Genomic DNA, 57,511 nt, shown 5'->3' with positions numbered 1-57,511 from the left:
GTTGACGGAACACGTCGACCTGGACAACATTTAACAGTACGAAGGATTGATTAAATGGAAAATATTTCCTCCCACGAACTTGTACCATCCAGTTTACCTCACCATTGGCAAGGAAAACTGATGTTTCCTTTGTGCCGTACTTGTTCCGACACGTGCAAACAAGACCAACCTTGTCAGCACACCCAAGAAGAACGCACCTTGACATGAACGTGAGTCAGCGTGAAATTGTTCAAAGCTCTGGACCTGGGATACCAAGACAGAAAAATACCACAAGGGCGAAGAAACTCAGAAAGGCATTTTCGCAGACTACCGTGGATGTCTTTTTGAAGCTGAAACAAAAAGCAAGCGGATATCCTTCCTGGTGCCACACTCCCGAAGACCAAGAGAAATTCAAATAAAAGGACTTTGAGCAGGGGGGCATCACTTTAGACCAAATCGAGATCACATCGAGAAATACGAAGGAATGTGTTCGTTTGCCAAAGTGATGCTGAATTGTCTGTGGGAAAATATGACACAACGTCCGTGTTTACCCAAGACGTAGTATTTGACAGAACCTTACCGCTACTTCCAGATGATTCACGGCAAAACCAAATACATGAAGCACGTGGACGTCCTTCGTGAAGACTTGATCCTGGTCAATTACGAAAAAGAACTGGACTTTGTACAGGCCGACGAATTTGGAAATGTCATTATTGCGGCTTACGTGACAGCCCATGCTCGCTTAAAATTTTACGAAGCTTTGCAACTGTTAGGAGATCGTGTGCTGTATTTTGACACGGACAGTTGCATCTACATCGATCGCCGTGCTCACCGTCACCCTTACATTGAAGGAGGTCGTTTAGGAGCCTGGACGAACGAGCACCCCAATGACAAGTTTCTAAGTTTTGCTAGTGGCGGTCCCAAATTTTACGGCTACGTATAATGTAACCCACAAACAGAAGTGCACACCGAGTGTAAAGTGAAAGGATTGACTCTCAATTATCGCACCAGCCAAGTGGTGACCTTTCAGGTACTGAAAGAAGCCGTGCAATCTTGAGAGGATCGACATTTTAAAATGACAACCTACTAACCGCACAAGATTGTATGCTTACCAACACATCAAATCGTCAGTCGACCTTTGACAAAACTGTATCAAATCGTGTATCAGAAGCGTGTGCGACTACCCAATCACTTCACTTTACCGTATGGACACTCTTGTATTAAAAAAATGGTTCTAAGACGATAGCCACCAACAAGAAGGATGACTTCGACACAGCAAGAATCGATCTAGAGACCTACTGAGAACTCCAAGTTCAAACAATACAATTTTCACGTCTTCTTGCCTGACTATTGTGTTTGTGCCAGACGATTGGAAACATTTAAAAAAATGGCCCACGAATAGGGAAGGATTGCCTACTTCGAATGTTTTAGCTATAACAGGATTTGTCTACTTGGGGCCTGAGACTGGATTGGGATACGAAGTACAGTGTTTCAGTTGTGGTCTAAGGTTGCGTATGGATCTATGTATCTATAACGATTCAGCTATTCTCACGATGGTCTCCTCACTGTTGTTACCGTTAAATGGCCCTTCCACCCATCACACTACGGTACATTTATTACAGTACCTTAGAGAAGGTAGTACCGTTATCCAGGAAGAAAAAAAAGGAAGACTTCCAAAACTAGGCATAAAAAAGGAAAGATTTACAAGCTCGAAACTTCATTACAACTAGTATAAAAAGGAAAACTTCCAAAACAGATAGATCATTGTGATTACCAACACCAAGCGAGAAAGACGAATCTTAATAAACAGACACAATTCAAGTTCGGTGATTCTCAAGTGGAGTACATTGCTGTGTCTTGCGATGACAGCGATGCCGTACGCTGTGACCTTAGTGATTCAGTACCACATCATGGGAACTTCGTTATGACTACTTCTGCAGGTCATCATAGGAACTTTGCTATAACTACTGCTACTACTACTACAATATCTACCATAGAAAGTGATACTGTGCGTGTCAAACCTGACGAATGAAAAAGCGATACCACGCGTTATCGTACACCTTATCACTCTACTGGTTTTCATTGTCAATGTCATCCTCAACGTTAAACCATGCGGCTACCACCCTTCGGATGTCAACCATGCCTGAGCAAACTACTGAGGGGTTCACCGTACCCTCACCCAAATGAGCCTGTGAAGGTCGTTTCCAAACATTCCAAGGAAAGTGGTCTATATATATGGGAGGACCTACCCCCGAAGAATTAGCTAGAGCCGGATTTATCTACTTGGGCGTATTTGATAAAGTCCACTGCTTCATTTCCGGTGTATCACTTTACCGGTGCGATCATAAAGTTTCGGCTTGCCTGGAATATGTTTGATGGTCTCCGAACTGTCACTACCTACCTTTAATGGGACGACTTCAGTAATCTCTTGATGGATATTTTACAAGAGAACATTCGTAGTTTATCTGTGGAGTTTAGAGAACTCATTTACCGAGAGTTTCTCAAAATACAAGTCAAACGCAAAGAACAATTGCATCCGTTACGTCACCAATGAGGGAACCACTGGTACCTGAATGATATAAGAGGACTGATTCATTTGAAAGCGTTCCAATGGTCAGACATTGATCAACTGACCAAGGACCAGAAGTCTTTGGTTGCTACTTATCCTACTTCTTATAAGCTAGCCATGCCAAGACTTTTATCATTAGTGATACAACAATTGCCGTTGAAGGAAATCAGTGACAGTATTCACACTGTGGTGGATTACCAACGCATTTTACAAGAACTGTAACCAATGAATTTAGATCGACTTGTGGTGTGTGTCTTTGGGATTTCCTTTCTGAGATTTCGTTTATCAGCCGATTTCTTCTGGTCTTTTTACGATCTGTATTGTGATGTACTGCCAAAAAAAGGCGTGAAAGTGGTACCTTTAAATGTACACCAGCGACGCATTCTGTTAAAAGTCTTGCGCTTTCATCTTGATATCTACTATTAAAAAAAAGATTCGTCAGCTTTTAGTCACTGAAGATGTTTGTGTGTAGCTTGTCACATACACCCTCGCTGGCTAGATGTACGTAACTGGAGAAGTATTCGTTTCCAGGCTTGGACATAAGAAGTGGCAAATTATGCCAATGATGTGATCATCAATTTAAACAATCAGTGATAAAAGTAACTTTTAAACCTGTGTTAGTCGCAGTGCAAAAGAAGAACACTACACCTAGGAAAACCACTCAAATCCGGACAGGACTGTCATTGACATGGACATCACCGAAAAGCCATTCTGGCAGGACACCTGTTTGACTGTGTCAAGTGTTGAAGAGACTCTAAAAAGATTACCCAGTGTCACGATGCCTTTGTCTCAACTTCTTAAAGAATGCGTTCTTCGCCAAATGGTCAAAAAGAATATACCCATCTGTCAGAATAAAAGGATGTTGGTACAGCGCGGAGGAATTTTGTCCATATTGTTAGGACACTTGCTGAAATGAGTATTGGGAACAATGCTGAGAGGGCTCATGGGAGCAAGATAAAAAATAACAAAGAAGATAAAAGGGACCTCTGAGGTAACAAAATCTCAGACGTGACATTTGGAATCCGATGGAAGTACGAAAACTAACTTTAGTGCCTTACAAACGATGGATGGAATTCCATCATTGAGAAGAACATCTTCCCCGCATTTACCTCCCAATCCTCATTTGACAGAGATGTCCCAGTTACAACACGAATTGCAATCGTTAATGGATCGCAGCAATTTGTTAGAAACGGAAAAATCACAACGGTACGGTCAAGTGTTGCAGCGACTTCAACTCTTTCACCAGAAAGCTTTAGGTGAAACAACTCGACCGACTCTAACAGATTTTAGGACCCTGATGATGCGTCCATCACCACAACCGCCAGTTACCAAGACAGATACAGCCCCACGGATGCCTGAGGAAGAAGAGGCACGGGAAGTCAAGCACTGTCAGAAGCTCCCATCCCTAGTTAGATTGCAGCTTCCCTGTTGACCCCTTCCCCCACACCCCAACTAGAAGAAATCAAACCTTGGGCTAAGAAAATGATGTCCAAACCTCCTTTGACAAAAGTTAATAAGAAAGAAGAGAAACCAGAAGTGAAAAAGAAATCAAGACAAAAGCCATCCCATTACAACCACCACCACCACTACCCTCGACTTCTACTCACATGGCACGTGGGACACCTAAAACCACATCATCAGTGAAGAGTGTGTGACTTATTAAAAATCCTGATGGAGACATTGTTAGCCAGCATTTCCTAAGATTCGTCCCATCCTGCATGATACATGTCTGCGGCTTGATGCCCCAGTGATATACATCACTATAAACTGTCACACTGAAGATATCGTAGCCATATGACTGAAAAAATTTTAAAGTTGCGTTAAAAATCCAAATCACACATACACACATACACCATCCCATTCAGCGGGATATGGAGGAGTTCAGAATTTGTATCGTGCTGCCAAAACCCGACTGAAAAGTGTCCGTTGACCTCAAGTGCAACGATGGTTACAAGAACAAGCCACGTACACCTTACACAAACCCATTCGACAGAAATCGCACCCGAGTGGAGAGCATCGATCATCAATGGCAAGCCGATTTAGCCTATGTCTCTCATTTGGACACCTATAATCGTGGCTACAAATATTTGTTTTATGTCATCGACCTCTTTTCCATATCTGCATGCGTCGTGATATTGACTTCCAAATCGAGCACTGAGTTAGTGTGGGCCCTAAAACTGATGTTGAAACAAAGTGGTCTCACCCTCTTCCATGGAAAACCGGCAAAGGCACCGAAATTCTGAACCAATCTTTCCATAAAGAATTAAAGACACGAGACATTCGCTTTTTCATCACCAAGAATCCAGAAACCAAAGCCAGCATACTGGAAAGTTTTGAATGTACCTTTTAAGAACGCATGTGGGAATATTTTAGTCCTCAATACACTCTCAAGTACATCGACGTCTTACCGCAACTTGTCAAAGCGTACAACCAATCTTACCGTCAAGGCATCGGATGTGCCCCCCCCCCCAAGAAGTGACTCCTGACAACAAAGTGACTGTCTTTGAGTGCCTGTTTGGTGCGTCCCCGACTGTGGCTGTCCCCACAGAAGGTAATGTGTTGATGACGGTAGATTGGATGCGCATTGGCAAAACCAAACGCACTTTCGACAAAGATTACTTACTCCTCTTTACCACCGAATTGATCCGTGTCACTGGAAGAGTACGTGGCCGTCATCCTACTGTCTATAAATTGGACGACATGAACGGGAAATTGTTAAAAGAAACGTTCTACTTGCTCGAGTTACAACGTATGACCCAAAAAGAAGATGAAGTGTACGACATCAAAAGTATTCTCGATCGAAGAACCCGTAAAGTGGGAAAAACACGTGTCAAAGAAGTCAAAGTACGTTGGAAAGGATATCCTACCAGTTTTGATTGTTGGATCGACGCTTCGCAAGTCATCGACTATAAAAAGAAGTGACCATAATGCCCTTCAACACAGCCTCAACCACGACAGTGACCACTCCTTCACCGCGTTCTTCTCTGCAAGATCTACACAAGCAACCCTTGTGAAATTATGTGGAGAACGTGTGACTAAAAGGCAAATCGTCTTTTCCTGCCAAACCTTTGTTGTGTATTGTGTCATCGGTGCTGACATTGCCAATGTTAGTTTACAACAAGGAGACAAACAATTGTGGACCATTTTAATTAGCAGTTGCATCGGTTAATTTCACCCCATGCCTTCCCTGAAATACCCTAACGGTTACAACGAGAGCCTTGCGTCCAACGTCAACAACCCTCTCAACAATCACCACTGAAACAACAATAGCCCTCTTTTGGACACTCTCTGACCTCCAGTGACCCCTCGGACAGCAGACCTCTGGAATTATGAACAACCAATTTTGCTTAACGTTACCCGACGACAGTTCCATTGATGTGTTTCCTAACAATACTTAATGCTGTTTCACAGACAAATTATCGCAGGCCATTCAATTGGATCACAAAGCCCATTGGGAAGTGGCTTTGGTCGAAATCATTTATCCAACACAAGTACAAAACATCACTGAAAATCAAAACACATTCGACGTCGAAACCCTGAACGAACAAGTGCAACAATTCATGAATGACAACGTGTTTTCAGGTATCCAAATTTCAGCAATCAGTTCACCATTCACCATATATACTGTGAAAATTTCGGCAGCCTATTATTTTAATGGACAAAATTTGGCGGACACGATTACTTCCAGGTTCGATGAAGTGTTTGCCAAAGCCCTGGACAAAGACAAACGAAGTGTCACATTCGAGTACCATAAAGTGGCTCGTCGTCTGCTGATGAAATTTAAGGATACCCAAAAGTTGTCCATCAGGTTTAATGATAGTCTGTTTGAAATTTTGTGTAGAGACACAAAAATGATTCAGAATTTAAGCCCGAAGATCAACAGCAATACGGAATTTTACAAGTATTTTCGATCCCCTGTAGAACTGAACAAAGGATATTATCCTGACACCAGGCCGACCAGTCATAACACTAACCTCGTAATGCTGAGCGCCAAGCGAGGCAGCTCTAAGTACCATTTTTGTAAGTTTTTGGTATGACTCGGCCGGGGATCGAACCGACGACCTCCCGCATCCGAGGCGAACGTTCTAACCACTAGGCCACCGGAGCGGTGAACAAAGGATTGAATTTGATATTTGTGTACTCCGATGTGGTGGAGTATAATTTGGTGGGACACACAGCGGCACTATTACTGAGAGTCATTCCATTCAAAGTGGATTATGCCACAACGAATGACGAGGAAGGTGGAAACGCGTATCACGTTCACCACGAATTCGTACATCCTCACTATTTACCCATCCGTATGTCGTATGTCGACACTGTCAACAATGGTATAAAAGGAGATCTGGAACAAAATATTCCATTCTCCGAAGGGAAAGTCACGGTGAAAATCCATTTTCGAAAATGATTCTCTAACGACTTGTAAGTCATGAATCCTGTGTACCGAAGAGTCGCTCGACAGCAACAACATGGTTTAGGAGATAGGCTGAAATCTGGAAAAGTGTCTTGCTTTAAACTGGAAAAGCCATTTTCGGCCGACGAGAAACTCCTCTAAATGCCCTGAATGCTGACCAGTCGGGCATTCCTTCTTCCCTCACGCATCAGCAAGGACAAGGTCGAAAGAGACAACAAAGCACCCCTCAAAAGGACTTCACATACATAGAGCTAGAAAGTCCAAGAAAAGAAGAACCGTCCGAGAATTAGATGTTTTTGATTATTAAAAAGAAAAGTGATGGATCGAGAGTCTTGTGAATGTTCCAAATCGGAACTCGATATGTTTGCCATGCCACCGACCATGATGACGATGCAAGAATTCCATTAATTAAAATTGTATCCCGTCTCCTCTTTCAAGGACTCAGGATCATCCGCCATCGGTTTGAAATCAAAGGACAGCCCGAAGATTATATCGATCTGAATAGCAGTTACTTGAAAGTCAAAGAACCCGATATGGACGGTACCGATCTAGACGCCGAAGAGGCAGAAGCCCCCATCAACAATTTCATGCATTCTTTGTTCAGCTCGGTGGATTTGTACTTGAATAACAAACTGATCAGCAGTAGCATGGATATTTACCCTTATCGAGCGTACCCAGAAAATCTCTTGACATATGGAAAAGAACCCAAAGAGACTCATCTGGACGACTGTGTGGTATGGAAACCTGACTCACCGGGTAAGTTCAACAACCTAGATGCCAACAATGTGGGATTTAAAGACCGTCAAAGCAAAATTGATCTAACCGTAGTTTAGAACGGAGTGATTGCTTGCATTTAGACATGTGGTTGCACGAAAAGTATTTGTTAAAAGGAGTGGATGTCCAAGATTGAATCGAAGCAGTGCCGCTTCCCATTTGATGGCTGCATGTAAGTCCGCTTACAAACAGTCATCCAAGAAGCCCGACTCTACGTAAGTCGCATGGAAGCGTTACTTAAAGTGGGAAACGACATCAGTCCCACTTTGATCAAAACAACCACCAAGTATCCGATACGACGCGTGGATACCTCCATTACCGCGAGACAGCTATCCATGATTAAAGATCATCTGTTCCAAGAATAGTTACCAAAGTGTTTAATCATTGGTACCGTTGAGAATTCAGCTTTCAACTGAGCCTACCATGAAAATCATGTCGAGTTATAGAAACTTTGACGTGTCTAAGATGGAAGTCAGTCGCGATGGCAAAACCTTGTGTACCAGACCCGTCCAACCTAAATGAAGTGCCGAGAAGAATTACTTGAGACCATACTTGTCCCTGTACAAAGCTACCGGACAGCTAAGGACCAACAGCAGCCACGATATTTCGTACGACGATTATGCAGGAGGATACACATTGTGGGTCTTTGATTTCACTCCAGACAGTGGCAGCGACTAGGGACATTTCCACCCTATAAAATATGGCCAACCGCGTGTGGTACTTAAGTTTAAAGGGCCACTGAAGGAGACAGTGAACGTCCTCTTGTATGCCGAATTCGACAATACGATAGAAATCAACAGTTTGAGAGAAGTCATTCTAGACTATTAGAAGTTATGGAAGACACGTATCCCTCATTGAGTGGTGGAGCCTCTTTGGAAATGGAATGGGAGGATATCTTAGAAGCAGAATCATCCACCAAAAAAGACAAAGACGAAGAGGAAATGGTGATGTCCAAATGACCAGAACAGAACAAAATTTAGTCTCCTGTGTTGCTAAACACCTGGCAGAAACCATTACAGGGTTGACCAAGAAAGATTGGTATGGATATCAAAACGATCATCTCAGTCAAATTCAACACGATAAATGCCTAACAATAAGCCAAGAAGAAAAATTGGACGAGTATCTGGATGACGCTTGGGGTCTCATCTCAGAAGACGCAGTGTTGCATCAGTGGTATAAAGACTTGCGTGATCATTCTTCCCCTCCATTGACGTATCTGGAGATCCGTCTCATCGAATCTCAGTTGGCACAGAGTACAAGGACAGAGCGAAGAGAAGTGTACTTGACAGAGATTTTACAGCAAAAAGTCAGGATTGAACTGATGACTTATCATTACCTGTGAAACAGGAAATAAACAAAACAAAATGGATACCTGAACTTTATTACCTTTTGAAAAACAGTTCATACACCGCTTCTTGGAATCCTGTTATGTGCAATAAAGATGAACTTACTCATCGCAAACCTAAAGACCATCAAGGTTATGTCATCAACATGGACGACAGTCATCTCCCAGGAACCTACTGGATTGCTGTATACGTTCCCCACGATGCCTGTGTGGAGTAATTTGATTCGTATGGATTACTGCCTTTGGAAGACGACATCATCGACTTTATGAGAAGAAATGCCCAGACGACACGATTCAATAATGTGAAATTACAAGGCACATATTACATGGTGTGTGGACAATATTGTGTGAATTTTCTTCATCAACGCAGTCGTGGATATCCCTTAGAACATTTGGTGACTTATTTTGATTGTGACTATTCTAGAAACGATTAAAACGTAGATCGATGGTTGTGTGACCATTATGGATATCTTGTCTTTAGCTAGGAAACGTAGTGTACACCAATGGCCAAATGACGCCCATTAGTTGAAGTCTAATTTGACTTCACAATGTTGTCATCCTTGTCAAAAATATGTTATTTGATATTCATTGGATTGTTATATTATCTGTTGGTTAATTGTTCGTTAAATAAATATGTTACGTTTTGAAAAAAGTGTTTGTGGTTTGTTTTAAAATGAACATTGTGAAAATATGCTCTTTGACTTCTCTCTCTCTCTCTCTCTCTCTCTCTCTCTCTCTCTCTCTCTCTCTCTCTCTCTCCTTCACCATCAGATGAGTATAGCGTTCCTACACAAATACTGTAGGGATGTTTTTTATCGCGTCCGCGCTTGAGACATATAAAGCAGTGCTGTCTCCAGCCTGACCATCAATTGTTCACTCGTCAACCCATGAAGATGACGTCTAATTAAGCTAAACTGAATGAAGCCCACGTGAATTTACATCGTGTCACGCAAAACCTGATACCCAAGCCTGAGGAGACAGATGAATGTCAGGATGTTAAAAGTGGCCCAAGACCTGAAAGAAGAAGTCTTCAGAGATGATATCAAGAAGGAGCAAGAAGAATGGACAAAAATATAGACTTATAAAGCAGAAAGAGCAGCAGTAGCAGCAACAGCAGGAGCCAGAGAGAGGCTTTGCGGACTGTCCAGTGGACACAAAAGAGTTCTCCTTCTCTTTCCACAGAAGCATCCCTATCCTGTCGGAATGCCTGCAGCCAGACAGGGACGCAATCTCAGAGGTTAATAGATTGCCATAAACCCAAACAAAACAGCCCTTTTCATGGATACTCCCAAAAATGTAAACAAAAAGAGATATTAGTCACATTGCCAAAATATATCTGTATTTGTGTGGATGGGTTAATAAACTGAAGTGTGCCTAAAAACACTTCGTTTCTCTGGTTTTATAAGATAGTGTGTGTGGGTGTGGGGAGTGTCAGTGTGTATGTATGTGTGTGCATGCATGCGTATGCGTGCGCGTGCGTGCGCGCGCGTGAGTGTGTGTGTGTGTGTGTGTGTGTGTGTGTGTGTGTGTTTGTAGGAAAAAGTAGAAGTGTGTCTATAAGCACTTACTTTCCCAAGATTGTAAGATAGTGTATGTTTTTTATATGTATGAGTGATAATAAAGCGTGTTTGTTGGCAGAAAGTGAACGTGTTTCTTTTAGGTCCGTACGTTCCATGTTATTGATGGTGGAGTGGACATTGTTATTTTTTCCTTACAAAAAAACAAACAAAAAAACAAAAAAAATTGTCCCTGCGCTAAAGAATATTTGTGAATGTGGAATAGTGTGACTATAAATACAAACTCCTTTGCTAGTCTAGTCGGTGTTGATAGTAGATATTGGGTTTTTTCTTCCCTCTGTGTTAATAGTATATTATGGGTTAGTTTCTCCCCTCTGTGCCAGTACTAGATAATGGGGTTTTCTCCCCTCTGTGTTGATAGTAGATAATGGGTCTTTTTCTCCCCTCTGTATTGATAATAGATAATGGGTTGTTTTCTGCCCTCTATGTTGATAGTAGATAATGTGTGAAGTTATTGTAAGGGATGTTTTCCTTCATGTCCGTGCTTCAAGTATATACAGCATAGCGTTCGTCACTCGCGCCATTCAAGACTGAATAATTAAACCATGGCTAGCAACAATCTAGATAAAATGAATAAGTTGCAGGAGGTGGTGGACGATTTGGGCATGGTGGAGGAAATGCTAGTGAGATTAGAGGATGGGTGCTATAGTCCCACAGACTGAAAATAGAGATAAACAATTTACGAAAAGCCAAAGAAATGCTAAGAGAAATGATAAAGGAGGAAAAGGAAGACAAGGAAGATCTGGAAGAAAAGGAACAGATAAGAAGACACAATGAGAAGGTTATGAAGGAAGAGGAAAACGAGAAGAGGAAAAAAGAGGAGATAGAGGAGAAACTGGAACAGGAGAAGGAGGAAAAAAGGATGGGAAGTAAAAGAAAAAGACAAATGCCATGAAACATTTGAGAAGATGGTGAGAAAATAGAAGATGAAGAAGAAGACAAAGAAACCCAAAGGCCCTTTCAGGGCCACTCCATTGCCTCGAAAAATATATATTCTCTCTTTGCCATATTGATTTATTTGTTTGTTTGTATATATCTCTGGTTGTCCCAAGAGTAAATCGTATTCAAGCTAGCCCCTTACCATACTGTTCCGCCCGACTGAGGTCAGCCCGTTGCAACTTTGTTGCCAGTGTCCAGTAACGTGTTCAGTTCCTATTGTCTGTATACAGGCCCAACCTTTTGTCCGTATAGTGCCGGTAATCTCTCTGTAATGGTAATTCCCATCGTCCGTATAGTGCCCCCCTTCGCTACTTGCGCATATGCAAGGCTGGAAGAAAACAAAGGTCTATCAAAGTTAGATAGTGGAATATGTTACTCATTTCAAATACATTTATCATTATTTTCGCATGTTAATAGCATAAATTATCAAACTGCACTCATCTATATTTCGTTTTATTGTCGATTGTAACTTTCATTCTCTAACGGAAAGCGCAGATTTCGTTTTTCATTACTCAAATTCATAAAACGAAAAGAACCCCACAAGTAGTCGGTCAAATTTCCAGTCTTTTTGCCATCTAGTAATTATTGGTTATTCTCACTATGGTGTCACTTGCAACAGCATGTTAAGACAGAATAATACTATCAGCGTTAAAGTGCCGTCTATTAATTATTGATTACTGATATTATGGTGTCAAAAGTTGGATAACATTCAGAGCCTTGCAGCTCAGTACGTGAATTTGTACATTTGTAAAATCAACACTAAACATTGCAACAGCAAATGCAAGATATTAAATAAGACATGGCACTTATTACGTCGATACTATATAACTTAAAAACGAAAGATTGTAAGGTGACCTTACACAGAATATTCAAGTACGGGGGGGGGCCGAATGATCTAAAGTGCTCACCGTTCCGGATCACTGCCACCTCACCGCTGTCTGCGTGGGTTCGAGTCTCAGGCTCGGACAACGTTGGTACGTGAGAAAGCTTCTCGTGGTTCGGTGGTTCTTCCTGGGCTTTTCCAGAGTCTTCCTCCACCAGTTATACTGGCCGCCATATATAGCCTATCATGTATTGAAAATGGTTTTAAACCCTACAGCAACAATTACAGTAAAGCAGGGAGTAGGAAAGGCGTTGAGCTGTTGAAATCTGGCACTGGAGTAAGACATGGAGGTCTAAAACTTTCAGTAAAACACAGTCGCTGTTAGTTTACGACTCTCCATTAGTAATAAAGTGATCAAGAATGCACTTTAGCCTGAAAATTATGAATACTTTAACATATCAAAATTCATTACCAAGAAAAGTGGGGCACTTTAGCAGCTGCAATGTGTAATAGGGAATATACATACCCTATAATGCACTCAATGCAATGCACTCAAAGGTGTCCGCTCCGGTGGCCTAGTGGCTAGAGCGTACACCTCTCATGCGGGAGGTCGATGGTTACAACCACTGCCGAGTTATACCAAAGACTTATCAAAATGTACTAACAGATGCCTCGCCAGGCGCTCCGCATTAAGAGGTTAGGCTTATGACTGGCCAGCCTGGTGTCAGGATAATGTGAAAAGGTGGAATATCGTGCTACATGCCTGTGGCATGATGCCCTCGGTCTTTTACGTCACTCTAAATTGCCACACTGACGACATCGTAGCAAAAAATGAAATTGTTAACGCTACGTTAAAAATCCAAATCACACACACACTCAAAAGTTTACAGCAATTTTATGTTATTACCCACACTAAAACTGCTTGATTTCAGCTCCCGTCATGAGTGCCCTTTAAGGAGAGGAAGAGCACAGACAAGGCATGGAGCAAGAATCACAGAAGGAAGACATACCATGCAGCTAGAAGTTAATAAAGCAAAGCGATGCGTACAGATGACGTAAAAATAGTGAGAGGCCATCTCGTTTTATGCGGCTGCTTTCTGACACCAGAAATAATACATTATATATATTTCTACATGAGACGCTACCCTTTTTATTGGTCACATTTTAATTGCAGAAATGATGGCCTTGTCAGCTGGGAATAACTGTAGACACTGATGTATATATTTTTGTTTAGCAGTTGATGCAAACATACTTATAAAACGACATTTTACAGTGATGTAAATAAACGATTGTACTACACTTTACATTCATATTTACATCTAAAACTAATCTTTATATATAAGATCAGGTAATACAATGCTCTCTTTGAGTCTTCTGTCTAACAGAACCTGTTCCAAGTTTTTCATCACTTTGGTATCATTCTTATGTTTATGCAAGGTTTTTGTGTGCTATTTATTCTTTGGACAAGGGTTCATGCTAGCATTTATTATTGTTCTGGCCATGTGAAAGAATCCACTTGTCTGTATTAGTCATGTGGCGTAGGACACTCCTCCAAATACTCTAAAAGAATGTGCCTCAATGCCACAATAAGTATATAAGGTATCAAAATCTGGTCTCTTTGATGACGGGTACCTTGTCATCGCCTTTTTAGAGACTATAAGACGACTAGTGTTATACCCTTAATGGAAACCTACTTGTTAAAAAAATTTAATAGTTCATGTAGTAGAATTCTAGTTTTGTACAGGATCAATTGTCTTTCTATATTCACCATTATTCTGATCATTAAATTACTTCGTATAGGCTACATATCTACAAGGTTCAGTTTCAAAAGGGACAAATGATTTTTAATTTTCATCTATAAATGCAAATCATAAAATAATAGCCAGTTACAAATGTAGAGGAGATATGCAGTTCTGGATGAATGATAAAGTTAACAAACTTTACGGTTTTAAAAATTATGTCATGGATAATCATTAGCATCTGTCAGTGTTGGTTGATACAACATACCGTTATGAGGAACATAATACATACTGCAATCGCGACTGAAATACCGATCAGATGATCCTTTGTAAGTTTGGGAATCTTTCATATCAAATCAAAACAAGTCCATGTCCAAGTATAACCAATAAGTTTTAAAAAATGTACATTTCAAACATAGGAACAATACATATGATAAGTGACGATAACGTTTTATGTAGGTAAAGCCAACTGTACGAAAATGAACATCGCCATTTCAGTTCTATATCCGCAATCAATCTTTTCCAGCAACAAAAACGAAAATGGTTCCCAAGACGAACCCACATCAGTCTATGTTTGGGTTCTTCGGTAGCTCTTCGACGTTTCGTCTCGGAAAGAGATTTTTAAAGCAGATGGGCTGTATTTACGCTGTTTTACTCTCGTATGTCCACCATTTGTTGTTCTGGAAGATATTAAAATTGTTACCACGTGACTTCTGACCCGCCCACTAGACGGATATAACTTTGCCGTTTCTGTGGTCGAGTGAACTTTCAATAAAGCGGTCCAAATCTTAAATGCATTTTCTATTGTTTCTTTTGCAACTAACTGACTGAAGATTTATTAATCATTGAATTGTTCTCAAATATAATCTTTGGAAGGAGAAGTTTTTTGGTATTGAGACCATATCACCACATTACGGTTGTTAACAGTAAGATACACTATTCAGACCCTAATAGTTTCATCAGAATTCAAGACACAGTCTACTTTCATTTACATGTTTTGATGATTTTGCTTTCATCAGAAAATAAATGTCACAAACCTCAGCATCACATTAGCGATAGCGTTTATATACGAAAGAAACAATAGGGTACCTAGCACAAATCCTCACGGAAACCCCGTACTTCTTGCCTTATACTCCGATTGGTATGAAATCATACATTTTATTGCGCAGACAGAGAGTCAGGCAGATAGATAACTTTTAAACAATGCCATAAATCAATTTTCTATGTTATCCATCCTCAATTTACGCAAGATAAACCACCATACCGAACATTTTTGAAGGTGTTGGAAATATCTCATTAGATCATACACATATATAGTGGCGGATCCGAGAAAAGGAAGGATTCAAACACCAACACGCCGTAACTTCAACATTACATACTTTAGAACCAAAAACATAGAAAGTCAACCGTTTTAGGCACAAACAAGCCACCAACCCCTTGTTCAAAATTGAATGTAACACCGTAGGCAAATTTCCTCGACAAGCCCTGCATATGTACTAATTGATATAAAACGGTGTAAGCATATCACCTAGCAAATTAGTCGAATGACATGATAAGGCATGTGGACTAATACGTTTACAGAAAATAAGGATAATCAATCTCTTTTTAATTTTGTTCCTAAGTAACTCAAAGGTGATAATGGTCGGAATTGTCAAGATCAGTCTTGACACTTCTTCAAACATGCACATGAAAGCTGTACTTTAAAAAAAATATATATATAGAAGAATTGTTCTCTTAGCGAATGTTCAAAGGCAACAGTTGAGGGAAGGAGACAGGGGCGCATAACATTAAGAAAGAGAGAAAAGCGGTCAAAATGAAGCGATGGGGTTAAGCGGGCAAGAAAAAAGGAGCGCTTGATAGAGGGAAGTGGAGTGGATGGGTGGGGTGGGTGGCGTGAGTGTGTGGGTGGTGAGTGTACAGGAAGTACAAGAGTCTCAAGATTTAATCTTCACGAAAATAAAAATTCAAAAGTTTAATCTAATTTAGTTGCTTATAAATGTTTTATTGATACATATCTGCTCAAACTGTGTGTGTGCGTGTGCGCGCGCGCGTGTGTGTGTGTGCATGTGTACGTGTGTGTGTGTGTGTGTGTGTGTGTGTGTGTGCGAGTGCTTTGGAGGGGGACATCCTTGCCCTATAGATCTTGCATTTATAAATGTATTAACTTTTTTAGTATGAGGATACGTGAGAGAGATAATTAAACAAACATACAGAAAGCAATCAAATAAACTATATGGACCATATGCTATGCATATCCCAAGAAATGGGAGCTAAGTGCCTATTCCACGGACACGTCAAGACAGCCTATCAGGGCTAACCTTGGCGGGTACTGAACCAGCGACAGGAGTTTTAAGAGTCAAATGCTCTACCAACTCAACTTCCGCGACGATCAGTGAACGGCGAGAGGAGGGAGAACAAACAAAATTTGTTGCAAATGTTTTTAAGATGTATAGAATTATTTTTTTTATTCAATTCTGAAATGAGAAATTTCTTCAACCTCTTCCTGCTCAAATCGAGCCATGGTCCTTCGTTCCAGTGATGGAGTAACGTAAGTGGACGGCACTATTTCACCCCTTTTGCATGCTAGCTATGTGGGGGAATACTCAAAAAACTAAGATAAAAATTAGCTATCTTATAACTGTTACGTATATTTGTTTTAATTTATATTTGATTTAATTTAATTGTTCGTTTGTTAGTTTTAAAAATCTTTTATTCCATTACAAGCTATTATAAGGTAACTTTCTTTGCTGGATTTTATATTGTTTAGAATACTAGTGCTCTAAATTAATTCTTGGACAATGACATTTATCGAAATCCATACAGGATTCAAAAACTGGAATAATATTTCTGTGATTCAACAGGAGACTGTTGACACTGCAGCACTTCAGGGGTTACAACTGACGTCATCGTCTTCCATTTTGGATTTCATCAGGATTCGAACTCAGTTTCATTTAGGACTTCAATAACAGGACTTCTATTTTTTAATTCTTGGATTAATTTTGGATTTGATTCATAAAACCGTAAGATCTTTTTCTCATTTTTTACCTTGTTTTTCTAGGGAAATAAATTATTTGTTAAATTTTACGAAACTTGTTGTCTTCACTTTTTTCTTGTTATGTTTTGTAAAAAACCCAAACACGTGCCACAATAATCCACTAATGTGCCATATGTGTTTGTAATAAGGAGCGCCAACATAATGAACGCAAAACAAAAGACATAGATCAGCCCCTAACACCATGCGCTGGCACATAGGAATATACTCTGTTCATGTCCTTTGCATTTGGATTCATATGTTCTTTAGCAATACACCTTACAATTAGGCAAGAATATTTGTTGCGCGAAATCTGTATGCTCACACAAAGTTGTACATACTCTATTAAATAGGTCAGCAAATACACATTAGGTCATACAGCTAATCATACTATTGCTATCAATATATCTTTCCATCTTCAGGTACTTTTTGCTTACATTTCAAGACTGATATAATTCAATTTTCAAGTTAAGTTTAGAGTACGTTGTTTAGTTCTGCTTGCGGTCAAAGCGGTAATACAGATCTTGCGTAGATTTGTCTCTATACAACGTAACATAATACAACTCAACCTAATGTCAAACAGATAACAATATTATGATAATGTCGACGACTGCAATCGGAGTAGATAATTAACGTGCTATACACAGGTCGTTGACCATATGATACACGAATCATTCAATCCCTTAATAATGAATACAATGAACCGATTTCAAGCAGGCAAGAAAATATATGCAGCTGCCAAGTAGTCCGCCCCAGTCATTCAGACTTACTGTTGATCATAGATAGTTAAGAATATATGTAATCATTCAATGCATGGTGGATCTGCTTAACAATAAATAAAACCTGGCATCGGATTCATAAAATGTTCAAGTTTAAACATGGAATAAACAAGAAATGTACTGGTCCGCAAAGAATCGAGACGTTTTCACGATGGCATTGTCAAGAACTTCTTTGAATAATTCACAACAGATCCAGAATAATATTATCGTAAAAATAATTAACACTTTCTATCTCAACTAAACAGTCCAAACGCATGTTTTTCCTCCCGAATAATATCGAAGAACAACATAAAACTCGTCTGCAGACTTACAACAGGAACACAAGAAACAAGGATGACTCCAAAATAGGAATGAATCTCAGTGCTCAGTTCTATCTTTGTATACATCTTGTACTATTTCGTAACATATCCTATATGACGGAGCTTACTACTCGTATATTCCGAAGTTGCCTCTTCATGTGGCCTAGCTCAACCAATGGGAAGTTACTGAATTCTTCTAGAACCGTCTAAGCTCCATCAGCCAATGAGAAATTAACCCAATGTTAAGTCTTATAATTAAGATTATTATTAGTAATTGCAAACATATATGCAAGCATCTATTTATAGATCATATGTAAGTTTATGTTGTTAACAGACACATGTCACGTGTGTGTGTGTGTGTGTGTGTGTGCGTGTGTGCGTGTGATTTGGATTTTAAACGTAGCTTTAACAATTTTTCAGTCATATAGCTATGATGTCTGCAGTGTGGCAGCTTATAGTGATGTATAACACTGTGGCATCATATCGCATACATGTACTCTCACAAAGAAACTTCCATTAAAAAAAATCATCAATCGATATGGACTTTTACAATAGTGGCCAAAATAATAGCGCGTCGAGTGAAACTGTCAGAATCGAGGGTAGTACGAATTTGTTTATCAATATGCGTAGCTTTCATTGCGAAATCACAGCGCGCGACGTTGGATTTTTAACGTAGCTTTAACGATTTTCCGTCAAATCTCTACGATGTCTGCAGTGTGGCAGTTTTTAGTGATGTCTAGCACTGAGACATCATGCCTCAGACATGTAGCATGATGTCCCACCCCCAGTCACATTATCCTGACACCAGGCCGACCAGTCCTAACACTAACCTCTATGTAAAATCAAATTCTAAAAGATGACACCCATTACTGAAACAGTCTATGATAAATGCCTACATGACCCATTTGACTTGTACTATACACGTACCGGTAGTTGCAATTTGACATGAGGACAAAATATGATTTAGCTCAGTTCTGAGTCCAGAAATCAGATTAGCAGACTGAGGAAAAAATCATTAATATCTAACAGCTCCCGTCATATAACAAGTCATAAAATGTATATAAATAGAGCAAACAACTTGAAAAAAGAAGCGAGGAAGCATTTTTCGAAACCTTGAATGTTCATATGTCTGAAGAGAAAAAGAAAACTAATCCAAAATATTATTGGAATATATTGAAATATATTGCGTTTTGCTATTGGACCGTCAAAAATTCCTCTCCTCTATATTAATGACTCAGAACTAGTCAGTTCTAATAACTTTCAACCATATTCTCTACTGACGATCACGAAAGAGGGTTGTCTTTCTTAGAGATAGGATCCCGGCAATAACTGAATCAATCCAGCTAACATAACGCGAAATGAAAGATATAATTACCACACAACAAAACAACGAAGAATGTATCTATTTGTAAATCACTATCTTTACTTTTTAATAAGTCGCTAGATTTGCGAATATTTTTAAATAATAGAAAGTGACCAAAGTGGTGCCAGTATTAACGAGCGATAACATTTCTATTCCTGCAAATTGTAGACCCCTATTCAGTAAGATGTTGTGTAAAATATATGTATATTTATCTCTATGAAAATTATTTTCTTCAAAAATTTCAGTCTGGTGTCATACTTGGTTATTAATATGTATGTCAGCTCATCAATATCTATCATAACATCTACAATGCAACTGACAGAAGTGCACTTTCTTGCATTATATCCTGTGACGTAGCTAAAGCCTTTGATAGAGTTTGCTAGATGGGATTAATACTTAAATTTAAACCTATTGAATGAATGGAAATTTATTGGCTTGGATAGATCATTACTTTGCTAACAGGGCTCAGAAAGTCAAGGTTAAAAAAGAATTCTCAAACCTTGGGCAATTCAGTGCAGGAGTAGATCTGGGATTAGCATTATGTCCCTTTCTTTTTCTTGTATCAATTGATGATATAACCGATCTTTGAAAATCACAGATTAATTATTTGCAGACGATCCCTGATTACAATGCATATCGATTGATACTTTTCATTCAAAGCGTATTCAACTAAGATCCTCAAAAAATAACGGATTAGGCAAATCTCATGCTTGTAATTTTTAATCAGTTAAAAACAGAGTGCGTAATTTGTTTGTTACTTCCTGTCGGAAATTTATTTTATCATCGAATGGTGTTTGGAGCAACCATTATTAAATTTAGAATGAATTATTTTATGATACACATTGAGTGACTGAGCAAATTTAAAAATGTATCATCGAAACATAACCTGAGTAAATATGTTTAACCTACATTTACCCAATTCTGAAATATATATATATATATATATATATATATATATATATATATATATATATATATATATATATATATATATATATATATATATATATATATATATATATACATACATACATACATACATACATACATACATACATACATACATACATACATACATACATAGAAAGATCTTCCTATAATAACTCAGATTTAAAACAAAATGTAAAATTACCGCTTGAAGCAGCCAGAATAGTTTATGGACTTCCAAATTTTGATAGTAGAGAAGCTCTTTACCTTGAGACTGGATGGCCATCTTTTGTAGAAAGGCGAAAAGTTAAAGACTGTTGTTTTTACAAAAGTATCAACAACCAGTCTATGAATTTTACAACTGATTACTCAAAAAAATACCATTCAGTATCACTGTAGAACCTCTTTGTTCAAAACATTGAATATACCAAACTTTATCGACTAATGGAACGATCTGCCACACTCCACAAGAAATTACCGAATGCAAAATTTATACTGCAGTTTTTTTAGCATTCGGAAATCGGAAAGCTTCGGTACTATTCGCTGAATTATGATCTATTTAGATCTAATCGTATCGCCAATCCTTCCTGTTCTTATGTATTTCCAAAAGAAAACGACCCTCGTTATAGTTTTGAATGCAGAACGTTTAATAGCGCAAGAAATGGGCATTTTCGTTGATTATTGGTAATGAATATTGAAGCTTTCATTGATTATTGGTAATGAATATTGAAGCTGATTTTGATATACACAATTTTACATACCGTACTACACGAAACACTATCTCTCCGTATATATCTACATACCGTACTACACCAAGCACTATCTCTCCGTATATATCTACATACTGTACTACACCAAGCACTATCTCTCCGTATATATCTACATACCGTACTACACCAAGCACTATCTCTCCGTATATATCTACATACCGTACTACACCAAGCACTATCTCTCCGTATATATCTACATACCGTACTACACCAAGCACTATCTCTCCGTATATATCTACATACCGTACTACACCAAGCACTATCTCTTCGTATATATCTACATACCGTACTACACCAAGCACTATCTCTTCGTATATATCTACATACCGTACTACACCAAGCACTATCTCTCCGTATATATCTACATACTGTACTACACCAGGCACTATCTCTCCGTATATATCTACATACCGTACTACACCAAGCACTATCTCTCCGTATATATCTACATACCGTACTACACCAGGCACTATCTCTCCGTATATATCTACATACCGTACTACACCAGGCACTATCTCTCCGTATATATCAACATACCGTACTACACCAAGCACTATCTCTCCGTATATATCTACATACCGTACTACACCAAGCACTATCTCTCCGTATATATCTACATACCGTACTACACCAAGCACTATCTCTCCGTATATATCTACATACCGTACTACACCAGGCACTATCTCTCCGTATATATCAACATACCGTACTACACCAAGCACTATCTCTCCGCTCTTATCCTTCCTTCATCCCCCTCATTTTATTAAATGTATGAACGTCACCTGTCTTGCCTTTTTTCCACAACTCTCGTATGCATGCTCGTTTATTATATCTTTATGTTTAAAATGGCGAGAAACGGGTAAGTTGAAAGCCTTGTTTCTAATCTTTCTGCCCTGTATACCTACTTTATCTTCTTGGCAAGAAAATGTTTAAACAAAAACACAGTGGAAGATAGTTACATTGTCACGGGCAGTGATTATTCAGCTGTTGTTAATAGGCTGAAGAATCATTCTGGAGTTCAGTAAAGGTTGTGCCAGATGGGACCCACATTTGTTAACAGCAGACCAAAAACAGATTCTAGTTGAAATGGGCAAACAACTACTCGCCATCTATGAAAATAAGGACCAGAGACGTTTGAATGAGTTTCAAGGTGATGAAACACGGGTTTGTTTTTCTGAACGAGGCTCCGGAGAACATAGTAAATTTTGGATCTGAGAAAACAGGCAGAGACCGCAAATCGATCGTCGTAGTCGGACTGCCAAGAGATTTCTATTTGTATACGCATTACTTTTCAGCACAATAGGACTTGTGGTTCAAGTACCTGTGTCTAATGTGACTAGATCTATTAATGTCTCCAAAGCGTTGATACAAGTGTGGAACACTACCGAACCACCCGTCAGCTCACCTACTCGAGGTATCCATCTAGTCAATGATAATATGTTAGTTGTTGGTTGAATTTTAAATGCACGTTCAGCCTTTTTGTTTGGTGATATCATGCCGAGGAAATAGGAACTAAGCGCTTTTTGCAAGCACTCTTCGATGAAGTTCCTCTCTTCATATGTGTAACAATGCACATTGAGACCACGTCCAGTAACGCGATATTTTATTTACATTATTAGTACAAAAGGATGATCGTGCATTGTTCTTTTGTTAATATAATTACGATAACTTAAAATTACCTTTGTCTGTTTCTTTCTAACTAACAAGATCTAACAAAGCGTGCATTGTACTTCGAAGTCTCATAAAAAGCTAGATATATATGAGCAGATAGCATGGTTTTATTTATGCAAATTGTCATTTTGTATATCATATGTAAATATTACTAAATTAAACTTTTTATTCGTACAGGCAAAATTGGATCAACGAATACTGAATTACTCTGGTTGCATAAAAATACGTGCCTGACTATGAATTGGCTATACGAATGAAGTGGAAGAAATATCTATTACATCTATGACTCTGCATTTATTTCTGCTCCAGACATGAATGCATTCCAGTGTGTGTGTGTGTGTGTGTGTGTGTGTGTGTGTGTGATTTAGATTTTTAGAGGACCTTTAACAATTTTCCTATGTAATGATTACCACCATAAACTGATTTGAAATAATCGAGTGTCCTATTTATATAGTTTTGGGGTTTTGGGTGTAATTCTGTTCATGTGCAGAAGAGCAAACAAAATGTTACTAAAAGCAAACAAAACTGTGCACACTGTAAGGTAAATAAAATGTTTTCTCTAAAAATGTTAAATCAGGGTGACATACGTTACGTATACCTGTACCTTTGTTTTTACCTGTACATTAGTGATCATATCACAATCAGCTGAATTATTAGTTGACAAAAGATTACTTGGAGGCATCGGAACATAGCTAATTCTGTAAATACCATGTAATTGATTGGTCACATTAGTTTTCAAACTTCCTCCTCCAACCAGTGAATAGAGAAACTGTGTTTATGAAGGGCATAATCCTCTCGTACCAAGGTCTGGTAAATATAAGATGTCCAGTGCGCAGTTTACTGACATCAAAGTTTAGTAAACATTTCAGGTAAGAAACTAGTATTTATTTATTTATTTATTTATTTATTTATTTATTTATTTTAATGCTCGTGTACCAGTCAGCTACCCTTATAGACACATTAACTGGTAAGTGAAATATCTCGTCTTAGCCTTTATTCTTTTGGTCATGCATTTATTCGTCCGTTATTTTGCTAGTTTATTAAGTAGGTAGGTAGGTTTGACAGTAGTCATGATGAAAGCTTGCTACTTTGGCAGATGACAGATTGCATGGCAAGTAGACAGTTGGGTAGGTGATACATAGGCTGGTAGACAGTTGGGTAGGTGATATGTAGGTTGGTAGACAGATGGGCATACATTTGGAAACAAGCATCCTGAACCGTTTTGTCATAAATACACCATGATCTGTAAAGCTTGTTCTCTCAGTATGTTTTGGAAAACTATAATACTGACAGCTGCATGCCTTTTTCACTTTTTGGCCATAAGCCATTTTGATGCCTTTTTCACTGCATTGTTGTTTTATGTTGGATATTTGCTGTATTGTTCTATATGATCACATGCTCTTTTGTGATTTTATTGTGCCTTATTATATTATAATATAGATCACGTTGTGTTATTCCACTCTGCGTTGCGATAGTTATGTTACATACCGTTGTGCCATGTTATATTACATTATGCAATGCTATTCTATGTTAGGCTATGGTTATGATTAATTTCGCGTCATGAGGCAATTCAATGTACACCATCTTGCTACGTCATGTTAAGTTAGGCTGCGTATGGTCGGGTCCAGCCGAGTTAGTTATGCAAAGGCTATATGTATCGTCTATTTGAAAGTAGCGATGATAAAGTGAACAACGTGGAAGAGTTTAGTGAGTCACAAATGAAACTTTCAAACTTTTTGTTGTTGTTGTTGTTGTAGGGTTTAACGCCATTTTTCAGCACAAGATAGGCTATACATGGCGGCCAGTATTAATGGTGGAGGAAGAACCCGGAAAAAACCCGGAAAGAACCACCGACCCACGAGAAGCTACTGGCAAGCTTTCTCACATAACCACATTAGCCGAATCCGAGACTCGAACCGACGCAGACAGAGGTGAGATGGCAGTGATCCGTAACGGTGAGCGCTTTAGACCACTCGGCCACTCGGGGCCCCAAACTTTCAAACAATCTAATGAATGAACGTGATATTTGCAATGTCCACAACAAACGTGAGATACGCAAAATTGAAAATGCCATTCTGATTATTTAGCCAACAGTTATTTAGGAGAAATGTTCGGGACTTTTCGTTAATGGAATGGCTCTGACTATGACTAGTTCTTTCTTGGGTAATTAAAAATAACATCAAAATTGATACGTAGGGTAAGGACTATCACATATATTTAGATACGTACCATTTTTTAAGTGAAAGTACTAATTTCGTGGGGGAAAATGCAACTGACGGTTTTCGTAGAAAAATAAAGGCCTCAGAGCCAATAAGTGAAGACGAAGAATTCTTATTTCAGCCGGCTGAATGTGTTGTCACACACCAGCTGCTGTGGAATTTTGCGCGTTCACTGTTGATACAATGTTTTGGATTTAGGCTTGTGATAGACACCATACATAATACGGATCATAACATAGCTAAGGGAGCATGCAAATGACCAGGCATCAACATGTCTTCTTTAGATGGTAGAAAGAATGGCAAAAAATATACTTACATTTTTGCATCTTGAATTTTCTCAAAATGTACCTTCTTAGTTATGCAAATCCTAGTTACATGAGCTATGATATGGGTTCTAAAGCTTGATTACGCATTTCGAAATTGTACTGTAATTTAGACTACATTCCAAGTGCAATACCATTCTCCATACTGCACTCAACATTATATTCCACAGCGTTATTGTGATAATTACAGTTGAAAGAGTTCACATGTTTTCTCACATTATGATTCCAAACATTCAATGACAGAACAGAAACACGCATGCATATGAGTCAAGACGCCTCTCTCGCTGCTCAAATCAGATGTACTTCATGTGGAATTGACACAGATAGTCACAAAATTTAACCATAATCGAAAAAAAAAAACCAAAATCCATTCATTCCAGACCAAATGAAAAAGTTGTTACAATGCGCATTCATTCACAATATGACTAAATTTCAATTTTAAGCAGACAAAAATCACATTCCTTTTGAAAGTGACGTCAAGTGCGCGACTGATTCTCCTGTGATAAGCATCTCAGTTCAAAAAATTATTCAATCATATTTTTAGTACTTGTTAATGAAAATGTAATTAATTTTAAAATGAAATTCTGTTTTGTAAAACGTATATCCATGCTTCGAGGTCTTGACCCCAGTTGCAAGCTTGAGCCCCTTGGGTCAATCTCTGATTGGAAGGATGGACCAAGGGGCCGATGTCAGTCGTAAATGTGCATGTGTCTTGTATGGCAACTATGGATGAAGGTATAAGATGAGGACCTCAATAGGTTAAAAGCTATCATCAAGGAATTACATTCGTGGGGTCTGGAAGCAACCTACAGTGAAAATATTAAACCATCTTTATTAGTTTCATTTATTAGGATGGTAATTCCTTTTTGTAAAAACAAATATCAGGAACAACTGGGCCAACAAGCATGCTGTTAGTTTATCTTAATTTTTAAGAGAAAGCCATTTCATCTACTTCCAATTTTCGGTTACAATGAAATTTAAATTGAAGAGAGATACAAAACCAGCAAAAGATTTTTTATATCTCAAGATTACGCCTACAGTTGCCTGCGTGCGAGCACACATACATACATACATACATACATACATACATACATACATACATACATACATACATACATACATACATATACACACACATACATACATACATACATACATACATACATACATACATACATACATACATACATATGAGAGAGAGAGAGCTAGACTTGGCAAATTTATCTCGTGCATTCAAATCAGATCGTAATGCAGACTATATTTAAAACACTTTCGTCCTCCCAGTTTGGAAACTCTTTGAAAACAATCTAAGGAAAATATAGCAAAATTTCTCGTTCAGGAAGGAGAATTTATGCTTCTACACCAAACACACTGAACAAATTTACAAGCTAAAGGTTGTAAGTTGTGGTCAGTCTACAACGAAAGAAAGCTGTTCAATACACCTATGCAATCATTTACCTTGTATTGATTGGATAATGCGATAAAACGTAGAGTAAACTAAGGTTTTTTTAAAATTAATAAGTAAGATTAAGCAAGTTAGAATTTTCTTTTATAAATACCCATTTGTTTTTAGATTAATCTTTTTTGAGAATCTGTATTTTGATTTATTTTCAGGGTTTAATTTGATCTCAACGGCCAAATACACTCAGCAAATATCTGAACTCAAGACTCAAGGATGGCCATTGCGAAGGCAAGTTATCGTGTCTGCAAAGAAAATGTTGTTTTTACCACAACTACGGTAGCTAGGTTGCTTGCTGTAGCCGACCTGTCTGCATTGCTACTAGTAATTTAAGTCCCATGTATTTCAGAAGTAAATGACAATTAATTGGCCATCAGGGCATAACCTAGACTGGTATTCAGTACTTTTTCTTTATTAAATAACTTTTTTATTTCTGAATATTTAAGTAGTACAGATTGCAAACGATGCACTATCAGTTAGGTATCTTTATCACAAATTAAGTTAAATACTTTCTCATCATCTTGAGTGGATGATATTTACATTAATGAGATACATCCCTTCACAAATTTATAAGGAATCGATCAGAATCTTATCTATATATTCTAAATATGTTCCACAGAAAGGATTCATAATAAGGGGCTAATGGTAGTGTAGTGGGGCACCCTAGGGTCAATGGGAATTATCAATACAAACAGGTTCCCGGCATTCTGGCGTCAGGGGAATTTAACATGGGGAATACAGGCCCGGCACCCTAGCGTCAAGGGGAATTTAACATGGGAAAAGGTCGTGGGCAATTCTGGCGTCAAGGGGAATTTAACATGGGTGATTTATGTAATATAGACAAGACTTACATTATACATATACCCCATTTTTTTTTAAAAAGTTGTTGAATGGGTTAGGCATGAAAGTCAATTTTTTTTCGATACCTATGAATGGCCCTGAAAAGGGCCTTTGGCTTCTTCTTCTTCTAATTTCTTCTTTGTTCCCACCAACTTCTTATTTTCTCTCCTACACTTTTTCTCTTCTTCTCCTTTTTTCCTTTCTCTTTTTTTATCCTTCTTCTCCTTCTCCTCCTCTTTTTTATCTTCTCATTTTCTTCTTCTTTTTCAATTTTTTCGTTCCATGCCCTCATCCTTATTCTTTCCTCTTCATCCTCCTTCTCCTCTTTTTCTTCCTTAAGTAGATCACTTATCATTTCCTCTTATTTTCTTAAGTTGCTGATCTCCATCTTCACTCCACGGGGACTATAAGAATAGTGATCCTCGTTTAGGTTAACTAACATTTGCTCAGTCATGCCCAAATTGTCAAGGACGTCTTGCAATTTTTTCATTTTTGTCAAGTTGGTTTGAAGCCTTCTTCTTTGCGCTAATTCCGTAGAATGGCGCGAACGGCGAACGCTGTGAGTTCTTATATGTAAAGCACGGACGTGAAGGAAAACATCCCCTACTTTTCTCTTCACATATTTATCTACTATCCACACAGTAATGACCTGACAAATAACTAACCATATTATATACTATCCGCACACGCGAAGGAGAAAAACAAACCTTTTTTTTACTATCTACACACGCGAAGCAGCAAAATTAAACCCAAATTATGCTATCCACACGCGAAGGAGCAAAAAACAAAATCCAAACACACCATTCACACACGGGAAGCAGCAAAAAAAACAAAACCATAATCTACTATCCACACACGCGAAGCAGCAAAATTAAACACAAATGGTGGCATTTGTCCTACCTTCGTACAAACTATCCCTCGGGTTCAGGGGGTCCACCCACTGGTACCTTTCTACGATGCATTTAAACTCGGGATCGGTTTTCAAACGGTAATCGTATTCGTTTTCCCACATTTCCACCACTTTGTATCCTTGCTGTTCTAACTTCAAGCGTCGCTGACAAGTGGTCTGGTACAAGTCTACCACGGTTCGTTGTAAAAACTGATTTTTAGTGCCACTATCAGGGTAACAGACGAGACATCCGTGAAATAAGCAACCGTTAAACTCGTACACGATCTTGGGGTTTTCTAAGTCCGAATACGTTCTGATGGTCTTTTCGCCCCCTCGGTTGCGGGCATGCTGAATCCATTTGTCTTCCTTGTCGCACAAATAATGTAACCAGCGTAGGGCTTTGACCGAATATTGACGTTTGACATAGTTGGTCGTTTGAGGGCTGGTGACAGCCAGGGTGTTTTCGGGCATGAATCGTTGTCTGTACACTAAGGAACACGCTTTGGCAATGGTGCAAGCTTTATTAAAAGGATCGACCCCTCCGTGTTCCATGAACAGTTCTCGAAATTTTCCACACCAACGTCGTAAAATGTCCACGTCGGAACGACAATACTTTGACATTTCTTCCTGAAAGTCGAAAGGGTCAGAGGCATGGGCCTGATACCAAGCGTAGAAAGCTTCTCTTTGTTCGGTACGCATGTTGTCGGGGTCGTAATCGTGAGCCCCAGGCACATGGGGTAGAACAGCATGTTGATTGGCTTCGGTATTGAAAAAGTGTGGAAAGCAACCTTTGGCCAATTCTGTCATTCCAAACGCTTTAGGTATTCGACTCAAAGGCATGGCCAAATAGCTCATCGAATCTTTAAACTGTACTTGTCCCACTTGCATGGAAATGATTTTGGCTCCGTTCAAAGTGACTTTAGGATGTTCGGTGCCTTGTTCCGTATAGTATCTCAAAAGAAACTGTCCATCGTATCCTGAGAAATTGTGGGCCATCACCGTGGCATGGCAATGACAATCTCCGTAACGTTCGATATCCTCTTGGCTCCACGTCTTGTCGATGGAGTCTAAGATCCGTTGGGCAAAATCGGCTAGCGTGTTAGGTAACCGAAAGATGTTTTGACGTATTCCAGGAAACTTGCTGCATTGAGGGCAATGACAAAAGATAGGCTCTTGAATGCACTTCTCGCACGCTCGGTGAGCCACGCAGAAATTAGGAATGTGAACGGCGGTCTCTTGCATGCATCTGAAATCGAAAACGATGAAATTCCCTTTCTTCTGGCCGACTTCCTCCTCTTCCTCCTCCACTGGGCAAAATCTGCTAACGTGTTCGGTCCCCGAAAGACTTTTTCACGTCCTCCAGGAATCTTGCTGCAGTGAGGGCAATGACTAAATATAGGTTCTTGGATGCACTTTTCACACGCTCGATGAGCCACACAGAAATTAGGAATGTGAATGCCAGTCTCTTGCATGCATTCGAAATCGAAAAAGATTAAATTGCCTATCTTCTTGTGGTTATCATCTTCCTCTTGTTGGGGTTGATATTTTTGCATGTAGCATTGATGTTCCAAGTCCACCATTTGGTGACAAATGTGACATCGTTTCTTTCCTGAACATACGTGTGCCTTGGCATTACTAGTAAGTATGCCTTGTCCACAGGTAGGACACAATCTCAGGAGTTAACAAGCACATTTCTGCTGTGAACCTTGTGTCTTTAGATGTTGTTGGTAACAGCCAGGGCTGACAAAAGTGCGCAGACAAGCAGGACAATGTACTCGTCCACAATGTCTGTGTTGCTCTCGATTGTTATAGCCATAGCCAAAATATCTCACAGTAATAACTGTATCCCATGAATCCAGTGATGCTGGTAATGGTATAGAAATGTTCATAGTGATAATAGACGTGAATGTATTTTCCATCCTTAAAGTCTTTGCCTCGAAACAACAGAGACCCGCGCACTTCTTGAGGGTGCACTTTCAAGGTGTAGCGTGGAGCTAGGACATTTTGCAATCTTTGCATTTCAGGAATGCCACAGGGTGTATCTTTGGACAGGCCTGCTTGTTGTAACAGGAGTTCTGCATCATTTCGTTGTTTGACTAAACACATCTGGTCTTGAGGGTTGTTAATTCGGGCGAGGCTTGTTTTGGTGTTACGAAGGTCGTCCACCAATAAGACCTTTTTGCGTCCAGTCCCTTTGGGAAGAGAGACGTGGGTCATGGACAGTGTCGCTTTTCCATCGGTGATGTGAAACTTATCATTGGATTGTTGCACGTGCTGAATCTTGTCTATGACTTTGGATGACTTTGGATGGGGTCAATTCTGCAGGACTGCAAAATTTGATCCAAACAGGGATTTCAAGCTGTCGTGTTGTATGGAAAGTCTCAAGCGATCGTCTTCTTTGGTTTCACATTGTCGTTTCAGTGTGATTAGCAAAGAATCCCACATTTCAGTGATGAAGCCCTTTGCTTTCTCCAACGGTACGTCGGTCTTGAAATCTTTAAACTTCACCGTGTAGGTGTAAGCTGTGGTTCTAAATTTTCTGGAGGAACGCTTTTCGGTCTCTCGAATGTACTTTTCAGGGTTTATTGGTGAACTTGAACTGGTTGTAGAATCGCTGGGTTTGGATTCTGGTTCACTCATGTCATCTTCAAAACCACTGGCATGAATTTGTGCCAAGACTTCAGCTATGGTACGAGGCGATAGATCACGTTTCTGCCTCTTACTTTCTTCTTCTTTCTTCTCGAATTGAATCGATCGTTTCATCTTGCCTGCAAAAAGTCAAATGACTACATGTTAAACACCATGGGTCACTTTATATCCATGACAGACCAGCGTATATATAAAAGGTGTGTGACTTGCCTTCCACTATTCATTTCACTCTCAAACTGAGCAGAACGATGGAAGAACCTACACAGATCGAACTTTTCATCAGAGCTTTGCGAGGGGTCATCAGAAAATTTTCTTCAGACAAGCCGATGGACTACTCACCCTCCTTTCGAGATAAAAGTCAAGATAAAGGGCATTGGTCTTCAGAGTGTCCAGACCGTCAAAAAAGGAAAACAGTGGCTAGAAGAGACAAAGGTCAAGATTCCTGTTATCATTGTCAAGAAAAAGGACATTGGTCCCAGATTGCCCTAAGAAACAACAGGAGCAAGAAGAAGACGAGAGGAATTATGAAGAGGAAGAAGAAGAGGTACCCTACCCCAAGGAAGAACCCAGACAAGTGCAGAAAGAGAAACAGGAGAAGAAAATAAGAAGGGGAGAAAGCTAGGAAGAAATGGAGGAAAAAACTGTGAAAGTGAAGAAATTAAAAAACAGAGAGAGTGAAGACAGACACAGAAGAAGCTAATGAATTTTTTAAAGTGATATGTTGTCAATTGAATTGTAAAAAATTAGTACCAGAATAGACCAGGCGTAAAACGTAAGTGTCTCTTGGTTTTGATTTTTAGAATAAGAACCTACACACACACACACACACACACACGCACACAACACGCGCACACACACACACCATAGGGGTAAAAAAGGGCTTTTTTGAGTTTTAATTGATGATGGCAATTTAAATACTATCTCTTTTCGAGAGATATGGGTGGCCCTCAATATGGCCTTTGGGTAATTTGTTGGTTTAAACAATCAACTTTAACTGCCTTAAGCCTTTGCCACGGCCAAGGCCTACTTCTGGACTGCGTATTGTAGATGATTTGGTAGAAATCACTAAGGGTGGTATGGTAGGTGTTGTCACAGGATTGGGTTGTTTAGCTCGGGAGGTCTTTTTCTCTTCGGCCGTAATAAAGAAGTCTGATACATTTGTTTCAGACTTCTTAACTCCACCAAGATGTCCAACAGTACCGTGACGGTTTGACTTTCACCCTCTTGTTTCTTTGCTGATTCTTCTTGTTGTTGTTTCTTTCTTACCTCTTCTTCTTGCTGCTGTAGGAGAAAAGCTTGTTCTGCTTCATTTTGCTGCTGTATAAATTTCTCAAATTCTTCTTTCTGTCTCTGTTTAAAATTCTCCGCGTGTGGTAAAGAAGGAGAAGGTGGCGAATTTACTGGTTCCGAAACAAACTCGTGAAAGGTAAGAAAATCCACAAAATCCCAATTTAAATTCACCTCTTCTGCAAGTAAGTCCGGGTTCACTTGGGTAGTCAATGCTATTCCATTGCTTTTCGTTTCCACCGCCGGTGCACCCCAATTCATCGTCTTCTGAGTTTGTGTCATGTTTGAAAACTGTCGCATGGATTGACTGCGCACAGACGCTAGCGCCTCTGTATAGGGAATGTGACGTCACAGACTGATCTCTTCAGATTGGACGTGGGGTGACTGAATTTTGTAACGCGTGTTTGGATTGGTCAACCAACTCAATCCGTTTCGATCCTCCCTTCCACTATAAATAACCGCAGTTCGCTGCATTCCTTTGCCTGTTCTCGTCACCAAGATGTGGACCAACGTGGAATCCTCTACTCTAGTCTCTTCAATGCTGTTCCGTACGGACTTACCAATGTATGTCCGATCATCGTGGACCTTTGTCAAGGTGACGGATATAAGTGTGTGGAAAAGAAGAATCTATGTAGAAAGATAAGGCTGTTTAAAGAGGGTTTTGATTTACGGTCCAGAAGTGAGGCACAGTTTGAGAAAAAGAAGGAGACCTAAACGATGCCCTCTATGTTAACATGGAATAAGGTGAAGATAAACCCAAAGGCCCTTTTCAGGGCCATTCATAGCTCTCGAAAAGAAATTGACCTTCATGCCTAACCCCTTCAACAATTTTTTTTAATGGGGTATATGTATAATGTAAGTCTTGTCTATATTACATAAATCACCCATGTTAAATTCCCCTTGACGCCAGAGTTGCCCACGACCTTTTCCCATGTTAGGGTGCCGGGCCTGTAATCCCCATGTTAAATTCCCTTTGACGCTAGAGTGCCGAGACCCTGTTTGTATTGCTAATTCCCATTGACGCTAGGGTGCCCCACTACACTACTGCTAATACTGATTCCCTTTTCTAAGTTGTCATATTAAAAAAATCTACACTTACTAGACTAACGTGTGTATCAATCCAAACGAAGTTTACTGTGGCGGTCATTTCATTTAAATGTACATCTTCATGGACCCTTTTCAGGAAAGGCCACTGGAAGAACATTTTAATCTTCATTGGACGTTAACTAGTCTGCGTGGAAAGCAAACGAGCGCCTGATCCTACATAAGTTTTTGACAGACAGTAACCGTAATTTTATTAAGTCTTTATTTATTAGAATCCATAGTGTCTCAGAGAAACATTAACCTGACGGACAGTTGCCGTAACTTTATTAATAGTTTGTGTTCATTAAAATCGATTTTCACTCAGAAAAAAAAAATGATATATAAGGATAACTGATATTTGTAATAACATTTATTGTAAAATCACGGTAAATGCACATTGGGTGACCATACCAGATTCGGGAAAAACACCTATGCATGAATGATACATCTTCTGAGATTCTGTCCTTTCAATTCATGTAGAAATGTTGTCTCACATTTTTCAGTATAGTCAGACCATAAAAATATTGTATTCACTCGCGAATGTGGGATAGAGACATCCTACTGGGGTGGGATAGGAACATCCCACCGAGGTAGGATAGAGACATCCCACCGAGGTGTCAGAATTTGTAGCCAATAATGAGATGATGCCTTGTCTTTGTTTAAAGTGCGCTGATAAAGATTAGCTTCTGCTGCAAGTCAAGCTATTAAGTTGTATATGTCAATGAATATGTGTATGTGTCAATGAATATGTGTATGTGAAGTAAACTAAACACACATACTGGACAACCAAAAGTGAACTTCAATTCTCTGTACAAGGTAGTGATGAGCCCAATTTGTCAAATGTTGAAGGACGGAAAACGACAGTGACATCCTTCATATTATGCTTTCTCGTGATGACTGAATGCCATGTGACTATAAGACTGTATTTGTTTAAAGCCTTCACACAACAATGTATATTATTTATAGGAGAGAGCCAATCAGCTCTTCAGCTTCATTGAAACTGACGCATCAGAGAAAGCTATTGCTCTTCTGGAAGAGGAGGTGGACTTCTCCGTTACCAATGTAAACGATTCTTACTTTTTCTGTTTGTCTTTCTTTCGTACTTACTCAATTTGGTGTGGAAAATGTTGATTTTTCTTTAACGTGTCCCGCATTGAGCAGATATTTTTACATGGCACAGTCTGTATATCTGTCTCTCATGAGAAATACTGAACGAATTCATTACATATTGATGTAATGATTCTCTCTCTCTCTCTCTCTCTCTCTCTCTGTGACCTGGTTGAAACCATAAACGCCACACATATTGAATAGTTACTTTTGTCTTAATATTGGTAAAAAATCCCTTATACGTGGTCGAAGACTTATGCCAGCATAGAAATAAATAATCCACAAGTTTACATAATTAGCAAACTAATAAGTAATATCACAAGCCATGACAGACCCCTGTATAAACACGATCATTGAAAGTAATGGTTACTATCGAAATTTAAATTCACAGCCACTTAAAGTCATTTGTGCAATTATGTTTAATTTCCTATAATTTACGACGAAACGAAATACTCACGGGTTTACAGTGGCTTTTATCTCAACAAGCTAATGTTGTGCGCTGACTTACAATACATTTGAGCATGTCTTTGTCTATGAATAACTAAGTTTCATGTAATACATACACTACGTAGCGTAATTTGTACATAAGGGTACGGTCGATATCCATTTATACCGTTCCTTCACATGTAATAGTGTAAATGCTTATATGCCTTTTCAAAATACGATGATAAATCAGGGTCTACATGTGATTACAAGCGCATAGCTTGAACCCTAATCTGTCGATGCATTATAAGACTGCGGACTGAGATCTTCACTGTTCTCAGCAAGTTGAGTCTAGAACAAGGACAAAGACGGTAGATTAAAACCACCTAGAGGACTTTCCAACAATAAAGAAAACACTAATGATCCGAAATGAGGTAAAGACTAATAGAATCCTTCATGTGCTGTAATGATGGGTAGGAAAATTCAACGCCAAGACCAGAATTATGCGATAGTCCCGGGGCTTTGTAGAGTGTTTGACTAAATTCGGATCCTGAGGGTGGATTTTTCCTATCCAATACTGACGCATATTGAGGATTCTTTTTTGCACATTTCTGAATGAAAAATTAGGGTCGAAGTTAGAACGGCAACTGCAAACAATAATGCAACTTTCAAACACAAAGACTTATGCAAAATGAAAGGTGCGTAAACAGTTTGATGTATACTAAGTGTACACTGGAAATTCAGCGAAAACTTTAGATGAAGTTTATACTCATATCAGAGTTCGAATGACTGGTAGAGACAAACGAAAATGGCAGCAAACCGCGTCTGATACTGTTACTGAAGATAGCTTGCATAAAGATAGAAGTCCACTATTATCCCTAAGATTAAACGAGAGAGACGAAACAGAATCAGTTATGATCTAGAGGTAATTTTCGTTTAATTGCTAATAGTGACAAGGTGTATTTTTTTGAAGTCATAACAATGGCTTTTCTGACTCGAACAAGGACTATATAATTCGTACCTGTTAAGGGTGGATCAGTGGAAAATGTCTCGTTTACGGTTACTAACTTTACACGCTATACGTTTTTGAACGCAATTACATAGCAAATTATGTTTCGCTTGATTTTTTTAAAAAGGATGCCCTGGTGATGGTTGCAGATTATGCCTTTTTAATCACAACAGAAGGTGATGTGATAAATAAGAGCAATAATGTGATGAACAACAGAATTATTTCCCATGATTTCAACAATTGAAAATACTATCAGGCACAAGTGGAATGTGATAAATTGCATGACAGGCCATATAAGAGAGTCTATCAACACTATGTAAAAGTACGAAAAATATGTGACAATACAAAATGAACAAACTTTGGAAAACTTAAGTGTACAATTTCCAAAATTAGAATATAATCATTAATGACTTTTGCGTTCAGTTAATTTCTATGAGTCAATGTAAAATTCATGTATTTTGACACCCAGGAGATAAATCTTCAGTGTGTGTTTGCGAAACAGGATGAATATTTATACTGACGATAGATCAATAAAGCTTTACTTATTTATAACATAATTTGTTTTATATAATTTAAAATGCTTCATAGCGTTAGTTTCACATTGCCAATTTTAGTTACCTATCAATCTCGTTGGTTGCAAATACAATGCTTCGCATGCATTACGGCTGAAAAATCAGTAATACTTGAAAAAGTTACAAGACCTTATCGTACAATCCGGATTGCTTAAACGTTTAGCTAAGGCATTCTGAAATGTATACTTTATATTATAAATAAAAAAATAATACTTTCTGTCTTTCTTGACTAGCATGGATATAATTTGATTCACCTTGCCTCTCGGAAAGGAATGAAAGACGTCGTCGAAAAGCTTATCAGAAAAGGAATGTCGGTCAACTCAGCGAATGAGGTAGGATGACGTAAATCTCTCCTTCGTTATTGTTATTGTTTCTCAGGTATGTTATAATAATGGCATATTTGCTTACTATGTAAATAATGATTTTATATGTTGCATGTGTTTCTATCCACTTTAACGTCTTTAAGGACAATGTAAAATATAAAACTGAATAATACGAGCCACAAGATGTGCTTTGCCACATTTCTCCACCAGTGGCGAAGTGATTTCGAAGAAAATAGAATAGAAACGTAATGTAAGTACAAGTCTGATGCATATTATGAAATGAGTGAGCCTTTCATTTCAGAATAATTTTTTTCAGAATGGCAACAGCGCCATGCACTACGCTGCCCGTGAGGGACACCTTGAAGTAGTTGAGCTACTCATCAATAATGGAGCTGATGCCAATATATCCAACAAGGTACACAGACAGACAGACAGACAGATGTGTCAAACGTGTGTGTGTGTGTGTGTGTGTGTGTGTGTGTGTGTGTGTGTGTGTGTCGGTTCCAGGTGATGATACTCTTTTCCTAGCGTTTCTGAGTTGACTTACAACTCTTTCAAGCCCAAGGCTGCGCCGAGTGAGTTCCAGTGACTCAGCTAAGAACCCATTATCTTTTCCATTGCATCTCTCTTCCGCCATATCTAATGTGAGGCTTTCTCTACCTATTTGCCAACCTAGGTCACTAAATTCCTGGCAGGTGAAAAGGTTTGTACCGCAAAGCGACGGCATCCTATTTCACCCTTCCATCCATTCATGGATGAGTGGCTGATACTTGGCCAATTTAATCATAAAGGGTGGACTAGTAATGGAGGGTAGGACTAGTAATGGAGGGTAGGAGGGCGGGTATTACGGAATTGAGACTGGGGGAAACTTGCTTAGACTGTGTTCTGTACACCAATCGTCTTCAGGCATATTTACCAAAATGTAGAATACTCCAGGTAAGGCATGTCTTGCATCGATCGATTCGTCAAATAGTTGTAGGTTACTGCATTTGTATGAGAAATTATGAGCGAGTTTTTTCGGAATAATATTGCACGACCTATGTGAGTGAAACATTATTCCGAGAAAAGAAGTTCATATTTTCCAATACAAATGCAGTAGCATTTTTATAATGCACTCTTTTTCTTATTCTACGTAATTAAATTTATGCTGGATTCAAAAATAAATATACAACCGTGGATTCATCATTACACAATAATAATATTAATGCACACATAGCACCGCTAAACGAACTTTGAACCTCGTCGCGCGCTCGATAGAAGTTTCAAAACAAATTGTCATTTTCTTCAACTTAAATTGAAATTTATAGTCAAATTGTGAATGCGCATTGCTACAACTTTTCCATTTGGTCTGGAATGGATGGATTTTGTTTTTATATTGATCCAACCTAATTCTGCTTTTCTGATTACCATGGACTGAATTATTTGGTCAATTCAGTGTAGATTTCAAATAGAAATGTACTCGAAATTCCAGTACAGTTTCGGTGTGTATTAGGTTTTGCTGGACATATGATTTGGATTTGAAGAACTAACTAAGAAAGTTCATTTTGAGGAAATTCACGATGCATAAACTAAGTCCATTTATTATTATTCTTATTACCAGCTAAAGAAGACATATATTTATGCAATGTCACTTGCATCTCTTTGTGTGTGTCTTCTATTGCTAGCTTGAATTGTATCAAAATAGTTACACGGGGAAAATTGCAAAGCAGTTGATGTGTAACCGTCCATTTAGCCAGTGTAAATAATAAATTTTCGTCGTCTTTGCTTACTGGCTCTGAGGCTGTACGTTTCCTTCCAAAACCTTTAGTTGCATTTTTTCTCTCGAATCTAGTATTTTGACTGACTTGTAAAATGCTACGTCTCTGAAAGATATGCGATAGCCCTTGGCCTCAATACGCTTTCTTATGCTATATTTTTATAGACCCTAGTGAACACTGGACATTGTTTAAACCATTCTATTTACGAATATTTCTCTTAAATAACTGTTTCAATTATCAGGACGGTATTTTCAATTGCCTCGTATCGCACATTTGTTGTTGACATTGCGAATATCATGCTCATTCGTGTGCTTGTTTGAAAGTTTCTTTTCTGACTCAGCTAACTCGTCTACATCATTAACTTTATCATTTATACTTTCAAATGGACGAAACAGTTTGTTCAGTTCATTCACAAACAACTTGAATCAGCTTAAATCCTAAAGTGTCAACTACATACGTTTAAATGGATATGTTTACAAAGTAGTTCCTAATGCACTATACTTTTGCAATATCAAGGTTATCAGTATCGTAAAATGCTGCACGATTCTAACAAAGTAAAGTTAACGGAGACAAAAATGAGCATATAATAATTAGCTGCCTGTAGCTATATTCACTAAAATCGGATTCATGTCTATCAAGTTTAATTCGTGCATGTTCATGGTGAGTTGGCGTGTCAGACCGTACCAAAGCTCAGCCCACTGCTAATCTGATTGGTCGGTGATAGGGTGAATAAACATTTTAACATCTTTTATGCTAATATTTGATTCGGAAAGACTTGATATAAAATCTTCGGTCAAAGTTATTCAGATTGTCAGTCTTTCCTTTGTTTTTGTTTTTGGAATAAAAGCTAAAATAGCGAAATACTTTTTATAGCCAACCAATGAGATTATATGTGCGAAGAGGTTATATTTAATAATCACTTACTGCGAATGTCAGAAAGGAGTGACAGTAAACAGGCTTCAATGGATTTATTGTTGTTGGTGTATACAGTTGTAAATCGAAGAAACTCAAAAAGACCTTGTTAATGAATACTGTTAGAGATTGTATTTAAAGAAATACAGTTAAATTATACAGTGATGTATGCATTTTCCATCATCGCAAACAATTTTTCTAGAAGTTATCCAACAGTGATCTAATTTTACTTTATTTTCTTTTGTAGGAAGGAAATACGGCAATGCAAACAGCGGTGAAGTCTCAGCCCATGAATGTGATTGATAGACTTAAAGCCCTTGGATTGAAAGTCAACCATAGAAATCTCGTAAGCATAATTGAATTTCACATCCCCCTTTCTAAGCCATACCTGCGAGAAGTCAATCAAATTTGCTGCATAGCGTTTGCTTTGTTTTAAACAAAAGCAGTTTCTTGCCATAAACCGTTGTCTTTTCAATATAGATCAAACGCAGATCCAACACATATTTCAGAACACGGATTTGTGGCAAATTTGTAAACAACTGTCTCTTAGTGGGAAATGACAAATGCAGATTACTTATGTTCTGCAATGGTGATTAACAAAACGTCTCCACTCATTGAAATTATTCCAGGCTAGGGGATGATTCTGAGTAAATTGCTATGAAACTATATGTTGGTGTCTCCAAATTTTGTGCGTTTTCTCATTATTGGTTAATTTCATTTAAAAGATAGTTTTCTCCCTTAAATACGGATAAAAGTATGATATTTAGTCAAACCTATATGATGTACCTGTTAATACAGATGACAATTTATAGCTTTTATGCTCCAATAGTTTAGTAACTACGGTACTTTATTCTGTAATTGCATCAGAGAACACCAGTAGTTCAGTTGAGAGATTGACAGACATGTAATATTATTTTATTGCGTTCGATAGTCGCCATTTCCAGCCCCCTTGCGTCGTTGGGTATGTCACTTAGTATGATATACCCGATGATGTTTTAAGGTGATGTTAACACCAACCATACAAAAAGCCATATGGAGGCCAAGTATTGAACTGGACCAGGTCTTCGTGAGTTATTAGAAGCTTGTGGCCAGAATAATGCCTCAGAATCAAGATTCTTGTAAAATATCGAGAGATGAGTTCACATATATTTCAAATATATCGTTTCTGGTTTAACTGGTTATGTTTCATCTAAAATTCTTAACAAGCACCTAAAACAAACAACTTCGACGGATTTCTTTTTCAGAAAGGGGAGACGGCATTACACATAGCTGTTAGGAATAACAAGCAGGAAGCAGTGGAGGCACTTCTAATGAACGGAGCCAATGCGGCTGTAAAAGACAATGTATCTGAAAGATTTTCTACACATGAAGAATGTTTGAATTTCGTACATAAATATAATTCATCATGGGCAAATTAGACAATTAAGTGTTTCATTGACACTGAGACCAATATTTTATTCTCTGAATCTGAATTTTAGAAACACAGTACTAACTGTGAGGAATATTTCTCTGGTAACTCAGAATTCCGACATTAAATCTCTTGAATTCATCGCACTGCATTCCTCATTCTCTCTGGAAAAGATTGCTGCTCCCTAAAGTTGTTTTCTCACTTGAGACTTCTAAACCTTAGTACTGTCTGAGTTCATCAGTACATGAACACGTTGACTACATTCTCCTTATTTCTGTCATCTCTGTGCTCAATCACCGGTTTAAATCGAATTTTTAAAAAAATTGAGAGGGGTGAGGGAGGGAATGCGTTGAGTTGTTTTCAAAAAGACTGTTTATAAAACGGACAATTATTTCTTTTTCTCTGAGACTAGGAGGGAAAGGAGCCCGAGACATATGCTAAAGATCGTGACCTGGCAGATCTAATTAGAATGTACAGCGTTTGGACAAAGGCCATGCAGTCAGGGTGGGTGTATTTAGAATACACAGTGGTACATATTTAATTTTATTAACCAGGAGTAATACTTCGTAGCTGAACAATTAGGAATTCTTATTTCTGTGATTTATTCAATATAAATTTAATATTATTTTACTTATACCTCATTCTTTGCAACTATAAGATGACCAGTTTGAAAATCTCATATCGAACACGGCTTCATACACTACTGAACATTCTATGAACAAAATATGTATTTCAGTCGTAAGATTGATATACATAATTAAGTGGCGTATTCTAAAAAAAGTAACGGGAAAATGTTCGAAGATTATAAAAATGAGTCATCGGTATCATCGGGATCGTACAGCACAAAATTCGCAAGAAATGTATCATTGTTCATCGCGTAAATCTTGCAAATTCAATACACGCTTTGAATCAGGAAAACATTTCGAGTTGGTGCAAAAACGACACGAAGAGTGAAATAAACTTATTGTTATTACGAGAATAAATAATATGCCGGCTCGTTAAAATCTAATCTTTCTTAAGAGATTAGGCTCAAATAAACAGCAACACACGGAGTGAAAACAACAAGCTTTGAAAAATATAGCAAATTTTTTATTTCCCTGGAAAATTACTGTAAAAATGGAAGAAACAAATAAGAACTTACGGTTTTAAGAATCAAATCCAAAAATAGTCTAAGAATAATCAACGAATAAAATTTTGAAGTCCTAATAATGAAATGTTCTAATGATTTCAAGTTTGAGTCCCGACGAAGAATCCAAGATGGAAGGAAATGACGTATGCTGTATCAATGTTGTTGTCTACAATAAATAATCCTGCGGTTTTGGAAATCGAAATAAAAATTTTAAGAAGTGTTTTTGTTCAAGAATTCTGTATGAGCACACAATATTTCCAGGGAAACGAATTAATATTTTGGAATCCGAAAAATTAAAATAAAACTCAAAAACTCAATACTAGTCACAACAGAAGAAAACAACTTGACATCACGTGCTTCAAAGTCCCTAAAATCTCTGAGATTACTCTAAACATCACTATTAAAACTAAGTATTTCGCAATTTTGGAAATGCCTAATTGCGAAATAGAGGATCACTTGATCATGTTTACATATAAAAGTCAAGTAGCTCCTGTATGTCCTTGATAAGACTCAATCATTTTACTCCGAGAAAAACTTGTTTACTTGACCCTCAACCAAGGCTAGGAACTAAGTCAAAAATATAAACAGTTTTTCTATTATTATTATTATTTAGTTATGGAAAGATTCGGGTCAAACTGAATTTTCTGGAAAATAAAAAGATTCCAAAACCCACAAACAATAAAATCAAATCAAACACAAATTAAATCAAATATAAATTAAATCAAATATACGTAACACTGATCAGACACCAAATAGTCTATAAAAAAATTGCGACAGTTTCGCATTATTTTTTGGTCCTGGGATTAGTTCTCGGATAGTCAAGAATTTAACTGCGAGATAGCAGTTATTTTGCTATTTATCTCATAAAAAAGTATTAATGTCCAGTAATTAAATGCTAGAACTATTGCTCGAAAGTAAAAAAAAAGAAAATTAGTTTGCATTCCTAATACAAAGATACCTTCGCAATAGTCCACTTCATTAGAGAAACAAAACACTTTGAAATTTGCATGTTATTTGGGTGATTGCTGAAATGTTGTATATGTTATCCTGCCTCTCCTTTTAAGATTTTTTGAAAGAGTATAGTTTAAAAAAGCGCTTTAAGAATTTACAGACGCGCATGTCTTTCGTGGGAGCAAGCGTCTTTAATTCAAATTACTTTAAGAATTTATTACTTAAATTTTTTTACCGTTCTGTAATATAGAAACTGTGATTTGATTATTGTAAACTACTACTACTGCTACGTCGTCGAAGTCGTATTATTAGTAGTAGTAGTAGTAGTAATAGTATTGCTCCTGTTGTTGTTGTTGTTGTTCGTATATCCGGAAAAACTATGTATAAAACGTATCCAAAGATATACACAAAACTGCATGAGTGTTTTGTTTTGAGTGGGTGAAAGAACGAGTTTTTGACGTTTTGTTCTGAGTGGGTGAAAGAACGAGTTTGATATGGCGTAGTGATACATCAAGGCCGTCCGGTCTAGACTTATTCATAAGTCATATCAAACGAGTTATTTTCCCGACTTGGAACAAAACACAAATGCGGTTTTGTATTTATTTCATACCACTTTCTTACGCTTTCTCAATATTTTTACCTTTACTGTATGAATGCAATTCAAAACGAATAGGGATTCATAAAAGTTAAATTCACTGCATCTATATAACGCATAGAAGTTAAAGAAGAAACCTAAGTATTTAAAATCTGGGTCTGAGATACGGAATGCATGATTTAGCAGCAGTATCAAATCGCCAGATCGAGCATTTAAGACTAAATGGTATGTAATAAAACGTTATTTCAGCAATTTGAGTAGCTTAATGCATTTATTATTGCACAGAAATCTAGTATGACGTGAGGTAATTTTTCATTCTCATACCCCACAAAAAATGTAAAAAGAAACAAAACATTTTTTGGACGTAATAAAGTGAACAATAAAAAGTGATAACAGTAACATCTGATCGAAGTGCAGGTTTCCATAACCATACAAAAGTTGTTGGTCCTCGGAAATTTTTATTATCTACTGAGCTTCAAACTTTTAACTTTTCATTATGCCCACTAGCATTACTTTATATTAAGGTTATCATTCAAACATGGGTGACCGCTCCGGTGACCTAGTGGTTAGAGCGTCCGCCTCAGATGCAGGAGGTCGTGGGTTCGATCCCCGGCTGAATCATACCAAAGATTTACAAAAATGGTACTAACAGCTGCCTCGCTTGGCGTCTAGTGGTTAGAGCATCCGCCTCGGATGCGGGAGTTCGTGGGTTCGTTCCCCGGCTGAATCATACCAAAGATTTACAAAAATGGTACTAACAGCTGCCTCGCTTGGCGCCTAGTGGTTAGAGCATCCGCCTCGGATGCGGGAGTTCGTGGGTTCGATCCGTGGCCGAGTCATACCAAAGACTTACAAAAATGGTACTAACAGCTGCCTCGCTTGGCGCTCAACATTAAGAGGTTAGTGTTAGGACTGGTCGGCCTGGTGTCAGGATAATGTGACTGGGTGGGACATCATGTTTCATGTCTGCGCATTATGCCTCAGTGCTAGACATCACTATAAACTGCCACACTGCAGACATCGTAGCGATAGGACTAAAACATTGTTAAAGATAAGTTAAAAATCAAAATAATCCACACACTCACAAGTTCAAACTCTTAGGTTATGAATGATAAAAGCATGTACCTAGACTGTCTGCACTTTAAATACTCATTTATTTGTTGTATTATTTTAGAGATATGGAACCACGTTTAGCAAAATGAAAGTGAAACTACTTTAATAAATTCTACTTCTATGAGAGTTAACTATTTTCTAATGAAAAATATCTATAATGAATCCATTCTTGAAATCATGTTAAGATTTACATGACTGGCAAAATGAAAATCTCGGAATAGAAATCAATAATTTCTGTAATAAGAAACTTTTTTCTTTCATAGAATATTTATTCCTTTTTAAACCTGAAACATATGTTCTAAAGTGACCCTTTAATCTATAGAACTTTAAATCTATTCAAATTTAAGACAGCTATCCTGGCCTTTTGTTTGTCCGTTTTTTTTAAGCAAAATTACTTCACGAAACGAACGACTTAAAAACAAGATGAGAATCGTGGGTTTATACATCCACATAAATGTATATATAACAGTCAAAATGCTCTACAAATTAAATCTTTTTTTTTAAACGAGAAACGCACGCAATATAGGACGGTCCAGTTTTAACAAGGAAGAATCTATTTGATATAAAGGAGGCGGTGCTCTTATATTTGAAAGAAAATATTGCCACCATGGAAAGCTATGCGTTGTTATTCACGCTGTTGTTAATATGCACACGTAGCCTTAAGGGTTACGGTTTAAATGGTAAATCGAATGTATGTAGGATCGAAAAAGACTTATATCCACAAACCTCCACACCCTATGATTAATGATAGGATTAGTTCATACCAAGCCATCTGATCCTTAAAAGGACTGTATATAAATACACATAGAGTATTAAACAGACTCTTGCCATATATTTTTTGTGACTCTTTTTATCATCCTTGATGATGTCGATCTTCGTAATTACTTTCATTTAGACTGAGGTCTTTGTACTTGTAGGTACATACTTGCCGAAGAGATCCAGATTTCTCCCAAGATAGTGAAGATCCCTCTTCTCATGTCACGAGTTGGGATCGTTATTTGTAAACTGGACACTAGGGTTGACCTACCCTTCTTGTTGTATTGTCGGCGGGAAAAGACAGAGCACAGTCCCATTAAATTACCTATGGAAAAGGCTGACGAGATTGTCAGCGACATCTATCGGATCAGTGTGAGACATAATTTTTACAACGTGAAACTCCAAGTAAAGATTCCATTATATGACAAGATTTCTCGCAAAGAGAAGCTAATTATAAAGTTTCTGGATGGAGCGACGAAACAATATGAACAAACAGAGGAACAGGGTGATGTAAGTGTTCGACTGTGTTTTCTGCTTTGAATATGTGCTTCTTATGTTAATTTCAATATTTGGCAGTCAAGTTTTGATATTTATGTATGTGTAGGTATAATTAATTCGAGTTAGACCGAACCCTGAAACAAACGTTAGATCAAGACTTCACGATTTAGAAGTGTGTGTGTGTGTGTGTGCGTGTGTGTGTGTGTGTGTGTGTGTGTGTGTGATTTGGATTTGTAACGTAGCTTCAACAATTTTTTAGTCATATCGCTACGATGTGTGCAGTGTGGCAGTTTATAGGGATGTCTACAATTGGGGCATCATGCCGCAGACACGTGGCATCATGTCCCACCCAGTCACATTATCCTGACACCAGACCGACCAGTTTTAACGCTAACCTCTTAATGCTGAGCGCCTAGCGAGCAATTGTTAGTACCATAAGGCCACGAACTGCAAAATGAAAGTAATAGTAAATTAATAAGTTGCGATCAATCCCAAATTCCAAGCATGCGTACAGATCTTTTCGGTGGAATATTCTTCCTTATTTACCTTCCCATGACGACGTCGTTTCCCGTCTTACCTTTATTATCCTGAATTAATATTATTTCTGTAGTAATCTTCGAATTTATCCTTTTACACTCTAGAGTCTAGAGTAAACATCAGAATATAAATAAACAAACAATTCAATTTTAATCATAACACTTTCGTTCACAACATTATTGTAATTATTGTTTAAGAATCACCGCGCAGGAAAAGTAATAATGATTCAACTTTCCCTTAATTTCAATCAAATGAAATTCGCCTACAAGAATCATTCAGATTTAAGCATAAAAAATACATTTTGAAATTTGACAGATCGTCTGTTTAAAGTAAAACGAGACGAAGATATCTAAGTAATCGAAATATCGCATATTCGATACACTGTTTGACTTATTTTCTACCCCCCTGATAAAATATCACAAGCAAGTCCTTATGGGTATTACAAGTATCCTTTTCCTGAAAATTTAAAAACTCACTTATTAAAATATAATAATTGCTAAAATAACCTTTGAAATATCAGCTTATTTTCAACATTTCTCCATAAAAGTAGTTTTGGGGAACAAATAACATTTTTCTTTTCACAAAAGTGATAATAATTAGCGAATGAAAGTGACGATGCGAGACTTAGGACCTATTCTAGCTGTCGAAATTGACAAGGGTAACTAAGAAAAATAACTGTAGACATTTTGACAAAATTTTTTAACTAATTAAACATTTAGAATTTGGTATAAATAAAAGGACGAAAAATTACGGCCCATGGATAGAAACGATGCAAGCACACAACATTTTATGAGAATTAAATTACAGCAACAACGAAACTTCAGGGTACCGACTTTATGAAATATTGTTTCAAAGCAATGCAGCGTCAATTGTTATTTCATTTTTTATTCAAGACATATTCTTTGATTTTTTTTATTTTCTGCAAATAATGCAACCACTTTAAATCAATACACCCGCAAGCCAAAGACCATAAGTTACCTAAGTGTCTTGGTTCTTAAGCCAAACAGTAAAATCAATTTCATTTAATATTGTTCTTTTCGCCAAAATGTTCTTTACGCTAAAAGTCAAAAGCTTCTATTAAGTTTAATTAGCTCCCCCCGAATCTGCACTTATAAGTATAATTGTCGTATAGCCGAAAAAGGAGACCGAACAGGAAGTTATTTTCCTATGAGTAAAAGAAGAAAACGAAATAGTACACGGGTCTGTCATGATCAAAGCAACAATCATCACTGGACGTCCTTATTGGATCCAATATCGTGAACTTCGTCAACCTGATACAAACGCTCTTAAGTTTGGCCTCTTCAGTCTATCAAATAGTTTTCTTTGGCCTCGCTCATCAAGGTTCAACTCAACAAAAACCGGTTGGCTACTTGTTCTCGTTCAGTCGCGATCTCAGTATGATAGACAGGACAACGAAGTATATCTCTCTTGTGGTGTCGATAGCAGTCATTTTGGTTTTATAGCAAATAAGTGCTCAACCAATTTCAAATAATATTAAAGAAGCTAATTACACTGGGTAGGCTTCATTTTTGAAGTTCTAATAACTAGCTGCAATACAAATACAAAAGGTATCACGTTTTTACTTGGCATTAAACGTAATTCTTTCACGTTCAAAGTGAAATGACAATGTAACAGCGGAACGTAATATTAGTTCCTTTCCCTCTTCACTTTCATGTTGAAATTGTCGTATCCATTATAATAATAATAATAATAATAATAATAATAATAATAATAATATTATTATTATTATTATTATTATTATTATTATTATTATTATTATTATTATTATTCACAATTCTAGACTGCATATTGCCCTCTAGAACTAGACATGAATCCAGGTTCTAACGTGGTACTTGTGGTCCTGTCGCGTCCCAAAGAGGAGGAATGTATTATTGGGACTGAGGGGATCAGTATCCATTCCAAAATCGATGAAGATTTCGTCATTGACATACCACCTGGTGCTTTTGAAGATAACACAAAAATCTCAATGAAGGTAAGATGATTAGGTATCGACAATAAAGGTCCGACGACAATGATGATGGAAGTGGTGATGCTGGTTGTGGTGGTTATTGAGACGATAACAAAGAGGATTGTGGCTTTATTTATATTTTTCTCAGTTCTTTCCTCGTCTCTTTTCTTCATCATCGGCATTAATGTCTCATTCTTTCTATTTTCCCTCTATGCAGTGTGGCGAAAATAAAAAAAGCATGTTGAAGAAACTATTGCCCGTGGCATGAATATTAAAGCCAGTTCAGACACCCAAAGGCTACTAACTCACTGAAATCATCATGCGACTTGGCTCAATACATATTTCAGTTTATGACTAGTACTGCGCATTGTCTCGTTGGAAAGAAACCAGAAGCATAAGTACCAACAGCCTTAAGGACACGTATTACATTAAAATACATAAGAAGCAATGCAAATATAAAACTTAAAACTACAAAAGGTAACGACACATCTCGTAGAAAGAAAACAAAAGAAAGAAAATATCAGTCATGGGATGTAGACTGTTGCTGAGCGTAAAAAGTCAAAATTCAATGGATGGATTTTGTTTAAAACATGGTGAGTTTCTAAACTGTTCGGCTGAGCTAGAAAAGGCTGGATTACACAATTGCTAATAATTTGCCAAGTATGTGGAACTTAGTGAAGGAATTTTATTTCTCTACCTGTATCAAACAAGGTGTGAAAAATGAACACTTCTTGGTTGATATCATGGTACACAAGAATCTCTGCAGCTGATTGACACTGGTAAGTAATCAAATGCACTGTCAGGTCATGAACAAGGTCTAGCAGTTTTTTTTTTTCTGTATTAATATTGGGAGAATACAAAACAAAATTGGTTCTATTGACAAGGCCTGCCGGACGATTTGTTTTGCTTTTTTTTTTGGGGGGGGGGTGGTTAGGGTAAGGGTGGGGGTCGGGATATTTTTTCTTTCTTTTGTTCGGGAGGGGGGGGTGTTTTTGTTTTATTTTTAAATTACTTAGGATTGAAATTCTGATCGGTTGCATAGACCTGAGTGAAACTGGAATGTATGTCAATTCTTTAATTATATGGTTACCTTTTCATTGATTATTACATTAATAAATCCAGTTCTGCCAATTTGCAATAGATATGATTGTTTCTCCGACAGTAACCAGTTTGCATTCTTCTGTGGATACAACTACCTCTGGCAACATGCGGTTAATCAGTTCCGTGTCTTGCTTTGCTTCACTCTGACGTATTTCAAAAGCTGTCAAAACTTCAGCATCATTCTGGCCGGCCATGGTAACCTAAATTTCAAAATGACTGGACCTGTTTGTTAACGTTTATGAGATCAATATAAAGAGGTCTGATTAGTATTTTAACGGCCTCATTAGGAACAAAATATGTAGCCAGTGTTATAAACTATATTTATGTATTGTGTAGGTATATGAAACACATGAAAGTGAACACTTGGTGAATGAGAGCACAAACATATCTGGAATGAATACCGACAAGCGCGGATCTGCAAATGCAGTTCTTTTAACGGACATATTTCAAGTCTCCATCGAGGGAAAACAGCCCAACCAAAAGGTTAAGCTGCAGATACCGTCTCATGAGGTAAAAGACATGAAAATAACTGCTTCTCATAATATATTACACGATATAATTGTTGATTTTAATCTATATGTTTACTTATTATTTGTCATTATCAATTAATTTGATCCAAATATCAGTCTCAACGATTGATTGCGTTCTGTTGCGTTTTATAAATTTCACTTATGTGAAATGTTTTCTAAACATAGTAAGTTAGAATAGAATTTTAACGTTACATCAACATCATCTATCAAAAGAGACGTGGTGTCTCTTGTCTATTACAATGTATTCTTCCTTTATACGTTGATCTCATACTAATTTCTCACAAGCAAAGAGATCTTACCGGATCTGATGTGGGCGTATTGTAGTATTAGAAGGGGAAAAAACTGTATTATTATATCCGCAGAATTGGGCACATCCAACATGACCGTTGTGTGTCTGTCGCTCTGATTAGATTTTGCATATATGGATCTAATTAAATACATTCACATTTCAAAAGATATCCGTTAAAAGATAAAACATTTGAAATGTTCTCAACGGCTTTAATATTAGGTCTTTTTTTTGTATGTGTGGTCGTTTTTCATCATATGGTAAGTTTTCTCTGTTGGTCAATATATAGCCCTTATTTCTAAATCGTGAGATACATTTGTCATCGTTCTTATATGTTCACCTGTTCATACAGCTGATACATCCTCTCGTCCTATAACGTTGTGCAGAATGACTGGTTCAGTGAATCACATACCTACCATCTCCCTGAAGATAGTTACAGAATGGTAGTTTTAGGTCTTCTCCTAACAGGGCCGAATGGAGAGTAAAAACAGAGAGCGTATCTTGTGTATCTCCCACTCCCATACCAAGCCCGCTTCCTAAAACAAGTTAATGGTAAACGCATTAGGGTTCTTTTGATACCTTTCTATGGCCCACCGCTTATTGATCCGTTAAATTTTCATATTTGTATCGTAAGGCCTAAGCTGGAAATAGTTTCAAACTTATTTTTATTGCCATATCCACTTGTTTTATAAATGTTTCTAAAGAAAAGTCACGAAAGACGCAGACAATAATCTTCATTTAGCATCGCCATCTGACAAGATCATTCATGTAGATAATACGCTGTGGCAAGCCATTGAAGTTACTTCCTTAATTATTGTTTTTCATGTGATATGTTTGATTGAAGTAACTGAACCACTTCATATGCTGTTTTGTACTAACATATAGCAAGCGTTAATTTCAAGAAGTATAAGTATTAGTATGTATAGACCAAGTAAATATTCAATTAGCTACATTTTAATACATATTAATTGGATCACACTAGAGTAGGGTCTTTCGTTTAGTTACGCAGGTAAATATATTCTTTTCAATCCCTTTATAAATATTATACATATTTCAAAGGTCAATGACACAACTGACGATATTGTCATATTGGCAGCAGATGAGAATAACCTCGTGGACGAAAAATCCCTCGAAATCATCCCAACGAAACCGAAATGTCACAACGGAAAAATTATTTTCGAAGTCGAGCATTTCAGCATGTAAGCATTTTTGTTTTTCTTTATTCTGTAACAAGCATGTCTATGTCAAACAGAAAAAGCAATCATTAGTCCCAAATCAGCATGATCAGTTGTTTTCAACAGCATTCCTCCGAATATTTACACCAACACCAAACAGAGCACAGCACAACTAACATGTGTTCGGACCAAATGCTTTTGTTTTATTGAGTGTTACGTCTATAAGCGACACAGTATTATAAAGTGGTGTTCTGTTTATTTGCTCCAGTTAAAAATTTATTCTTCCAAGCATATTAGATATTTGTGTTGTCACGTTGTCTTGTAATTTAAGCTTAGAAATACAAAGAATAGAAACAAAATAAAAAAGAAAATGAAATGATCTGTTAGGCAACACTATGCGATTCTCTGGCATATACATGAATCTGTTATATTCTTTCTGACAGTCATGTTGCAGTCTCGTACTCCAATATGGAAACAGAAGAAGGTCGCATTGATGTCTTCGACAGGATCGCTGGATCAAGAAACAGGAAAAGGCCGTGCGTTTTCTTCTGTATGATTCAAAGGATTAATAACAACGAGCATCTGGCTGTAGTGGAGTGTAGCACAGCAAAAAATGGCCCAAAAAGACGACAATTCTGGGGTGAAAAGGGATATGTGGAACAAAACATCGCTCAGTCTGGAACATTTATGATGGAACCTAGCCAGGAGTTCAGGGTTTGCCAATATATATATATATATATATATATATATATATATATATATATATATATATATATATATATATATATATATATATATATATATATATATATATATATATATATATATATATATATATTTGATCCAGTAGGATGAAATGATTTGGGGTCGTGGTGGGAAGTGATTCTAGATTAGGAATAATAAATATTCGGTTTAAAAAGACAAATAGAAAACACTCAATCTCACACAGTTCAATGTCAGGATTTACAACGATGGAATCAAGCTTCCGAGAAGCAATGGTTATTATTTTAGTCTACACTTCCATAATTCTCTTCTTGTTTGGAGACGCTCCATAATGTTTCAGTATACAGGAACATACCGTATGATTTGTAATATTATAAACGCTCAATACATTTTAGGTAAACTTCAGCGGGAACATCAAAGTAATTGATGATACTGGACAGAGAAGACTTACTTTTCTGCCCAAAAGAACAAGCTACCAACCCTATCGCACCGGTCTCAAAGAGCGCGAAACACCAGCAGTAGGGATGGTAAATGTGCTTCGAATTCACAGAGAAGAAGATGGCAAGAACCCGGATGAGGACATGACGAGCCTACCAGTTGAACTACAAATAATAGTAACACCAGAATTTCCACCAATAATAAAGCCCATTCTTGGTAGGAAACAACACAGGATATATTCTTTTCAAATCTGTTTTTCGTAAGAAAGCACAAATGATGCTGAAATATTAACTTGGCTCGACTTAACTATATCTGATATTCTTGAGTGAAAACAAGAGTTTATATTGGCCGACCCATTTTAATTTAGAATTAACCAGACAGTGTTACATATCTGTTAATTAAGACCCCTTATCAATATAACCATCGATTCTGAAGGAGTTTCATGATGGTCAATCATGATATCTATGATGTAAGATTGGCACCATTTTCATATAGGCACAGCTAAATATCATATGAAGTCTTCCTGTAAAATCCCGTCTATATATGACATTCTTTTCAGGAAGAACAACGATAAATGCAAATTGATAGCACATATTTTAATGGGAAAATTAAGTATTATGTACGAATTGAAATAAAAGATATGACATACCTTACATAGCGGGCTTTTTTTTGTTGGAATCCATATATATATATATATATATATATATATATATATATATATATATATATATATATATATATATATATATATATATATATATATATATATATATATATTGAAATTTAATTGTAATATTGTTATAACAAAGTTTATTCAATCGTGTTTTTTTTAGTGATCTACACATTAAATGTCATAACAAAATTTCCAGACGAAAATTATTGATCGCGATGGACTTTTACAATGGCAGTTCTGCATTATACTGGGTCAAGAAAGTCGATATTGGGTTGAAGTATTACTTGTAATGGGGACATCAAGGTACGATCGCGTGAACAAGCAGTCGCGCCCACCTTCTCATTCATCTCCTGTATGGATGTTCAACTATGAATGGGATAGAGGAGTAACGTACAATAAGGTTATTCTTTGATTGCACATGTGACATTTCTTCAAAATGATAATTTAGCATGATGTAAAAATTTAACTAAAATAAAACTGAAATGACAGCCAGCCATGTTTCAAGTGTTTTCCGTGTATGAAAGCACATATTTGTATGGAAAAATTAGGTATTATATACGAACTGAAAAAAAGACATAACATAACTTACAGAATATATATACGAAGTTACATAATTGCCTCCTATTTATTGGACTTGTGAGCCGATTTTGTTTTTCTTCCAGCCGGTGTTTTTCAGACATTGTTTAGAAATGACGACATTGTCGCGTCTCTCCCCCCTCGCACCCACCCCAAAGGTTTTCAACGAAATCACCCCGCTTGCTTGGTTGTGCCTTAAAATGTCTAAGTACATTATCAATGAATTTGCCGTTATGCATTTTTCGAGGAATTTATACAATAATCGTCAATGGAATCTTGATATACATGGAGCGAAATAAAGTAAATAAACGTCATTTAAGGTATGTGTTGTCAAATTCTCCAAATTCACACATGTAGTTGCAAAAAGCGACCTAGAGCTCGTACACGAGCCATGTTACTTGTACAATGGTCCTTCCGGTGAAAGTATGAGTCAAATTAATCGCAATCTTCCAAGTGGTTTAGGAGAATTAGTGATAACAAACGTGTGCCACTAACAACAGGTTATCACACACGCTTTTCTGGCACATGGCTAGTACAACTAAAGATTGTGGCGCCATAGATAAAATTAATATTTCGGTACAATACAATATGGTTTATAAAACTGAGATGCACTTTCTTCTTTACATCGTTTCATGCACCCGGACATATATTTACAACGTTCAAGACAAGCAATCAGCCGAAGTTACTTTTTGTTTTATGGGGGAAGGGTAATCACCAATTAGCCCATAATTTATATTGTAAAACAAATAGTGCCATTGTAAAATTACATCACTAAATGGATAAAGTATTAATGTGGTTTCTACACTAGCAACCTCCTTTATTCTGTATATCTTTAAATTATTCAGTAATTATAGTAACAAAGTTTTAAATCAAGTGATCAATCGCATATCATGTGTACTCTTTATTAATTTCTTTTCTTTTTTATCAGAGCCCTCTTTCATGATTCTTAAACCTGGAAGTTTGGAAGTTCTCGGATGGGCACTGACAAAAACCAAAGGGAAGCAACTTGGCATTCAGCTGGGTCTTGACGCCACAACCATCAGCAGAATTTGGCAAGAAAGTTCCAGCGCTGGTGATGCCAATTCTAAGATCCTGGAAAAGTGGATAAATATAATAACAGACGGGCGGAGGAGATTAAGTAGCATAACCGAGTCAACTCTAATTAATGCACTCAAGACCATTGGAAAGCAGTCGTTTGCAGATGTATTAATTTGCGTCCGAGATGAGGGACGAATTCTTCGCAAAGAGGACTTCAAGGATTTAGATTCGGACTAGTATGCCATTCACTATATAGCTTGTTTTCTTCGCGTGGAGTATTTTCGCTATATTTGCGATCAATCAATCTTCTTTGAAAAATGAGATTTAAAAAAATTCATCGAAACGTTTCCTTTAAACACAGAAGCATCGTACGGTTGTAAAGCGCGATATTTTTACACCGTGAAAGAAAAAAACGCATTATGCACATAAATGGAAATTAGCTGACGCTCAGGAGAAAAATGGTATAATATTTTAGAACTCAACGTGCCCTCATTAGATGATATTTCCACCCACCATTACATTGGATATTATGAAGAAAACGCAGACAATTAATTATCTCTCTTCTGCCATCTTTATGAATATTCTAAATACAAAGACCATCAACAGGATTTACCGACAAGTGTTTGAATTATGTTAATTGGTTGCAAGAAAGGTTCCAACTTGTCTGTAAACTTGTCAGTGATCATCATTATTAAGAATTAAGTTTTAGAAGAAATTTTTTTATTTCATTTATGCCTGCTACAAACGTCAGCTAAACAAATTATTTTCCATAAATTCCACATTAATCTAGATTGCTGTAGAACGACGTTGTAAAGTTTATCTTCAAGTTGTGCTGTAAACTATGCCATGTATAAATTGTTGTATTACTATTTCTTCATGCCATACTGTTTTCCTATTCCATGTATAAATTGGTGTATTACTATTTCTTCATACCATACTATTTTCCTATTCCATGTATAAATTGGTGTATTACTATTTCTTCATACCATACTATTTTCCTATTCTATGTATATATTGGTGTATTACTATTTCCTCATACCATACTATTTTCCTATTCCATGTATATATTGGTGTTTTACTATTTCTTCATACCATACTATTTTCCTATGCCATGTATAAATTGGTGTATTACTATTTCTTCATACCATACTATTTTCTAGCAGGTCTAATGATACTTATCTTAAAGTTATGATCACTGAATATAATCTGGAGTCTGCATCCTTTCTAAACCATTAAAATTTATCTTTTTTGTATTTGAAATTGTACTTTGTAGCACAACTGTCTTTGATCACAAATTTATACCATCCAAGCTTGTAAACAAATACATCTCAATGTTTTCATCTTTATTTAAAATAAAACTTTGATTTTATGTCAACATTCTTATTATTATTATTATTATTATTATTCAGTCCAGACTAAATCTCTACAAAAGGTCAACGTTTTCTTTTTGAATAGCAGCAGCCATAAATGTTCTCGTATAAGGGTTAGGATATTTAGAATTAATTTTAAGCTTCCTAGGACTGGTTTCCTCTTTATTACAATGTGTAAACTAATGCCTATTTATACCATTGCATATTTATTCGAATCTTATATCGTGTACATCGTCTCAGATAAAATGTAGTAACATAATTAACCTTACACTAAAAATATTAAAATTCTACTATTGTCGAATATGCTGAAAATTAAGTTAATCAGAGTGCAACACAATAATCAGATTAAGAACATAAAAAAGAATTTAGGACATTTAATTTCTCTTTTTTATTCATGGGTCACCATGATATGTGCTACGGTAAAACACTAAGGTAAGGTCCTACGGTAAAACACTAAGGTAAGGTTCGACGGTAAAACACTAAGGTAAGGTTCTACGGTAAAACACTAAGGTAAGGTTCTACGGTAAAACACTAAGGTAAGGTCCTACGGTAAAACACTAGGGTAAGGTTCTACGGTAAAACACTAGGGTAAGGTTCTACGGTAAAACACTAAGGTAAGGTTCTACGGTAAAACACTAAGGTAAGGTTCTACGGTAAAACACTAAGGTAAGGTCCTACGGTAAAACACTAAGGTAAGGTCCTACGGTAAAACACTAAGGTAAGGTCCTACGGTAAAACACTAAGGTAAGGTCCTACGGTAAAACACTAAGGTAAGGTCCTACGGTAAAACACTAAGG

At 37.4% G+C, this 57,511-nt stretch overlaps 1 protein-coding gene across 1 annotated transcript; it reads left to right on the top strand.

Moving 5' to 3' along the window:
* The first annotated feature begins 28,375 nt into the window (after positions 1-28,375).
* On the top strand, positions 28,376-56,713 carry LOC149801427 (uncharacterized). The gene is made up of 14 exons (XM_089956799.1): positions 28,376-28,396; positions 34,712-34,807; positions 37,090-37,188; positions 37,496-37,594; positions 40,096-40,194; positions 41,093-41,191; positions 41,669-41,760; positions 45,962-46,310; positions 48,637-48,828; positions 50,242-50,415; positions 51,781-51,920; positions 52,340-52,610; positions 53,015-53,273; positions 55,235-56,713. Exons 1-14 carry the CDS (start codon positions 28,376-28,378, stop codon positions 55,579-55,581), a joined length of 2,337 nt encoding a protein of 778 aa, XP_089812925.1. The 3' UTR covers positions 55,582-56,713.
* The last annotated feature ends 798 nt before the right edge of the window (positions 56,714-57,511 follow it).

The sequence above is a fragment of the Sinohyriopsis cumingii genome, chromosome 4 (genome assembly GCF_028554795.1).
Source record: "Sinohyriopsis cumingii isolate HCF-2022 chromosome 4, ASM2855479v2, whole genome shotgun sequence".
Lineage (NCBI taxonomy): Eukaryota > Metazoa > Mollusca > Bivalvia > Unionida > Unionidae > Sinohyriopsis > Sinohyriopsis cumingii.
The sequence above is the reverse complement of the archived record's forward strand: the minus strand, read 5'-3'. Positions and strand labels throughout refer to the sequence as shown.

Coding starts and splice junctions, on each gene's coding strand:
- LOC149801427 (XM_089956799.1), top strand. CDS start 28,376: ATGGCGCGAACGGCGAACGCT. Junction 48,829..50,241: donor ACACAAAAATCTCAATGAAG/GTAAGATGATTA, acceptor TGTATTGTGTAG/GTATATGAAACACATGAAAG. Junction 53,274..55,234: donor AATAATAAAGCCCATTCTTG/GTAGGAAACAAC, acceptor CTTTTTTATCAG/AGCCCTCTTTCATGATTCTT.